The following is a 68,946-nucleotide window of genomic DNA, read 5'->3' as shown; positions in this document are numbered from 1 at the left end:
GCGCTTCGTTTGCCCTGGGCCAAAGCGAGCCTTCACAATAGCTGAACGCTAACACTGCATACTCGTTCCACTTCCAGAACCGGGCTAGGGCGAGGCAGTTCTCCGGGGGAAAACGGCCCTTCGCGAAGGGCAGATCTGCCGAGCTCCTTGCGGGAAAGCGAAAGCAAAGGACGCTTTTCTCCCTCTAACCGCTTTCGTCAGAGGAACGGGGGAAGTCACAGTGTTCTTTCTCTCCCTGAGATACACACAATCTGACGTTGCCTCTGAGCTCCGTTGCTGGCAAAGAACTGAAAGTGACATACATTCCTGTGGGGAAACACAGGGCTTTGCTAGGATTTCTCTAGGCAGTGTGTTTTCCCTGGGCCTCACTGTAGCAACACGATCTCGCCAGGGCAACACTGCATGGCACTTCCTCTGCCAGGAGAGAGCTGCTGCTTTGTAGTTTGTGCTGGGAAACCTTGCTTTGGCAAGTGCGAATTGACCGCATTCAGGCAGAAAGACAAGAGAATAGCAAGAGGCCTTTTCTCCCCGGCTGCTCTGCCAAGCCCTTCCAGCTCAAACTATGTCGTCGCTCCTCTGGAAGGGTCCCTGCACCGCGGCGTAGTTTTTCCGAAGAAGCCCTGCGTTTGCAAGAGCAAACGAGGAATTCGTGGCAGGAAAGAGGAAGGAAAGAAAGTTTCTCTCCCTCTGCCTGCTTTGCTCAGAGGACTGGATGAAGTCAGGGAGTTCTCCCTTTCACTGAGAAACGTGCGGGCTGCTGTTGCCTGGGCGCTCTCTTCTTTGCAAAAGAGTCTGCAGTTCCACGCTTGGAACCGTGGAAAGGCGCCGGGCTCTGCTAAGATTTCCCCCGGCGCTTCGTTTGCCCTGGGCCAAAGCGAGCCTTCACAATAGCTGAACGCTAACACTGCATACTCCTTCCACTTCCAGAACCGGGCTAGGGCGAGGCAGTTCTCCGGGGGAAAACGGCCCTTCGCGAAGGGCAGATCTGCCGAGCTCCTTGCGGGAAAGCGAAAGCAAAGGACGCTTTTCTCCCTCTAACCGCTTTCGTCAGAGGAACGGGGGAAGTCACAGTGTTCTTTCTCTCCCTGAGATACACACAATCTGACGTTGCCTCTGAGCTCCGTTGCTGGCAAAGAACTGAAAGTGACATACATTCCTGTGGGGAAACACAGGGCTTTGCTAGGATTTCTCTAGGCAGTGTGTTTTCCCTGGGCCTCACTGTAGCAACACGATCTCGCCAGGGCAACACTGCATGGCACTTCCTCTGCCAGGAGAGAGCTGCTGCTTTGTAGTTTGTGCTGGGAAACCTTGCTTTGGCAAGTGCGAATTGACCGCATTCAGGCAGAAAGACAAGAGAATAGCAAGAGGCCTTTTCTCCCCGGCTGCTCTGCCAAGCCCTTCCAGCTCAAACTATGTCGTCGCTCCTCTGGAAGGATCCCTGCACCGCGGCGTAGTTTTTCCGAAGAAGCCCTGCGTTTGCAAGAGCAAACGAGGAATTCGTGGCAGGAAAGAGGAAGGAAAGAAAGTTTCTCTCCCTCTGCCTGCTTTGCTCAGAGGACTGGATGAAGTCAGGGAGTTCTCCCTTTCACTGAGAAACGTGCGGGCTGCTGTTGCCTGGGCGCTCTCTTCTTTGCAAAAGAGTCTGCAGTTCCACGCTTGGAACCGTGGAAAGGCGCCGGGCTCTGCTAAGATTTCCCCCGGCGCTTCGTTTGCCCTGGGCCAAAGCGAGCCTTCACAATAGCTGAACGCTAACACTGCATACTCGTTCCACTTCCAGAACCGGGCTAGGGCGAGGCAGTTCTCCGGGGGAAAACGGCCCTTCGCGAAGGGCAGATCTGCCGAGCTCCTTGCGGGAAAGCGAAAGCAAAGGACGCTTTTCTCCCTCTAACCGCTTTCGTCAGAGGAACGGGGGAAGTCACAGTGTTCTTTCTCTCCCTGAGATACACACAATCTGACGTTGCCTCTGAGCTCCGTTGCTGGCAAAGAACTGAAAGTGACATACATTCCTGTGGGGAAACACAGGGCTTTGCTAGGATTTCTCTAGGCAGTGTGTTTTCCCTGGGCCTCACTGTAGCAACACGATCTCGCCAGGGCAACACTGCATGGCACTTCCTCTGCCAGGAGAGAGCTGCTGCTTTGTAGTCTGTGCTGGGAAACCTTGCTTTGGCAAGTGCGAATTGACCGCATTCAGGCAGAAAGACAAGAGAATAGCAAGAGGCCTTTTCTCCCCGGCTGCTCTGCCAAGCCCTTCCAGCTCAAACTATGTCGTCGCTCCTCTGGAAGGGTCCCTGCACCGCGGCGTAGTTTTTCCGAAGAAGCCCTGCGTTTGCAAGAGCAAACGAGGAATTCGTGGCAGGAAAGAGGAAGGAAAGAAAGTTTCTCTCCCTCTGCCTGCTTTGCTCAGAGGACTGGATGAAGTCAGGGAGTTCTCCCTTTCACTGAGAAACGTGCGGGCTGCTGTTGCCTGGGCGCTCTCTTCTTTGCAAAAGAGTCTGCAGTTCCACGCTTGGAACCGTGGAAAGGCGCCGGGCTCTGCTAAGATTTCCCCCGGCGCTTCGTTTGCCCTGGGCCAAAGCGAGCCTTCACAATAGCTGAACGCTAACACTGCATACTCGTTCCACTTCCAGAACCGGGCTACGGCGAGGCAGTTCTCCGGGGGAAAACGGCCCTTCGCGAAGGGCAGATCTGCCGAGCTCCTTGCGGGAAAGCGAAAGCAAAGGACGCTTTTCTCCCTCTAACCGCTTTCGTCAGAGGAACGGGGGAAGTCACAGTGTTCTTTCTCTCCCTGAGATACACACAATCTGACGTTGCCTCTGAGCTCCGTTGCTGGCAAAGAACTGAAAGTGACATACATTCCTGTGGGGAAACACAGGGCTTTGCTAGGATTTCTCTAGGCAGTGTGTTTTCCCTGGGCCTCACTGTAGCAACACGATCTCGCCAGGGCAACACTGCATGGCACTTCCTCTGCCAGGAGAGAGCTGCTGCTTTGTAGTTTGTGCTGGGAAACCTTGCTTTGGCAAGTGCGAATTGACCGCATTCAGGCAGAAAGAAAAGAGAATAGCAAGAGGCCTTTTCTCCCCGGCTGCTCTGCCAAGCCCTTCCAGCTCAAACTATGTCGTCGCTCCTCTGGAAGGATCCCTGCACCGCGGCGTAGTTTTTCCGAAGAAGCCCTGCGTTTGCAAGAGCCAACGAGGAATTCGTGGCAGGAAAGAGGAAGGAAAGAAAGTTTCTCTCCCTCTGCCTGCTTTGCTCAGAGGACTGGATGAAGTCAGGGAGTTCTCCCTTTCACTGAGAAACGTGCGGGCTGCTGTTGCCTGGGCGCTCTCTTCTTTGCAAAAGAGTCTGCAGTTCCACGCTTGGAACCGTGGAAAGGCGCCGGGCTCTGCTAAGATTTCCCCCGGCGCTTCGTTTGCCCTGGGCCAAAGCGAGCCTTCACAATAGCTGAACGCTAACACTGCATACTCCTTCCACTTCCAGAACCGGGCTAGGGCGAGGCAGTTCTCCGGGGGAAAACGGCCCTTCGCGAAGGGCAGATCTGCCGAGCTCCTTGCGGGAAAGCGAAAGCAAAGGACGCTTTTCTCCCTCTAACCGCTTTCGTCAGAGGAACGGGGGAAGTCACAGTGTTCTTTCTCTCCCTGAGATACACACAATCTGACGTTGCCTCTGAGCTCCGTTGCTGGCAAAGAACTGAAAGTGACATACATTCCTGTGGGAAAACACAGGGCTTTGCTAGGATTTCTCTAGGCAGTGTGTTTTCCCTGGGCCTCACTGTAGCAACACGATCTCGCCAGGGCAACACTGCATGGCACTTCCTCTGCCAGGAGAGAGCTGCTGCTTTGTAGTCTGTGCTGGGAAACCTTGCTTTGGCAAGTGCGAATTGACCGCATTCAGGCAGAAAGACAAGAGAATAGCAAGAGGCCTTTTCTCCCCGGCTGCTCTGCCAAGCCCTTCCAGCTCAAACTATGTCGTCGCTCCTCTGGAAGGGTCCCTGCACCGCGGCGTAGTTTTTCCGAAGAAGCCCTGCGTTTGCAAGAGCCAACGAGGAATTCGTGGCAGGAAAGAGGAAGGAAAGAAAGTTTCTCTCCCTCTGCCTGCTTTGCTCAGAGGACTGGATGAAGTCAGGGAGTTCTCCCTTTCACTGAGAAACGTGCGGGCTGCTGTTGCCTGGGCGCTCTCTTCTTTGCAAAAGAGTCTGCAGTTCCACGCTTGGAACCGTGGAAAGGCGCCGGGCTCTGCTAAGATTTCCCCCGGCGCTTCGTTTGCCCTGGGCCAAAGCGAGCCTTCACAATAGCTGAACGCTAACACTGCATACTCGTTCCACTTCCAGAACCGGGCTACGGCGAGGCAGTTCTCCGGGGGAAAACGGCCCTTCGCGAAGGGCAGATCTGCCGAGCTCCTTGCGGGAAAGCGAAAGCAAAGGACGCTTTTCTCCCTCTAACCGCTTTCGTCAGAGGAACGGGGGAAGTCACAGTGTTCTTTCTCTCCCTGAGATACACACAATCTGACGTTGCCTCTGAGCTCCGTTGCTGGCAAAGAACTGAAAGTGACATACATTCCTGTGGGGAAACACAGGGCTTTGCTAGGATTTCTCTAGGCAGTGTGTTTTCCCTGGGCCTCACTGTAGCAACACGATCTCGCCAGGGCAACACTGCATGGCACTTCCTCTGCCAGGAGAGAGCTGCTGCTTTGTAGTCTGTGCTGGGAAACCTTGCTTTGGCAAGTGCGAATTGACCGCATTCAGGCAGAAAGACAAGAGAATAGCAAGAGGCCTTTTCTCCCCGGCTGCTCTGCCAAGCCCTTCCAGCTCAAACTATGTCGTCGCTCCTCTGGAAGGGTCCCTGCACCGCGGCGTAGTTTTTCCGAAGAAGCCCTGCGTTTGCAAGAGCCAACGAGGAATTCGTGGCAGGAAAGAGGAAGGAAAGAAAGTTTCTCTCCCTCTGCCTGCTTTGCTCAGAGGACTGGATGAAGTCAGGGAGTTCTCCCTTTCACTGAGAAACGTGCGGGCTGCTGTTGCCTGGGCGCTCTCTTCTTTGCAAAAGAGTCTGCAGTTCCACGCTTGGAACCGTGGAAAGGCGCCGGGCTCTGCTAAGATTTCCCCCGGCGCTTCGTTTGCCCTGGGCCAAAGCGAGCCTTCACAATAGCTGAACGCTAACACTGCATACTCGTTCCACTTCCAGAACCGGGCTACGGCGAGGCAGTTCTCCGGGGGAAAACGGCCCTTCGCGAAGGGCAGATCTGCCGAGCTCCTTGCGGGAAAGCGAAAGCAAAGGACGCTTTTCTCCCTCTAACCGCTTTCGTCAGAGGAACGGGGGAAGTCACAGTGTTCTTTCTCTCCCTGAGATACACACAATCTGACGTTGCCTCTGAGCTCCGTTGCTGGCAAAGAACTGAAAGTGACATACATTCCTGTGGGGAAACACAGGGCTTTGCTAGGATTTCTCTAGGCAGTGTGTTTTCCCTGGGCCTCACTGTAGCAACACGATCTCGCCAGGGCAACACTGCATGGCACTTCCTCTGCCAGGAGAGAGCTGCTGCTTTGTAGTTTGTGCTGGGAAACCTTGCTTTGGCAAGTGCGAATTGACCGCATTCAGGCAGAAAGAAAAGAGAATAGCAAGAGGCCTTTTCTCCCCGGCTGCTCTGCCAAGCCCTTCCAGCTCAAACTATGTCGTCGCTCCTCTGGAAGGATCCCTGCACCGCGGCGTAGTTTTTCCGAAGAAGCCCTGCGTTTGCAAGAGCCAACGAGGAATTCGTGGCAGGAAAGAGGAAGGAAAGAAAGTTTCTCTCCCTCTGCCTGCTTTGCTCAGAGGACTGGATGAAGTCAGGGAGTTCTCCCTTTCACTGAGAAACGTGCGGGCTGCTGTTGCCTGGGCGCTCTCTTCTTTGCAAAAGAGTCTGCAGTTCCACGCTTGGAACCGTGGAAAGGCGCCGGGCTCTGCTAAGATTTCCCCCGGCGCTTCGTTTGCCCTGGGCCAAAGCGAGCCTTCACAATAGCTGAACGCTAACACTGCATACTCGTTCCACTTCCAGAACCGGGCTACGGCGAGGCAGTTCTCCGGGGGAAAACGGCCCTTCGCGAAGGGCAGATCTGCCGAGCTCCTTGCGGGAAAGCGAAAGCAAAGGACGCTTTTCTCCCTCTAACCGCTTTCGTCAGAGGAACGGGGGAAGTCACAGTGTTCTTTCTCTCCCTGAGATACACACAATCTGACGTTGCCTCTGAGCTCCGTTGCTGGCAAAGAACTGAAAGTGACATACATTCCTGTGGGGAAACACAGGGCTTTGCTAGGATTTCTCTAGGCAGTGTGTTTTCCCTGGGCCTCACTGTAGCAACACGATCTCGCCAGGGCAACACTGCATGGCACTTCCTCTGCCAGGAGAGAGCTGCTGCTTTGTAGTTTGTGCTGGGAAACCTTGCTTTGGCAAGTGCGAATTGACCGCATTCAGGCAGAAAGACAAGAGAATAGCAAGAGGCCTTTTCTCCCCGGCTGCTCTGCCAAGCCCTTCCAGCTCAAACTATGTCGTCGCTCCTCTGGAAGGGTCCCTGCACCGCGGCGTAGTTTTTCCGAAGAAGCCCTGCGTTTGCAAGAGCAAACGAGGAATTCGTGGCAGGAAAGAGGAAGGAAAGAAAGTTTCTCTCCCTCTGCCTGCTTTGCTCAGAGGACTGGATGAAGTCAGGGAGTTCTCCCTTTCACTGAGAAACGTGCGGGCTGCTGTTGCCTGGGCGCTCTCTTCTTTGCAAAAGAGTCTGCAGTTCCACGCTTGGAACCGTGGAAAGGCGCCGGGCTCTGCTAAGATTTCCCCCGGCGCTTCGTTTGCCCTGGGCCAAAGCGAGCCTTCACAATAGCTGAACGCTAACACTGCATACTCGTTCCACTTCCAGAACCGGGCTAGGGCGAGGCAGTTCTCCGGGGGAAAACGGCCCTTCGCGAAGGGCAGATCTGCCGAGCTCCTTGCGGGAAAGCGAAAGCAAAGGACGCTTTTCTCCCTCTAACCGCTTTCGTCAGAGGAACGGGGGAAGTCACAGTGTTCTTTCTCTCCCTGAGATACACACAATCTGACGTTGCCTCTGAGCTCCGTTGCTGGCAAAGAACTGAAAGTGACATACATTCCTGTGGGGAAACACAGGGCTTTGCTAGGATTTCTCTAGGCAGTGTGTTTTCCCTGGGCCTCACTGTAGCAACACGATCTCGCCAGGGCAACACTGCATGGCACTTCCTCTGCCAGGAGAGAGCTGCTGCTTTGTAGTTTGTGCTGGGAAACCTTGCTTTGGCAAGTGCGAATTGACCGCATTCAGGCAGAAAGACAAGAGAATAGCAAGAGGCCTTTTCTCCCCGGCTGCTCTGCCAAGCCCTTCCAGCTCAAACTATGTCGTCGCTCCTCTGGAAGGATCCCTGCACCGCGGCGTAGTTTTTCCGAAGAAGCCCTGCGTTTGCAAGAGCCAACGAGGAATTCGTGGCAGGAAAGAGGAAGGAAAGAAAGTTTCTCTCCCTCTGCCTGCTTTGCTCAGAGGACTGGATGAAGTCAGGGAGTTCTCCCTTTCACTGAGAAACGTGCGGGCTGCTGTTGCCTGGGCGCTCTCTTCTTTGCAAAAGAGTCTGCAGTTCCACGCTTGGAACCGTGGAAAGGCGCCGGGCTCTGCTAAGATTTCCCCCGGCGCTTCGTTTGCCCTGGGCCAAAGCGAGCCTTCACAATAGCTGAACGCTAACACTGCATACTCGTTCCACTTCCAGAACCGGGCTACGGCGAGGCAGTTCTCCGGGGGAAAACGGCCCTTCGCGAAGGGCAGATCTGCCGAGCTCCTTGCGGGAAAGCGAAAGCAAAGGACGCTTTTCTCCCTCTAACCGCTTTCGTCAGAGGAACGGGGGAAGTCACAGTGTTCTTTCTCTCCCTGAGATACACACAATCTGACGTTGCCTCTGAGCTCCGTTGCTGGCAAAGAACTGAAAGTGACATACATTCCTGTGGGGAAACACAGGGCTTTGCTAGGATTTCTCTAGGCAGTGTGTTTTCCCTGGGCCTCACTGTAGCAACACGATCTCGCCAGGGCAACACTGCATGGCACTTCCTCTGCCAGGAGAGAGCTGCTGCTTTGTAGTCTGTGCTGGGAAACCTTGCTTTGGCAAGTGCGAATTGACCGCATTCAGGCAGAAAGACAAGAGAATAGCAAGAGGCCTTTTCTCCCCGGCTGCTCTGCCAAGCCCTTCCAGCTCAAACTATGTCGTCGCTCCTCTGGAAGGGTCCCTGCACCGCGGCGTAGTTTTTCCGAAGAAGCCCTGCGTTTGCAAGAGCAAACGAGGAATTCGTGGCAGGAAAGAGGAAGGAAAGAAAGTTTCTCTCCCTCTGCCTGCTTTGCTCAGAGGACTGGATGAAGTCAGGGAGTTCTCCCTTTCACTGAGAAACGTGCGGGCTGCTGTTGCCTGGGCGCTCTCTTCTTTGCAAAAGAGTCTGCAGTTCCACGCTTGGAACCGTGGAAAGGCGCCGGGCTCTGCTAAGATTTCCCCCGGCGCTTCGTTTGCCCTGGGCCAAAGCGAGCCTTCACAATAGCTGAACGCTAACACTGCATACTCGTTCCACTTCCAGAACCGGGCTAGGGCGAGGCAGTTCTCCGGGGGAAAACGGCCCTTCGCGAAGGGCAGATCTGCCGAGCTCCTTGCGGGAAAGCGAAAGCAAAGGACGCTTTTCTCCCTCTAACCGCTTTCGTCAGAGGAACGGGGGAAGTCACAGTGTTCTTTCTCTCCCTGAGATACACACAATCTGACGTTGCCTCTGAGCTCCGTTGCTGGCAAAGAACTGAAAGTGACATACATTCCTGTGGGGAAACACAGGGCTTTGCTAGGATTTCTCTAGGCAGTGTGTTTTCCCTGGGCCTCACTGTAGCAACACGATCTCGCCAGGGCAACACTGCATGGCACTTCCTCTGCCAGGAGAGAGCTGCTGCTTTGTAGTTTGTGCTGGGAAACCTTGCTTTGGCAAGTGCGAATTGACCGCATTCAGGCAGAAAGAAAAGAGAATAGCAAGAGGCCTTTTCTCCCCGGCTGCTCTGCCAAGCCCTTCCAGCTCAAACTATGTCGTCGCTCCTCTGGAAGGATCCCTGCACCGCGGCGTAGTTTTTCCGAAGAAGCCCTGCGTTTGCAAGAGCCAACGAAGAATTCGTGGCAGGAAAGAGGAAGGAAAGAAAGTTTCTCTCCCTCTGCCTGCTTTGCTCAGAGGACTGGATGAAGTCAGGGAGTTCTCCCTTTCACTGAGAAACGTGCGGGCTGCTGTTGCCTGGGCGCTCTCTTCTTTGCAAAAGAGTCTGCAGTTCCACGCTTGGAACCGTGGAAAGGCGCCGGGCTCTGCTAAGATTTCCCCCGGCGCTTCGTTTGCCCTGGGCCAAAGCGAGCCTTCACAATAGCTGAACGCTAACACTGCATACTCGTTCCACTTCCAGAACCGGGCTACAGCGAGGCAGTTCTCCGGGGGAAAACGGCCCTTCGCGAAGGGCAGATCTGCCGAGCTCCTTGCGGGAAAGCGAAAGCAAAGGACGCTTTTCTCCCTCTAACCGCTTTCGTCAGAGGAACGGGGGAAGTCACAGTGTTCTTTCTCTCCCTGAGATACACACAATCTGACGTTGCCTCTGAGCTCCGTTGCTGGCAAAGAACTGAAAGTGACATACATTCCTGTGGGGAAACACAGGGCTTTGCTAGGATTTCTCTAGGCAGTGTGTTTTCCCTGGGCCTCACTGTAGCAACACGATCTCGCCAGGGCAACACTGCATGGCACTTCCTCTGCCAGGAGAGAGCTGCTGCTTTGTAGTTTGTGCTGGGAAACCTTGCTTTGGCAAGTGCGAATTGACCGCATTCAGGCAGAAAGACAAGAGAATAGCAAGAGGCCTTTTCTCCCCGGCTGCTCTGCCAAGCCCTTCCAGCTCAAACTATGTCGTCGCTCCTCTGGAAGGGTCCCTGCACCGCGGCGTAGTTTTTCCGAAGAAGCCCTGCGTTTGCAAGAGCCAACGAGGAATTCGTGGCAGGAAAGAGGAAGGAAAGAAAGTTTCTCTCCCTCTGCCTGCTTTGCTCAGAGGACTGGATGAAGTCAGGGAGTTCTCCCTTTCACTGAGAAACGTGCGGGCTGCTGTTGCCTGGGCGCTCTCTTCTTTGCAAAAGAGTCTGCAGTTCCACGCTTGGAACCGTGGAAAGGCGCCGGGCTCTGCTAAGATTTCCCCCGGCGCTTCGTTTGCCCTGGGCCAAAGCGAGCCTTCACAATAGCTGAACGCTAACACTGCATACTCGTTCCACTTCCAGAACCGGGCTAGGGCGAGGCAGTTCTCGGGGGGAAAACGGCCCTTCGCGAAGGGCAGATCTGCCGAGCTCCTTGCGGGAAAGCGAAAGCAAAGGACGCTTTTCTCCCTCTAACCGCTTTCGTCAGAGGAACGGGGGAAGTCACAGTGTTCTTTCTCTCCCTGAGATACACACAATCTGACGTTGCCTCTGAGCTCCGTTGCTGGCAAAGAACTGAAAGTGACATACATTCCTGTGGGGAAACACAGGGCTTTGCTAGGATTTCTCTAGGCAGTGTGTTTTCCCTGGGCCTCACTGTAGCAACACGATCTCGCCAGGGCAACACTGCATGGCACTTCCTCTGCCAGGAGAGAGCTGCTGCTTTGTAGTCTGTGCTGGGAAACCTTGCTTTGGCAAGTGCGAATTGACCGCATTCAGGCAGAAAGACAAGAGAATAGCAAGAGGCCTTTTCTCCCCGGCTGCTCTGCCAAGCCCTTCCAGCTCAAACTATGTCGTCGCTCCTCTGGAAGGATCCCTGCACCGCGGCGTAGTTTTTCCGAAGAAGCCCTGCGTTTGCAAGAGCCAACGAGGAATTCGTGGCAGGAAAGAGGAAGGAAAGAAAGTTTCTCTCCCTCTGCCTGCTTTGCTCAGAGGACTGGATGAAGTCAGGGAGTTCTCCCTTTCACTGAGAAACGTGCGGGCTGCTGTTGCCTGGGCGCTCTCTTCTTTGCAAAAGAGTCTGCAGTTCCACGCTTGGAACCGTGGAAAGGCGCCGGGCTCTGCTAAGATTTCCCCCGGCGCTTCGTTTGCCCTGGGCCAAAGCGAGCCTTCACAATAGCTGAACGCTAACACTGCATACTCGTTCCACTTCCAGAACCGGGCTAGGGCGAGGCAGTTCTCCGGGGGAAAACGGCCCTTCGCGAAGGGCAGATCTGCCGAGCTCCTTGCGGGAAAGCGAAAGCAAAGGACGCTTTTCTCCCTCTAACCGCTTTCGTCAGAGGAACGGGGGAAGTCACAGTGTTCTTTCTCTCCCTGAGATACACACAATCTGACGTTGCCTCTGAGCTCCGTTGCTGGCAAAGAACTGAAAGTGACATACATTCCTGTGGGGAAACACAGGGCTTTGCTAGGATTTCTCTAGGCAGTGTGTTTTCCCTGGGCCTCACTGTAGCAACACGATCTCGCCAGGGCAACACTGCATGGCACTTCCTCTGCCAGGAGAGAGCTGCTGCTTTGTAGTTTGTGCTGGGAAACCTTGCTTTGGCAAGTGCGAATTGACCGCATTCAGGCAGAAAGACAAGAGAATAGCAAGAGGCCTTTTCTCCCCGGCTGCTCTGCCAAGCCCTTCCAGCTCAAACTATGTCGTCGCTCCTCTGGAAGGATCCCTGCACCGCGGCGTAGTTTTTCCGAAGAAGCCCTGCGTTTGCAAGAGCCAACGAGGAATTCGTGGCAGGAAAGAGGAAGGAAAGAAAGTTTCTCTCCCTCTGCCTGCTTTGCTCAGAGGACTGGATGAAGTCAGGGAGTTCTCCCTTTCACTGAGAAACGTGCGGGCTGCTGTTGCCTGGGCGCTCTCTTCTTTGCAAAAGAGTCTGCAGTTCCACGCTTGGAACCGTGGAAAGGCGCCGGGCTCTGCTAAGATTTCCCCCGGCGCTTCGTTTGCCCTGGGCCAAAGCGAGCCTTCACAATAGCTGAACGCTAACACTGCATACTCGTTCCACTTCCAGAACCGGGCTACGGCGAGGCAGTTCTCCGGGGGAAAACGGCCCTTCGCGAAGGGCAGATCTGCCGAGCTCCTTGCGGGAAAGCGAAAGCAAAGGACGCTTTTCTCCCTCTAACCGCTTTCGTCAGAGGAACGGGGGAAGTCACAGTGTTCTTTCTCTCCCTGAGATACACACAATCTGACGTTGCCTCTGAGCTCCGTTGCTGGCAAAGAACTGAAAGTGACATACATTCCTGTGGGAAAACACAGGGCTTTGCTAGGATTTCTCTAGGCAGTGTGTTTTCCCTGGGCCTCACTGTAGCAACACGATCTCGCCAGGGCAACACTGCATGGCACTTCCTCTGCCAGGAGAGAGCTGCTGCTTTGTAGTCTGTGCTGGGAAACCTTGCTTTGGCAAGTGCGAATTGACCGCATTCAGGCAGAAAGACAAGAGAATAGCAAGAGGCCTTTTCTCCCCGGCTGCTCTGCCAAGCCCTTCCAGCTCAAACTATGTCGTCGCTCCTCTGGAAGGGTCCCTGCACCGCGGCGTAGTTTTTCCGAAGAAGCCCTGCGTTTGCAAGAGCCAACGAGGAATTCGTGGCAGGAAAGAGGAAGGAAAGAAAGTTTCTCTCCCTCTGCCTGCTTTGCTCAGAGGACTGGATGAAGTCAGGGAGTTCTCCCTTTCACTGAGAAACGTGCGGGCTGCTGTTGCCTGGGCGCTCTCTTCTTTGCAAAAGAGTCTGCAGTTCCACGCTTGGAACCGTGGAAAGGCGCCGGGCTCTGCTAAGATTTCCCCCGGCGCTTCGTTTGCCCTGGGCCAAAGCGAGCCTTCACAATAGCTGAACGCTAACACTGCATACTCGTTCCACTTCCAGAACCGGGCTAGGGCGAGGCAGTTCTCCGGGGGAAAACGGCCCTTCGCGAAGGGCAGATCTGCCGAGCTCCTTGCGGGAAAGCGAAAGCAAAGGACGCTTTTCTCCCTCTAACCGCTTTCGTCAGAGGAACGGGGGAAGTCACAGTGTTCTTTCTCTCCCTGAGATACACACAATCTGACGTTGCCTCTGAGCTCCGTTGCTGGCAAAGAACTGAAAGTGACATACATTCCTGTGGGGAAACACAGGGCTTTGCTAGGATTTCTCTAGGCAGTGTGTTTTCCCTGGGCCTCACTGTAGCAACACGATCTCGCCAGGGCAACACTGCATGGCACTTCCTCTGCCAGGAGAGAGCTGCTGCTTTGTAGTCTGTGCTGGGAAACCTTGCTTTGGCAAGTGCGAATTGACCGCATTCAGGCAGAAAGACAAGAGAATAGCAAGAGGCCTTTTCTCCCCGGCTGCTCTGCCAAGCCCTTCCAGCTCAAACTATGTCGTCGCTCCTCTGGAAGGATCCCTGCACCGCGGCGTAGTTTTTCCGAAGAAGCCCTGCGTTTGCAAGAGCCAACGAGGAATTCGTGGCAGGAAAGAGGAAGGAAAGAAAGTTTCTCTCCCTCTGCCTGCTTTGCTCAGAGGACTGGATGAAGTCAGGGAGTTCTCCCTTTCACTGAGAAACGTGCGGGCTGCTGTTGCCTGGGCGCTCTCTTCTTTGCAAAAGAGTCTGCAGTTCCACGCTTGGAACCGTGGAAAGGCGCCGGGCTCTGCTAAGATTTCCCCCGGCGCTTCGTTTGCCCTGGGCCAAAGCGAGCCTTCACAATAGCTGAACGCTAACACTGCATACTCGTTCCACTTCCAGAACCGGGCTAGGGCGAGGCAGTTCTCCGGGGGAAAACGGCCCTTCGCGAAGGGCAGATCTGCCGAGCTCCTTGCGGGAAAGCGAAAGCAAAGGACGCTTTTCTCCCTCTAACCGCTTTCGTCAGAGGAACGGGGGAAGTCACAGTGTTCTTTCTCTCCCTGAGATACACACAATCTGACGTTGCCTCTGAGCTCCGTTGCTGGCAAAGAACTGAAAGTGACATACATTCCTGTGGGGAAACACAGGGCTTTGCTAGGATTTCTCTAGGCAGTGTGTTTTCCCTGGGCCTCACTGTAGCAACACGATCTCGCCAGGGCAACACTGCATGGCACTTCCTCTGCCAGGAGAGAGCTGCTGCTTTGTAGTTTGTGCTGGGAAACCTTGCTTTGGCAAGTGCGAATTGACCGCATTCAGGCAGAAAGACAAGAGAATAGCAAGAGGCCTTTTCTCCCCGGCTGCTCTGCCAAGCCCTTCCAGCTCAAACTATGTCGTCGCTCCTCTGGAAGGATCCCTGCACCGCGGCGTAGTTTTTCCGAAGAAGCCCTGCGTTTGCAAGAGCCAACGAGGAATTCGTGGCAGGAAAGAGGAAGGAAAGAAAGTTTCTCTCCCTCTGCCTGCTTTGCTCAGAGGACTGGATGAAGTCAGGGAGTTCTCCCTTTCACTGAGAAACGTGCGGGCTGCTGTTGCCTGGGCGCTCTCTTCTTTGCAAAAGAGTCTGCAGTTCCACGCTTGGAACCGTGGAAAGGCGCCGGGCTCTGCTAAGATTTCCCCCGGCGCTTCGTTTGCCCTGGGCCAAAGCGAGCCTTCACAATAGCTGAACGCTAACACTGCATACTCGTTCCACTTCCAGAACCGGGCTACGGCGAGGCAGTTCTCCGGGGGAAAACGGCCCTTCGCGAAGGGCAGATCTGCCGAGCTCCTTGCGGGAAAGCGAAAGCAAAGGACGCTTTTCTCCCTCTAACCGCTTTCGTCAGAGGAACGGGGGAAGTCACAGTGTTCTTTCTCTCCCTGAGATACACACAATCTGACGTTGCCTCTGAGCTCCGTTGCTGGCAAAGAACTGAAAGTGACATACATTCCTGTGGGAAAACACAGGGCTTTGCTAGGATTTCTCTAGGCAGTGTGTTTTCCCTGGGCCTCACTGTAGCAACACGATCTCGCCAGGGCAACACTGCATGGCACTTCCTCTGCCAGGAGAGAGCTGCTGCTTTGTAGTCTGTGCTGGGAAACCTTGCTTTGGCAAGTGCGAATTGACCGCATTCAGGCAGAAAGACAAGAGAATAGCAAGAGGCCTTTTCTCCCCGGCTGCTCTGCCAAGCCCTTCCAGCTCAAACTATGTCGTCGCTCCTCTGGAAGGGTCCCTGCACCGCGGCGTAGTTTTTCCGAAGAAGCCCTGCGTTTGCAAGAGCCAACGAGGAATTCGTGGCAGGAAAGAGGAAGGAAAGAAAGTTTCTCTCCCTCTGCCTGCTTTGCTCAGAGGACTGGATGAAGTCAGGGAGTTCTCCCTTTCACTGAGAAACGTGCGGGCTGCTGTTGCCTGGGCGCTCTCTTCTTTGCAAAAGAGTCTGCAGTTCCACGCTTGGAACCGTGGAAAGGCGCCGGGCTCTGCTAAGATTTCCCCCGGCGCTTCGTTTGCCCTGGGCCAAAGCGAGCCTTCACAATAGCTGAACGCTAACACTGCATACTCGTTCCACTTCCAGAACCGGGCTAGGGCGAGGCAGTTCTCCGGGGGAAAACGGCCCTTCGCGAAGGGCAGATCTGCCGAGCTCCTTGCGGGAAAGCGAAAGCAAAGGACGCTTTTCTCCCTCTAACCGCTTTCGTCAGAGGAACGGGGGAAGTCACAGTGTTCTTTCTCTCCCTGAGATACACACAATCTGACGTTGCCTCTGAGCTCCGTTGCTGGCAAAGAACTGAAAGTGACATACATTCCTGTGGGGAAACACAGGGCTTTGCTAGGATTTCTCTAGGCAGTGTGTTTTCCCTGGGCCTCACTGTAGCAACACGATCTCGCCAGGGCAACACTGCATGGCACTTCCTCTGCCAGGAGAGAGCTGCTGCTTTGTAGTTTGTGCTGGGAAACCTTGCTTTGGCAAGTGCGAATTGACCGCATTCAGGCAGAAAGACAAGAGAATAGCAAGAGGCCTTTTCTCCCCGGCTGCTCTGCCAAGCCCTTCCAGCTCAAACTATGTCGTCGCTCCTCTGGAAGGGTCCCTGCACCGCGGCGTAGTTTTTCCGAAGAAGCCCTGCGTTTGCAAGAGCCAACGAGGAATTCGTGGCAGGAAAGAGGAAGGAAAGAAAGTTTCTCTCCCTCTGCCTGCTTTGCTCAGAGGACTGGATGAAGTCAGGGAGTTCTCCCTTTCACTGAGAAACGTGCGGGCTGCTGTTGCCTGGGCGCTCTCTTCTTTGCAAAAGAGTCTGCAGTTCCACGCTTGGAACCGTGGAAAGGCGCCGGGCTCTGCTAAGATTTCCCCCGGCGCTTCGTTTGCCCTGGGCCAAAGCGAGCCTTCACAATAGCTGAACGCTAACACTGCATACTCGTTCCACTTCCAGAACCGGGCTACGGCGAGGCAGTTCTCCGGGGGAAAACGGCCCTTCGCGAAGGGCAGATCTGCCGAGCTCCTTGCGGGAAAGCGAAAGCAAAGGACGCTTTTCTCCCTCTAACCGCTTTCGTCAGAGGAACGGGGGAAGTCACAGTGTTCTTTCTCTCCCTGAGATACACACAATCTGACGTTGCCTCTGAGCTCCGTTGCTGGCAAAGAACTGAAAGTGACATACATTCCTGTGGGGAAACACAGGGCTTTGCTAGGATTTCTCTAGGCAGTGTGTTTTCCCTGGGCCTCACTGTAGCAACACGATCTCGCCAGGGCAACACTGCATGGCACTTCCTCTGCCAGGAGAGAGCTGCTGCTTTGTAGTCTGTGCTGGGAAACCTTGCTTTGGCAAGTGCGAATTGACCGCATTCAGGCAGAAAGACAAGAGAATAGCAAGAGGCCTTTTCTCCCCGGCTGCTCTGCCAAGCCCTTCCAGCTCAAACTATGTCGTCGCTCCTCTGGAAGGGTCCCTGCACCGCGGCGTAGTTTTTCCGAAGAAGCCCTGCGTTTGCAAGAGCAAACGAGGAATTCGTGGCAGGAAAGAGGAAGGAAAGAAAGTTTCTCTCCCTCTGCCTGCTTTGCTCAGAGGACTGGATGAAGTCAGGGAGTTCTCCCTTTCACTGAGAAACGTGCGGGCTGCTGTTGCCTGGGCGCTCTCTTCTTTGCAAAAGAGTCTGCAGTTCCACGCTTGGAACCGTGGAAAGGCGCCGGGCTCTGCTAAGATTTCCCCCGGCGCTTCGTTTGCCCTGGGCCAAAGCGAGCCTTCACAATAGCTGAACGCTAACACTGCATACTCGTTCCACTTCCAGAACCGGGCTAGGGCGAGGCAGTTCTCCGGGGGAAAACGGCCCTTCGCGAAGGGCAGATCTGCCGAGCTCCTTGCGGGAAAGCGAAAGCAAAGGACGCTTTTCTCCCTCTAACCGCTTTCGTCAGAGGAACGGGGGAAGTCACAGTGTTCTTTCTCTCCCTGAGATACACACAATCTGACGTTGCCTCTGAGCTCCGTTGCTGGCAAAGAACTGAAAGTGACATACATTCCTGTGGGGAAACACAGGGCTTTGCTAGGATTTCTCTAGGCAGTGTGTTTTCCCTGGGCCTCACTGTAGCAACACGATCTCGCCAGGGCAACACTGCATGGCACTTCCTCTGCCAGGAGAGAGCTGCTGCTTTGTAGTTTGTGCTGGGAAACCTTGCTTTGGCAAGTGCGAATTGACCGCATTCAGGCAGAAAGACAAGAGAATAGCAAGAGGCCTTTTCTCCCCGGCTGCTCTGCCAAGCCCTTCCAGCTCAAACTATGTCGTCGCTCCTCTGGAAGGATCCCTGCACCGCGGCGTAGTTTTTCCGAAGAAGCCCTGCGTTTGCAAGAGCCAACGAGGAATTCGTGGCAGGAAAGAGGAAGGAAAGAAAGTTTCTCTCCCTCTGCCTGCTTTGCTCAGAGGACTGGATGAAGTCAGGGAGTTCTCCCTTTCACTGAGAAACGTGCGGGCTGCTGTTGCCTGGGCGCTCTCTTCTTTGCAAAAGAGTCTGCAGTTCCACGCTTGGAACCGTGGAAAGGCGCCGGGCTCTGCTAAGATTTCCCCCGGCGCTTCGTTTGCCCTGGGCCAAAGCGAGCCTTCACAATAGCTGAACGCTAACACTGCATACTCGTTCCACTTCCAGAACCGGGCTACGGCGAGGCAGTTCTCCGGGGGAAAACGGCCCTTCGCGAAGGGCAGATCTGCCGAGCTCCTTGCGGGAAAGCGAAAGCAAAGGACGCTTTTCTCCCTCTAACCGCTTTCGTCAGAGGAACGGGGGAAGTCACAGTGTTCTTTCTCTCCCTGAGATACACACAATCTGACGTTGCCTCTGAGCTCCGTTGCTGGCAAAGAACTGAAAGTGACATACATTCCTGTGGGGAAACACAGGGCTTTGCTAGGATTTCTCTAGGCAGTGTGTTTTCCCTGGGCCTCACTGTAGCAACACGATCTCGCCAGGGCAACACTGCATGGCACTTCCTCTGCCAGGAGAGAGCTGCTGCTTTGTAGTCTGTGCTGGGAAACCTTGCTTTGGCAAGTGCGAATTGACCGCATTCAGGCAGAAAGACAAGAGAATAGCAAGAGGCCTTTTCTCCCCGGCTGCTCTGCCAAGCCCTTCCAGCTCAAACTATGTCGTCGCTCCTCTGGAAGGGTCCCTGCACCGCGGCGTAGTTTTTCCGAAGAAGCCCTGCGTTTGCAAGAGCAAACGAGGAATTCGTGGCAGGAAAGAGGAAGGAAAGAAAGTTTCTCTCCCTCTGCCTGCTTTGCTCAGAGGACTGGATGAAGTCAGGGAGTTCTCCCTTTCACTGAGAAACGTGCGGGCTGCTGTTGCCTGGGCGCTCTCTTCTTTGCAAAAGAGTCTGCAGTTCCACGCTTGGAACCGTGGAAAGGCGCCGGGCTCTGCTAAGATTTCCCCCGGCGCTTCGTTTGCCCTGGGCCAAAGCGAGCCTTCACAATAGCTGAACGCTAACACTGCATACTCGTTCCACTTCCAGAACCGGGCTAGGGCGAGGCAGTTCTCCGGGGGAAAACGGCCCTTCGCGAAGGGCAGATCTGCCGAGCTCCTTGCGGGAAAGCGAAAGCAAAGGACGCTTTTCTCCCTCTAACCGCTTTCGTCAGAGGAACGGGGGAAGTCACAGTGTTCTTTCTCTCCCTGAGATACACACAATCTGACGTTGCCTCTGAGCTCCGTTGCTGGCAAAGAACTGAAAGTGACATACATTCCTGTGGGGAAACACAGGGCTTTGCTAGGATTTCTCTAGGCAGTGTGTTTTCCCTGGGCCTCACTGTAGCAACACGATCTCGCCAGGGCAACACTGCATGGCACTTCCTCTGCCAGGAGAGAGCTGCTGCTTTGTAGTTTGTGCTGGGAAACCTTGCTTTGGCAAGTGCGAATTGACCGCATTCAGGCAGAAAGAAAAGAGAATAGCAAGAGGCCTTTTCTCCCCGGCTGCTCTGCCAAGCCCTTCCAGCTCAAACTATGTCGTCGCTCCTCTGGAAGGATCCCTGCACCGCGGCGTAGTTTTTCCGAAGAAGCCCTGCGTTTGCAAGAGCCAACGAGGAATTCGTGGCAGGAAAGAGGAAGGAAAGAAAGTTTCTCTCCCTCTGCCTGCTTTGCTCAGAGGACTGGATGAAGTCAGGGAGTTCTCCCTTTCACTGAGAAACGTGCGGGCTGCTGTTGCCTGGGCGCTCTCTTCTTTGCAAAAGAGTCTGCAGTTCCACGCTTGGAACCGTGGAAAGGCGCCGGGCTCTGCTAAGATTTCCCCCGGCGCTTCGTTTGCCCTGGGCCAAAGCGAGCCTTCACAATAGCTGAACGCTAACACTGCATACTCGTTCCACTTCCAGAACCGGGCTAGGGCGAGGCAGTTCTCCGGGGGAAAACGGCCCTTCGCGAAGGGCAGATCTGCCGAGCTCCTTGCGGGAAAGCGAAAGCAAAGGACGCTTTTCTCCCTCTAACCGCTTTCGTCAGAGGAACGGGGGAAGTCACAGTGTTCTTTCTCTCCCTGAGATACACACAATCTGACGTTGCCTCTGAGCTCCGTTGCTGGCAAAGAACTGAAAGTGACATACATTCCTGTGGGGAAACACAGGGCTTTGCTAGGATTTCTCTAGGCAGTGTGTTTTCCCTGGGCCTCACTGTAGCAACACGATCTCGCCAGGGCAACACTGCATGGCACTTCCTCTGCCAGGAGAGAGCTGCTGCTTTGTAGTTTGTGCTGGGAAACCTTGCTTTGGCAAGTGCGAATTGACCGCATTCAGGCAGAAAGACAAGAGAATAGCAAGAGGCCTTTTCTCCCCGGCTGCTCTGCCAAGCCCTTCCAGCTCAAACTATGTCGTCGCTCCTCTGGAAGGATCCCTGCACCGCGGCGTAGTTTTTCCGAAGAAGCCCTGCGTTTGCAAGAGCCAACGAGGAATTCGTGGCAGGAAAGAGGAAGGAAAGAAAGTTTCTCTCCCTCTGCCTGCTTTGCTCAGAGGACTGGATGAAGTCAGGGAGTTCTCCCTTTCACTGAGAAACGTGCGGGCTGCTGTTGCCTGGGCGCTCTCTTCTTTGCAAAAGAGTCTGCAGTTCCACGCTTGGAACCGTGGAAAGGCGCCGGGCTCTGCTAAGATTTCCCCCGGCGCTTCGTTTGCCCTGGGCCAAAGCGAGCCTTCACAATAGCTGAACGCTAACACTGCATACTCGTTCCACTTCCAGAACCGGGCTACGGCGAGGCAGTTCTCCGGGGGAAAACGGCCCTTCGCGAAGGGCAGATCTGCCGAGCTCCTTGCGGGAAAGCGAAAGCAAAGGACGCTTTTCTCCCTCTAACCGCTTTCGTCAGAGGAACGGGGGAAGTCACAGTGTTCTTTCTCTCCCTGAGATACACACAATCTGACGTTGCCTCTGAGCTCCGTTGCTGGCAAAGAACTGAAAGTGACATACATTCCTGTGGGGAAACACAGGGCTTTGCTAGGATTTCTCTAGGCAGTGTGTTTTCCCTGGGCCTCACTGTAGCAACACGATCTCGCCAGGGCAACACTGCATGGCACTTCCTCTGCCAGGAGAGAGCTGCTGCTTTGTAGTCTGTGCTGGGAAACCTTGCTTTGGCAAGTGCGAATTGACCGCATTCAGGCAGAAAGACAAGAGAATAGCAAGAGGCCTTTTCTCCCCGGCTGCTCTGCCAAGCCCTTCCAGCTCAAACTATGTCGTCGCTCCTCTGGAAGGGTCCCTGCACCGCGGCGTAGTTTTTCCGAAGAAGCCCTGCGTTTGCAAGAGCAAACGAGGAATTCGTGGCAGGAAAGAGGAAGGAAAGAAAGTTTCTCTCCCTCTGCCTGCTTTGCTCAGAGGACTGGATGAAGTCAGGGAGTTCTCCCTTTCACTGAGAAACGTGCGGGCTGCTGTTGCCTGGGCGCTCTCTTCTTTGCAAAAGAGTCTGCAGTTCCACGCTTGGAACCGTGGAAAGGCGCCGGGCTCTGCTAAGATTTCCCCCGGCGCTTCGTTTGCCCTGGGCCAAAGCGAGCCTTCACAATAGCTGAACGCTAACACTGCATACTCGTTCCACTTCCAGAACCGGGCTAGGGCGAGGCAGTTCTCCGGGGGAAAACGGCCCTTCGCGAAGGGCAGATCTGCCGAGCTCCTTGCGGGAAAGCGAAAGCAAAGGACGCTTTTCTCCCTCTAACCGCTTTCGTCAGAGGAACGGGGGAAGTCACAGTGTTCTTTCTCTCCCTGAGATACACACAATCTGACGTTGCCTCTGAGCTCCGTTGCTGGCAAAGAACTGAAAGTGACATACATTCCTGTGGGGAAACACAGGGCTTTGCTAGGATTTCTCTAGGCAGTGTGTTTTCCCTGGGCCTCACTGTAGCAACACGATCTCGCCAGGGCAACACTGCATGGCACTTCCTCTGCCAGGAGAGAGCTGCTGCTTTGTAGTTTGTGCTGGGAAACCTTGCTTTGGCAAGTGCGAATTGACCGCATTCAGGCAGAAAGAAAAGAGAATAGCAAGAGGCCTTTTCTCCCCGGCTGCTCTGCCAAGCCCTTCCAGCTCAAACTATGTCGTCGCTCCTCTGGAAGGATCCCTGCACCGCGGCGTAGTTTTTCCGAAGAAGCCCTGCGTTTGCAAGAGCCAACGAGGAATTCGTGGCAGGAAAGAGGAAGGAAAGAAAGTTTCTCTCCCTCTGCCTGCTTTGCTCAGAGGACTGGATGAAGTCAGGGAGTTCTCCCTTTCACTGAGAAACGTGCGGGCTGCTGTTGCCTGGGCGCTCTCTTCTTTGCAAAAGAGTCTGCAGTTCCACGCTTGGAACCGTGGAAAGGCGCCGGGCTCTGCTAAGATTTCCCCCGGCGCTTCGTTTGCCCTGGGCCAAAGCGAGCCTTCACAATAGCTGAACGCTAACACTGCATACTCGTTCCACTTCCAGAACCGGGCTAGGGCGAGGCAGTTCTCCGGGGGAAAACGGCCCTTCGCGAAGGGCAGATCTGCCGAGCTCCTTGCGGGAAAGCGAAAGCAAAGGACGCTTTTCTCCCTCTAACCGCTTTCGTCAGAGGAACGGGGGAAGTCACAGTGTTCTTTCTCTCCCTGAGATACACACAATCTGACGTTGCCTCTGAGCTCCGTTGCTGGCAAAGAACTGAAAGTGACATACATTCCTGTGGGGAAACACAGGGCTTTGCTAGGATTTCTCTAGGCAGTGTGTTTTCCCTGGGCCTCACTGTAGCAACACGATCTCGCCAGGGCAACACTGCATGGCACTTCCTCTGCCAGGAGAGAGCTGCTGCTTTGTAGTTTGTGCTGGGAAACCTTGCTTTGGCAAGTGCGAATTGACCGCATTCAGGCAGAAAGACAAGAGAATAGCAAGAGGCCTTTTCTCCCCGGCTGCTCTGCCAAGCCCTTCCAGCTCAAACTATGTCGTCGCTCCTCTGGAAGGATCCCTGCACCGCGGCGTAGTTTTTCCGAAGAAGCCCTGCGTTTGCAAGAGCCAACGAGGAATTCGTGGCAGGAAAGAGGAAGGAAAGAAAGTTTCTCTCCCTCTGCCTGCTTTGCTCAGAGGACTGGATGAAGTCAGGGAGTTCTCCCTTTCACTGAGAAACGTGCGGGCTGCTGTTGCCTGGGCGCTCTCTTCTTTGCAAAAGAGTCTGCAGTTCCACGCTTGGAACCGTGGAAAGGCGCCGGGCTCTGCTAAGATTTCCCCCGGCGCTTCGTTTGCCCTGGGCCAAAGCGAGCCTTCACAATAGCTGAACGCTAACACTGCATACTCGTTCCACTTCCAGAACCGGGCTACGGCGAGGCAGTTCTCCGGGGGAAAACGGCCCTTCGCGAAGGGCAGATCTGCCGAGCTCCTTGCGGGAAAGCGAAAGCAAAGGACGCTTTTCTCCCTCTAACCGCTTTCGTCAGAGGAACGGGGGAAGTCACAGTGTTCTTTCTCTCCCTGAGATACACACAATCTGACGTTGCCTCTGAGCTCCGTTGCTGGCAAAGAACTGAAAGTGACATACATTCCTGTGGGGAAACACAGGGCTTTGCTAGGATTTCTCTAGGCAGTGTGTTTTCCCTGGGCCTCACTGTAGCAACACGATCTCGCCAGGGCAACACTGCATGGCACTTCCTCTGCCAGGAGAGAGCTGCTGCTTTGTAGTCTGTGCTGGGAAACCTTGCTTTGGCAAGTGCGAATTGACCGCATTCAGGCAGAAAGACAAGAGAATAGCAAGAGGCCTTTTCTCCCCGGCTGCTCTGCCAAGCCCTTCCAGCTCAAACTATGTCGTCGCTCCTCTGGAAGGGTCCCTGCACCGCGGCGTAGTTTTTCCGAAGAAGCCCTGCGTTTGCAAGAGCAAACGAGGAATTCGTGGCAGGAAAGAGGAAGGAAAGAAAGTTTCTCTCCCTCTGCCTGCTTTGCTCAGAGGACTGGATGAAGTCAGGGAGTTCTCCCTTTCACTGAGAAACGTGCGGGCTGCTGTTGCCTGGGCGCTCTCTTCTTTGCAAAAGAGTCTGCAGTTCCACGCTTGGAACCGTGGAAAGGCGCCGGGCTCTGCTAAGATTTCCCCCGGCGCTTCGTTTGCCCTGGGCCAAAGCGAGCCTTCACAATAGCTGAACGCTAACACTGCATACTCGTTCCACTTCCAGAACCGGGCTAGGGCGAGGCAGTTCTCCGGGGGAAAACGGCCCTTCGCGAAGGGCAGATCTGCCGAGCTCCTTGCGGGAAAGCGAAAGCAAAGGACGCTTTTCTCCCTCTAACCGCTTTCGTCAGAGGAACGGGGGAAGTCACAGTGTTCTTTCTCTCCCTGAGATACACACAATCTGACGTTGCCTCTGAGCTCCGTTGCTGGCAAAGAACTGAAAGTGACATACATTCCTGTGGGGAAACACAGGGCTTTGCTAGGATTTCTCTAGGCAGTGTGTTTTCCCTGGGCCTCACTGTAGCAACACGATCTCGCCAGGGCAACACTGCATGGCACTTCCTCTGCCAGGAGAGAGCTGCTGCTTTGTAGTTTGTGCTGGGAAACCTTGCTTTGGCAAGTGCGAATTGACCGCATTCAGGCAGAAAGAAAAGAGAATAGCAAGAGGCCTTTTCTCCCCGGCTGCTCTGCCAAGCCCTTCCAGCTCAAACTATGTCGTCGCTCCTCTGGAAGGATCCCTGCACCGCGGCGTAGTTTTTCCGAAGAAGCCCTGCGTTTGCAAGAGCCAACGAGGAATTCGTGGCAGGAAAGAGGAAGGAAAGAAAGTTTCTCTCCCTCTGCCTGCTTTGCTCAGAGGACTGGATGAAGTCAGGGAGTTCTCCCTTTCACTGAGAAACGTGCGGGCTGCTGTTGCCTGGGCGCTCTCTTCTTTGCAAAAGAGTCTGCAGTTCCACGCTTGGAACCGTGGAAAGGCGCCGGGCTCTGCTAAGATTTCCCCCGGCGCTTCGTTTGCCCTGGGCCAAAGCGAGCCTTCACAATAGCTGAACGCTAACACTGCATACTCGTTCCACTTCCAGAACCGGGCTACGGCGAGGCAGTTCTCCGGGGGAAAACGGCCCTTCGCGAAGGGCAGATCTGCCGAGCTCCTTGCGGGAAAGCGAAAGCAAAGGACGCTTTTCTCCCTCTAACCGCTTTCGTCAGAGGAACGGGGGAAGTCACAGTGTTCTTTCTCTCCCTGAGATACACACAATCTGACGTTGCCTCTGAGCTCCGTTGCTGGCAAAGAACTGAAAGTGACATACATTCCTGTGGGAAAACACAGGGCTTTGCTAGGATTTCTCTAGGCAGTGTGTTTTCCCTGGGCCTCACTGTAGCAACACGATCTCGCCAGGGCAACACTGCATGGCACTTCCTCTGCCAGGAGAGAGCTGCTGCTTTGTAGTTTGTGCTGGGAAACCTTGCTTTGGCAAGTGCGAATTGACCGCATTCAGGCAGAAAGACAAGAGAATAGCAAGAGGCCTTTTCTCCCCGGCTGCTCTGCCAAGCCCTTCCAGCTCAAACTATGTCGTCGCTCCTCTGGAAGGGTCCCTGCACCGCGGCGTAGTTTTTCCGAAGAAGCCCTGCGTTTGCAAGAGCCAACGAGGAATTCGTGGCAGGAAAGAGGAAGGAAAGAAAGTTTCTCTCCCTCTGCCTGCTTTGCTCAGAGGACTGGATGAAGTCAGGGAGTTCTCCCTTTCACTGAGAAACGTGCGGGCTGCTGTTGCCTGGGCGCTCTCTTCTTTGCAAAAGAGTCTGCAGTTCCACGCTTGGAACCGTGGAAAGGCGCCGGGCTCTGCTAAGATTTCCCCCGGCGCTTCGTTTGCCCTGGGCCAAAGCGAGCCTTCACAATAGCTGAACGCTAACACTGCATACTCGTTCCACTTCCAGAACCGGGCTAGGGCGAGGCAGTTCTCCGGGGGAAAACGGCCCTTCGCGAAGGGCAGATCTGCCGAGCTCCTTGCGGGAAAGCGAAAGCAAAGGACGCTTTTCTCCCTCTAACCGCTTTCGTCAGAGGAACGGGGGAAGTCACAGTGTTCTTTCTCTCCCTGAGATACACACAATCTGACGTTGCCTCTGAGCTCCGTTGCTGGCAAAGAACTGAAAGTGACATACATTCCTGTGGGGAAACACAGGGCTTTGCTAGGATTTCTCTAGGCAGTGTGTTTTCCCTGGGCCTCACTGTAGCAACACGATCTCGCCAGGGCAACACTGCATGGCACTTCCTCTGCCAGGAGAGAGCTGCTGCTTTGTAGTTTGTGCTGGGAAACCTTGCTTTGGCAAGTGCGAATTGACCGCATTCAGGCAGAAAGACAAGAGAATAGCAAGAGGCCTTTTCTCCCCGGCTGCTCTGCCAAGCCCTTCCAGCTCAAACTATGTCGTCGCTCCTCTGGAAGGATCCCTGCACCGCGGCGTAGTTTTTCCGAAGAAGCCCTGCGTTTGCAAGAGCCAACGAGGAATTCGTGGCAGGAAAGAGGAAGGAAAGAAAGTTTCTCTCCCTCTGCCTGCTTTGCTCAGAGGACTGGATGAAGTCAGGGAGTTCTCCCTTTCACTGAGAAACGTGCGGGCTGCTGTTGCCTGGGCGCTCTCTTCTTTGCAAAAGAGTCTGCAGTTCCACGCTTGGAACCGTGGAAAGGCGCCGGGCTCTGCTAAGATTTCCCCCGGCGCTTCGTTTGCCCTGGGCCAAAGCGAGCCTTCACAATAGCTGAACGCTAACACTGCATACTCGTTCCACTTCCAGAACCGGGCTAGGGCGAGGCAGTTCTCCGGGGGAAAACGGCCCTTCGCGAAGGGCAGATCTGCCGAGCTCCTTGCGGGAAAGCGAAAGCAAAGGACGCTTTTCTCCCTCTAACCGCTTTCGTCAGAGGAACGGGGGAAGTCACAGTGTTCTTTCTCTCCCTGAGATACACACAATCTGACGTTGCCTCTGAGCTCCGTTGCTGGCAAAGAACTGAAAGTGACATACATTCCTGTGGGGAAACAGAGGGCTTTGCTAGGATTTCTCTAGGCAGTGTGTTTTCCCTGGGCCTCACTGTAGCAACACGATCTCGCCAGGGCAACACTGCATGGCACTTCCTCTGCCAGGAGAGAGCTGCTGCTTTGTAGTTTGTGCTGGGAAACCTTGCTTTGGCAAGTGCGAATTGACCGCATTCAGGCAGAAAGACAAGAGAATAGCAAGAGGCCTTTTCTCCCCGGCTGCTCTGCCAAGCCCTTCCAGCTCAAACTATGTCGTCGCTCCTCTGGAAGGATCCCTGCACCGCGGCGTAGTTTTTCCGAAGAAGCCCTGCGTTTGCAAGAGCAAACGAGGAATTCGTGGCAGGAAAGAGGAAGGAAAGAAAGTTTCTCTCCCTCTGCCTGCTTTGCTCAGAGGACTGGATGAAGTCAGGGAGTTCTCCCTTTCACTGAGAAACGTGCGGGCTGCTGTTGCCTGGGCGCTCTCTTCTTTGCAAAAGAGTCTGCAGTTCCACGCTTTGAACCGTGGAAAGGCGCCGGGCTCTGCTAAGATTTCCCCCGGCGCTTCGTTTGCCCTGGGCCAAAGCGAGCCTTCACAATAGCTGAACGCTAACACTGCATACTCGTTCCACTTCCAGAACCGGGCTAGGGCGAGGCAGTTCTCCGGGGGAAAACGTCCCTTCGCGAAGGGCAGATCTGCCGAGCTCCTTGCGGGAAAGCGAAAGCAAAGGACGCTTTTCTCCCTCTAACCGCTTTCGTCAGAGGAACGGGGGAAGTCACAGTGTTCTTTCTCTCCCTGAGATACACACAATCTGACGTTGCCTCTGAGCTCCGTTGCTGGCAAAGAACTGAAAGTGACATACATTCCTGTGGGGAAACACAGGGCTTTGCTAGGATTTCTCTAGGCAGTGTGTTTTCCCTGGGCCTCACTGTAGCAACACGATCTCGCCAGGGCAACACTGCATGGCACTTCCTCTGCCAGGAGAGAGCTGCTGCTTTGTAGTTTGTGCTGGGAAACCTTGCTTTGGCAAGTGCGAATTGACCGCATTCAGGCAGAAAGACAAGAGAATAGCAAGAGGCCTTTTCTCCCCGGCTGCTCTGCCAAGCCCTTCCAGCTCAAACTATGTCGTCGCTCCTCTGGAAGGATCCCTGCACCGCGGCGTAGTTTTTCCGAAGAAGCCCTGCGTTTGCAAGAGCAAACGAGGAATTCGTGGCAGGAAAGAGGAAGGAAAGAAAGTTTCTCTCCCTCTGCCTGCTTTGCTCAGAGGACTGGATGAAGTCAGGGAGTTCTCCCTTTCACTGAGAAACGTGCGGGCTGCTGTTGCCTGGGCGCTCTCTTCTTTGCAAAAGAGTCTGCAGTTCCACGCTTTGAACCGTGGAAAGGCGCCGGGCTCTGCTAAGATTTCCCCCGGCGCTTCGTTTGCCCTGGGCCAAAGCGAGCCTTCACAATAGCTGAACGCTAACACTGCATACTCGTTCCACTTCCAGAACCGGGCTAGGGCGAGGCAGTTCTCCGGGGGAAAACGGCCCTTCGCGAAGGGCAGATCTGCCGAGCTCCTTGCGGGAAAGCGAAAGCAAAGGACGCTTTTCTCCCTCTAACCGCTTTCGTCAGAGGAACGGGGGAAGTCACAGTGTTCTTTCTCTCCCTGAGATACACACAATCTGACGTTGCCTCTGAGCTCCGTTGCTGGCAAAGAACTGAAAGTGACATACATTCCTGTGGGGAAACACAGGGCTTTGCTAGGATTTCTCTAGGCAGTGTGTTTTCCCTGGGCCTCACTCTAGCAACACGATCTCGCCAGGGCAACACTGCATGGCACTTCCTCTGCCAGGAGAGAGCTGCTGCTTTGTAGTTTGTGCTGGGAAACCTTGCTTTGGCAAGTGCGAATTGACCGCATTCAGGCAGAAAGAAAAGAGAATAGCAAGAGGCCTTTTCTCCCCGGCTGCTCTGCCAAGCCCTTCCAGCTCAAACTATGTCGTCGCTCCTCTGGAAGGGTCCCTGCACCGCGGCGTAGTTTTTCCGAAGAAGCCCTGCGTTTGCAAGAGCAAACGAGGAATTCGTGGCAGGAAAGAGGAAGGAAAGAAAGTTTCTCTCCCTCTGCCTGCTTTGCTCAGAGGACTGGATGAAGTCAGGGAGTTCTCCCTTTCACTGAGAAACGTGCGGGCTGCTGTTGCCTGGGCGCTCTCTTCTTTGCAAAAGAGTCTGCAGTTCCACGCTTGGAACCGTGGAAAGGCGCCGGGCTCTGCTAAGATTTCCCCCGGCGCTTCGTTTGCCCTGGGCCAAAGCGAGCCTTCACAATAGCTGAACGCTAACACTGCATACTCGTTCCACTTCCAGAACCGGGCTAGGGCGAGGCAGTTCTCCGGGGGAAAACGGCCCTTCGCGAAGGGCAGATCTGCCGAGCTCCTTGCGGGAAAGCGAAAGCAAAGGACGCTTTTCTCCCTCTAACCGCTTTCGTCAGAGGAACGGGGGAAGTCACAGTGTTCTTTCTCTCCCTGAGATACACACAATCTGACGTTGCCTCTGAGCTCCGTTGCTGGCAAAGAACTGAAAGTGACATACATTCCTGTGGGGAAACACAGGGCTTTGCTAGGATTTCTCTAGGCAGTGTGTTTTCCCTGGGCCTCACTGTAGCAACACGATCTCGCCAGGGCAACACTGCATGGCACTTCCTCTGCCAGGAGAGAGCTGCTGCTTTGTAGTTTGTGCTGGGAAACCTTGCTTTGGCAAGTGCGAATTGACCGCATTCAGGCAGAAAGACAAGAGAATAGCAAGAGGCCTTTTCTCCCCGGCTGCTCTGCCAAGCCCTTCCAGCTCAAACTATGTCGTCGCTCCTCTGGAAGGATCCCTGCACCGCGGCGTAGTTTTTCCGAAGAAGCCCTGCGTTTGCAAGAGCAAACGAGGAATTCGTGGCAGGAAAGAGGAAGGAAAGAAAGTTTCTCTCCCTCTGCCTGCTTTGCTCAGAGGACTGGATGAAGTCAGGGAGTTCTCCCTTTCACTGAGAAACGTGCGGGCTGCTGTTGCCTGGGCGCTCTCTTCTTTGCAAAAGAGTCTGCAGTTCCACGCTTGGAACCGTGGAAAGGCGCCGGGCTCTGCTAAGATTTCCCCCGGCGCTTCGTTTGCCCTGGGCCAAAGCGAGCCTTCACAATAGCTGAACGCTAACACTGCATACTCGTTCCACTTCCAGAACCGGGCTAGGGCGAGGCAGTTCTCCGGGGGAAAACGGCCCTTCGCGAAGGGCAGATCTGCCGAGCTCCTTGCGGGAAAGCGAAAGCAAAGGACGCTTTTCTCCCTCTAACCGCTTTCGTCAGAGGAACGGGGGAAGTCACAGTGTTCTTTCTCTCCCTGAGATACACACAATCTGACGTTGCCTCTGAGCTCCGTTGCTGGCAAAGAACTGAAAGTGACATACATTCCTGTGGGGAAACACAGGGCTTTGCTAGGATTTCTCTAGGCAGTGTGTTTTCCCTGGGCCTCACTCTAGCAACACGATCTCGCCAGGGCAACACTGCATGGCACTTCCTCTGCCAGGAGAGAGCTGCTGCTTTGTAGTTTGTGCTGGGAAACCTTGCTTTGGCAAGTGCGAATTGACCGCATTCAGGCAGAAAGAAAAGAGAATAGCAAGAGGCCTTTTCTCCCCGGCTGCTCTGCCAAGCCCTTCCAGCTCAAACTATGTCGTCGCTCCTCTGGAAGGGTCCCTGCACCGCGGCGTAGTTTTTCCGAAGAAGCCCTGCGTTTGCAAGAGCCAACGAGGAATTCGTGGCAGGAAAGAGGAAGGAAAGAAAGTTTCTCTCCCTCTGCCTGCTTTGCTCAGAGGACTGGATGAAGTCAGGGAGTTCTCCCTTTCACTGAGAAACGTGCGGGCTGCTGTTGCCTGGGCGCTCTCTTCTTTGCAAAAGAGTCTGCAGTTCCACGCTTGGAACCGTGGAAAGGCGCCGGGCTCTGCTAAGATTTCCCCCGGCGCTTCGTTTGCCCTGGGCCAAAGCGAGCCTTCACAATAGCTGAACGCTAACACTGCATACTCGTTCCACTTCCAGAACCGGGCTACGGCGAGGCAGTTCTCCGGGGGAAAACGGCCCTTCGCGAAGGGCAGATCTGCCGAGCTCCTTGCGGGAAAGCGAAAGCAAAGGACGCTTTTCTCCCTCTAACCGCTTTCGTCAGAGGAACGGGGGAAGTCACAGTGTTCTTTCTCTCCCTGAGATACACACAATCTGACGTTGCCTCTGAGCTCCGTTGCTGGCAAAGAACTGAAAGTGACATACATTCCTGTGGGGAAACACAGGGCTTTGCTAGGATTTCTCTAGGCAGTGTGTTTTCCCTGGGCCTCACTGTAGCAACACGATCTCGCCAGGGCAACACTGCATGGCACTTCCTCTGCCAGGAGAGAGCTGCTGCTTTGTAGTTTGTGCTGGGAAACCTTGCTTTGGCAAGTGCGAATTGACCGCATTCAGGCAGAAAGACAAGAGAATAGCAAGAGGCCTTTTCTCCCCGGCTGCTCTGCCAAGCCCTTCCAGCTCAAACTATGTCGTCGCTCCTCTGGAAGGATCCCTGCACCGCGGCGTAGTTTTTCCGAAGAAGCCCTGCGTTTGCAAGAGCCAACGAGGAATTCGTGGCAGGAAAGAGGAAGGAAAGAAAGTTTCTCTCCCTCTGCCTGCTTTGCTCAGAGGACTGGATGAAGTCAGGGAGTTCTCCCTTTCACTGAGAAACGTGCGGGCTGCTGTTGCCTGGGCGCTCTCTTCTTTGCAAAAGAGTCTGCAGTTCCACGCTTGGAACCGTGGAAAGGCGCCGGGCTCTGCTAAGATTTCCCCCGGCGCTTCGTTTGCCCTGGGCCAAAGCGAGCCTTCACAATAGCTGAACGCTAACACTGCATACTCGTTCCACTTCCAGAACCGGGCTAGGGCGAGGCAGTTCTCCGGGGGAAAACGGCCCTTCGCGAAGGGCAGATCTGCCGAGCTCCTTGCGGGAAAGCGAAAGCAAAGGACGCTTTTCTCCCTCTAACCGCTTTCGTCAGAGGAACGGGGGAAGTCACAGTGTTCTTTCTCTCCCTGAGATACACACAATCTGACGTTGCCTCTGAGCTCCGTTGCTGGCAAAGAACTGAAAGTGACATACATTCCTGTGGGGAAACACAGGGCTTTGCTAGGATTTCTCTAGGCAGTGTGTTTTCCCTGGGCCTCACTGTAGCAACACGATCTCGCCAGGGCAACACTGCATGGCACTTCCTCTGCCAGGAGAGAGCTGCTGCTTTGTAGTTTGTGCTGGGAAACCTTGCTTTGGCAAGTGCGAATTGACCGCATTCAGGCAGAAAGAAAAGAGAATAGCAAGAGGCCTTTTCTCCCCGGCTGCTCTGCCAAGCCCTTCCAGCTCAAACTATGTCGTCGCTCCTCTGGAAGGATCCCTGCACCGCGGCGTAGTTTTTCCGAAGAAGCCCTGCGTTTGCAAGAGCCAACGAGGAATTCGTGGCAGGAAAGAGGAAGGAAAGAAAGTTTCTCTCCCTCTGCCTGCTTTGCTCAGAGGACTGGATGAAGTCAGGGAGTTCTCCCTTTCACTGAGAAACGTGCGGGCTGCTGTTGCCTGGGCGCTCTCTTCTTTGCAAAAGAGTCTGCAGTTCCACGCTTGGAACCGTGGAAAGGCGCCGGGCTCTGCTAAGAGTTCCCCCGGCGCTTCGTTTGCCCTGGGCCAAAGCGAGCCTTCACAATAGCTGAACGCTAACACTGCATACTCGTTCCACTTCCAGAACCGGGCTACGGCGAGGCAGTTCTCCGGGGGAAAACGGCCCTTCGCGAAGGGCAGATCTGCCGAGCTCCTTGCGGGAAAGCGAAAGCAAAGGACGCTTTTCTCCCTCTAACCGCTTTCGTCAGAGGAACGGGGGAAGTCACAGTGTTCTTTCTCTCCCTGAGATACACACAATCTGACGTTGCCTCTGAGCTCCGTTGCTGGCAAAGAACTGAAAGTGACATACATTCCTGTGGGGAAACACAGGGCTTTGCTAGGATTTCTCTAGGCAGTGTGTTTTCCCTGGGCCTCACTGTAGCAACACGATCTCGCCAGGGCAACACTGCATGGCACTTCCTCTGCCAGGAGAGAGCTGCTGCTTTGTAGTTTGTGCTGGGAAACCTTGCTTTGGCAAGTGCGAATTGACCGCATTCAGGCAGAAAGAAAAGAGAATAGCAAGAGGCCTTTTCTCCCCGGCTGCTCTGCCAAGCCCTTCCAGCTCAAACTATGTCGTCGCTCCTCTGGAAGGGTCCCTGCACCGCGGCGTAGTTTTTCCGAAGAAGCCCTGCGTTTGCAAGAGCAAACGAGGAATTCGTGGCAGGAAAGAGGAAGGAAAGAAAGTTTCTCTCCCTCTGCCTGCTTTGCTCAGAGGACTGGATGAAGTCAGGGAGTTCTCCCTTTCACTGAGAAACGTGCGGGCTGCTGTTGCCTGGGCGCTCTCTTCTTTGCAAAAGAGTCTGCAGTTCCACGCTTGGAACCGTGGAAAGGCGCCGGGCTCTGCTAAGATTTCCCCCGGCGCTTCGTTTGCCCTGGGCCAAAGCGAGCCTTCACAATAGCTGAACGCTAACACTGCATACTCGTTCCACTTCCAGAACCGGGCTAGGGCGAGGCAGTTCTCCGGGGGAAAACGGCCCTTCGCGAAGGGCAGATCTGCCGAGCTCCTTGCGGGAAAGCGAAAGCAAAGGACGCTTTTCTCCCTCTAACCGCTTTCGTCAGAGGAACGGGGGAAGTCACAGTGTTCTTTCTCTCCCTGAGATACACACAATCTGACGTTGCCTCTGAGCTCCGTTGCTGGCAAAGAACTGAAAGTGACATACATTCCTGTGGGGAAACACAGGGCTTTGCTAGGATTTCTCTAGGCAGTGTGTTTTCCCTGGGCCTCACTGTAGCAACACGATCTCGCCAGGGCAACACTGCATGGCACTTCCTCTGCCAGGAGAGAGCTGCTGCTTTGTAGTTTGTGCTGGGAAACCTTGCTTTGGCAAGTGCGAATTGACCGCATTCAGGCAGAAAGAAAAGAGAATAGCAAGAGGCCTTTTCTCCCCGGCTGCTCTGCCAAGCCCTTCCAGCTCAAACTATGTCGTCGCTCCTCTGGAAGGATCCCTGCACCGCGGCGTAGTTTTTCCGAAGAAGCCCTGCGTTTGCAAGAGCCAACGAGGAATTCGTGGCAGGAAAGAGGAAGGAAAGAAAGTTTCTCTCCCTCTGCCTGCTTTGCTCAGAGGACTGGATGAAGTCAGGGAGTTCTCCCTTTCACTGAGAAACGTGCGGGCTGCTGTTGCCTGGGCGCTCTCTTCTTTGCAAAAGAGTCTGCAGTTCCACGCTTGGAACCGTGGAAAGGCGCCGGGCTCTGCTAAGATTTCCCCCGGCGCTTCGTTTGCCCTGGGCCAAAGCGAGCCTTCACAATAGCTGAACGCTAACACTGCATACTCGTTCCACTTCCAGAACCGGGCTAGGGCGAGGCAGTTCTCCGGGGGAAAACGGCCCTTCGCGAAGGGCAGATCTGCCGAGCTCCTTGCGGGAAAGCGAAAGCAAAGGACGCTTTTCTCCCTCTAACCGCTTTCGTCAGAGGAACGGGGGAAGTCACAGTGTTCTTTCTCTCCCTGAGATACACACAATCTGACGTTGCCTCTGAGCTCCGTTGCTGGCAAAGAACTGAAAGTGACATACATTCCTGTGGGGAAACACAGGGCTTTGCTAGGATTTCTCTAGGCAGTGTGTTTTCCCTGGGCCTCACTGTAGCAACACGATCTCGCCAGGGCAACACTGCATGGCACTTCCTCTGCCAGGAGAGAGCTGCTGCTTTGTAGTTTGTGCTGGGAAACCTTGCTTTGGCAAGTGCGAATTGACCGCATTCAGGCAGAAAGACAAGAGAATAGCAAGAGGCCTTTTCTCCCCGGCTGCTCTGCCAAGCCCTTCCAGCTCAAACTATGTCGTCGCTCCTCTGGAAGGATCCCTGCACCGCGGCGTAGTTTTTCCGAAGAAGCCCTGCGTTTGCAAGAGCCAACGAGGAATTCGTGGCAGGAAAGAGGAAGGAAAGAAAGTTTCTCTCCCTCTGCCTGCTTTGCTCAGAGGACTGGATGAAGTCAGGGAGTTCTCCCTTTCACTGAGAAACGTGCGGGCTGCTGTTGCCTGGGCGCTCTCTTCTTTGCAAAAGAGTCTGCAGTTCCACGCTTGGAACCGTGGAAAGGCGCCGGGCTCTGCTAAGATTTCCCCCGGCGCTTCGTTTGCCCTGGGCCAAAGCGAGCCTTCACAATAGCTGAACGCTAACACTGCATACTCGTTCCACTTCCAGAACCGGGCTAGGGCGAGGCAGTTCTCCGGGGGAAAACGGCCCTTCGCGAAGGGCAGATCTGCCGAGCTCCTTGCGGGAAAGCGAAAGCAAAGGACGCTTTTCTCCCTCTAACCGCTTTCGTCAGAGGAACGGGGGAAGTCACAGTGTTCTTTCTCTCCCTGAGATACACACAATCTGACGTTGCCTCTGAGCTCCGTTGCTGGCAAAGAACTGAAAGTGACATACATTCCTGTGGGGAAACACAGGGCTTTGCTAGGATTTCTCTAGGCAGTGTGTTTTCCCTGGGCCTCACTGTAGCAACACGATCTCGCCAGGGCAACACTGCATGGCACTTCCTCTGCCAGGAGAGAGCTGCTGCTTTGTAGTTTGTGCTGGGAAACCTTGCTTTGGCAAGTGCGAATTGACCGCATTCAGGCAGAAAGACAAGAGAATAGCAAGAGGCCTTTTCTCCCCGGCTGCTCTGCCAAGCCCTTCCAGCTCAAACTATGTCGTCGCTCCTCTGGAAGGATCCCTGCACCGCGGCGTAGTTTTTCCGAAGAAGCCCTGCGTTTGCAAGAGCAAACGAGGAATTCGTGGCAGGAAAGAGGAAGGAAAGAAAGTTTCTCTCCCTCTGCCTGCTTTGCTCAGAGGACTGGATGAAGTCAGGGAGTTCTCCCTTTCACTGAGAAACGTGCGGGCTGCTGTTGCCTGGGCGCTCTCTTCTTTGCAAAAGAGTCTGCAGTTCCACGCTTTGAACCGTGGAAAGGCGCCGGGCTCTGCTAAGATTTCCCCCGGCGCTTCGTTTGCCCTGGGCCAAAGCGAGCCTTCACAATAGCTGAACGCTAACACTGCATACTCGTTCCACTTCCAGAACCGGGCTAGGGCGAGGCAGTTCTCCGGGGGAAAACGTCCCTTCGCGAAGGGCAGATCTGCCGAGCTCCTTGCGGGAAAGCGAAAGCAAAGGACGCTTTTCTCCCTCTAACCGCTTTCGTCAGAGGAACGGGGGAAGTCACAGTGTTCTTTCTCTCCCTGAGATACACACAATCTGACGTTGCCTCTGAGCTCCGTTGCTGGCAAAGAACTGAAAGTGACATACATTCCTGTGGGGAAACACAGGGCTTTGCTAGGATTTCTCTAGGCAGTGTGTTTTCCCTGGGCCTCACTGTAGCAACACGATCTCGCCAGGGCAACACTGCATGGCACTTCCTCTGCCAGGAGAGAGCTGCTGCTTTGTAGTTTGTGCTGGGAAACCTTGCTTTGGCAAGTGCGAATTGACCGCATTCAGGCAGAAAGACAAGAGAATAGCAAGAGGCCTTTTCTCCCCGGCTGCTCTGCCAAGCCCTTCCAGCTCAAACTATGTCGTCGCTCCTCTGGAAGGATCCCTGCACCGCGGCGTAGTTTTTCCGAAGAAGCCCTGCGTTTGCAAGAGCAAACGAGGAATTCGTGGCAGGAAAGAGGAAGGAAAGAAAGTTTCTCTCCCTCTGCCTGCTTTGCTCAGAGGACTGGATGAAGTCAGGGAGTTCTCCCTTTCACTGAGAAACGTGCGGGCTGCTGTTGCCTGGGCGCTCTCTTCTTTGCAAAAGAGTCTGCAGTTCCACGCTTTGAACCGTGGAAAGGCGCCGGGCTCTGCTAAGATTTCCCCCGGCGCTTCGTTTGCCCTGGGCCAAAGCGAGCCTTCACAATAGCTGAACGCTAACACTGCATACTCGTTCCACTTCCAGAACCGGGCTAGGGCGAGGCAGTTCTCCGGGGGAAAACGGCCCTTCGCGAAGGGCAGATCTGCCGAGCTCCTTGCGGGAAAGCGAAAGCAAAGGACGCTTTTCTCCCTCTAACCGCTTTCGTCAGAGGAACGGGGGAAGTCACAGTGTTCTTTCTCTCCCTGAGATACACACAATCTGACGTTGCCTCTGAGCTCCGTTGCTGGCAAAGAACTGAAAGTGACATACATTCCTGTGGGGAAACACAGGGCTTTGCTAGGATTTCTCTAGGCAGTGTGTTTTCCCTGGGCCTCACTCTAGCAACACGATCTCGCCAGGGCAACACTGCATGGCACTTCCTCTGCCAGGAGAGAGCTGCTGCTTTGTAGTTTGTGCTGGGAAACCTTGCTTTGGCAAGTGCGAATTGACCGCATTCAGGCAGAAAGAAAAGAGAATAGCAAGAGGCCTTTTCTCCCCGGCTGCTCTGCCAAGCCCTTCCAGCTCAAACTATGTCGTCGCTCCTCTGGAAGGGTCCCTGCACCGCGGCGTAGTTTTTCCGAAGAAGCCCTGCGTTTGCAAGAGCAAACGAGGAATTCGTGGCAGGAAAGAGGAAGGAAAGAAAGTTTCTCTCCCTCTGCCTGCTTTGCTCAGAGGACTGGATGAAGTCAGGGAGTTCTCCCTTTCACTGAGAAACGTGCGGGCTGCTGTTGCCTGGGCGCTCTCTTCTTTGCAAAAGAGTCTGCAGTTCCACGCTTGGAACCGTGGAAAGGCGCCGGGCTCTGCTAAGATTTCCCCCGGCGCTTCGTTTGCCCTGGGCCAAAGCGAGCCTTCACAATAGCTGAACGCTAACACTGCATACTCGTTCCACTTCCAGAACCGGGCTAGGGCGAGGCAGTTCTCCGGGGGAAAACGGCCCTTCGCGAAGGGCAGATCTGCCGAGCTCCTTGCGGGAAAGCGAAAGCAAAGGACGCTTTTCTCCCTCTAACCGCTTTCGTCAGAGGAACGGGGGAAGTCACAGTGTTCTTTCTCTCCCTGAGATACACACAATCTGACGTTGCCTCTGAGCTCCGTTGCTGGCAAAGAACTGAAAGTGACATACATTCCTGTGGGGAAACACAGGGCTTTGCTAGGATTTCTCTAGGCAGTGTGTTTTCCCTGGGCCTCACTGTAGCAACACGATCTCGCCAGGGCAACACTGCATGGCACTTCCTCTGCCAGGAGAGAGCTGCTGCTTTGTAGTTTGTGCTGGGAAACCTTGCTTTGGCAAGTGCGAATTGACCGCATTCAGGCAGAAAGACAAGAGAATAGCAAGAGGCCTTTTCTCCCCGGCTGCTCTGCCAAGCCCTTCCAGCTCAAACTATGTCGTCGCTCCTCTGGAAGGATCCCTGCACCGCGGCGTAGTTTTTCCGAAGAAGCCCTGCGTTTGCAAGAGCAAACGAGGAATTCGTGGCAGGAAAGAGGAAGGAAAGAAAGTTTCTCTCCCTCTGCCTGCTTTGCTCAGAGGACTGGATGAAGTCAGGGAGTTCTCCCTTTCACTGAGAAACGTGCGGGCTGCTGTTGCCTGGGCGCTCTCTTCTTTGCAAAAGAGTCTGCAGTTCCACGCTTTGAACCGTGGAAAGGCGCCGGGCTCTGCTAAGATTTCCCCCGGCGCTTCGTTTGCCCTGGGCCAAAGCGAGCCTTCACAATAGCTGAACGCTAACACTGCATACTCGTTCCACTTCCAGAACCGGGCTAGGGCGAGGCAGTTCTCCGGGGGAAAACGGCCCTTCGCGAAGGGCAGATCTGCCGAGCTCCTTGCGGGAAAGCGAAAGCAAAGGACGCTTTTCTCCCTCTAACCGCTTTCGTCAGAGGAACGGGGGAAGTCACAGTGTTCTTTCTCTCCCTGAGATACACACAATCTGACGTTGCCTCTGAGCTCCGTTGCTGGCAAAGAACTGAAAGTGACATACATTCCTGTGGGGAAACACAGGGCTTTGCTAGGATTTCTCTAGGCAGTGTGTTTTCCCTGGGCCTCACTCTAGCAACACGATCTCGCCAGGGCAACACTGCATGGCACTTCCTCTGCCAGGAGAGAGCTGCTGCTTTGTAGTTTGTGCTGGGAAACCTTGCTTTGGCAAGTGCGAATTGACCGCATTCAGGCAGAAAGAAAAGAGAATAGCAAGAGGCCTTTTCTCCCCGGCTGCTCTGCCAAGCCCTTCCAGCTCAAACTATGTCGTCGCTCCTCTGGAAGGGTCCCTGCACCGCGGCGTAGTTTTTCCGAAGAAGCCCTGCGTTTGCAAGAGCCAACGAGGAATTCGTGGCAGGAAAGAGGAAGGAAAGAAAGTTTCTCTCCCTCTGCCTGCTTTGCTCAGAGGACTGGATGAAGTCAGGGAGTTCTCCCTTTCACTGAGAAACGTGCGGGCTGCTGTTGCCTGGGCGCTCTCTTCTTTGCAAAAGAGTCTGCAGTTCCACGCTTGGAACCGTGGAAAGGCGCCGGGCTCTGCTAAGATTTCCCCCGGCGCTTCGTTTGCCCTGGGCCAAAGCGAGCCTTCACAATAGCTGAACGCTAACACTGCATACTCGTTCCACTTCCAGAACCGGGCTACGGCGAGGCAGTTCTCCGGGGGAAAACGGCCCTTCGCGAAGGGCAGATCTGCCGAGCTCCTTGCGGGAAAGCGAAAGCAAAGGACGCTTTTCTCCCTCTAACCGCTTTCGTCAGAGGAACGGGGGAAGTCACAGTGTTCTTTCTCTCCCTGAGATACACACAATCTGACGTTGCCTCTGAGCTCCGTTGCTGGCAAAGAACTGAAAGTGACATACATTCCTGTGGGGAAACACAGGGCTTTGCTAGGATTTCTCTAGGCAGTGTGTTTTCCCTGGGCCTCACTGTAGCAACACGATCTCGCCAGGGCAACACTGCATGGCACTTCCTCTGCCAGGAGAGAGCTGCTGCTTTGTAGTTTGTGCTGGGAAACCTTGCTTTGGCAAGTGCGAATTGACCGCATTCAGGCAGAAAGACAAGAGAATAGCAAGAGGCCTTTTCTCCCCGGCTGCTCTGCCAAGCCCTTCCAGCTCAAACTATGTCGTCGCTCCTCTGGAAGGATCCCTGCACCGCGGCGTAGTTTTTCCGAAGAAGCCCTGCGTTTGCAAGAGCCAACGAGGAATTCGTGGCAGGAAAGAGGAAGGAAAGAAAGTTTCTCTCCCTCTGCCTGCTTTGCTCAGAGGACTGGATGAAGTCAGGGAGTTCTCCCTTTCACTGAGAAACGTGCGGGCTGCTGTTGCCTGGGCGCTCTCTTCTTTGCAAAAGAGTCTGCAGTTCCACGCTTGGAACCGTGGAAAGGCGCCGGGCTCTGCTAAGATTTCCCCCGGCGCTTCGTTTGCCCTGGGCCAAAGCGAGCCTTCACAATAGCTGAACGCTAACACTGCATACTCGTTCCACTTCCAGAACCGGGCTAGGGCGAGGCAGTTCTCCGGGGGAAAACGGCCCTTCGCGAAGGGCAGATCTGCCGAGCTCCTTGCGGGAAAGCGAAAGCAAAGGACGCTTTTCTCCCTCTAACCGCTTTCGTCAGAGGAACGGGGGAAGTCACAGTGTTCTTTCTCTCCCTGAGATACACACAATCTGACGTTGCCTCTGAGCTCCGTTGCTGGCAAAGAACTGAAAGTGACATACATTCCTGTGGGGAAACACAGGGCTTTGCTAGGATTTCTCTAGGCAGTGTGTTTTCCCTGGGCCTCACTGTAGCAACACGATCTCGCCAGGGCAACACTGCATGGCACTTCCTCTGCCAGGAGAGAGCTGCTGCTTTGTAGTTTGTGCTGGGAAACCTTGCTTTGGCAAGTGCGAATTGACCGCATTCAGGCAGAAAGAAAAGAGAATAGCAAGAGGCCTTTTCTCCCCGGCTGCTCTGCCAAGCCCTTCCAGCTCAAACTATGTCGTCGCTCCTCTGGAAGGATCCCTGCACCGCGGCGTAGTTTTTCCGAAGAAGCCCTGCGTTTGCAAGAGCCAACGAGGAATTCGTGGCAGGAAAGAGGAAGGAAAGAAAGTTTCTCTCCCTCTGCCTGCTTTGCTCAGAGGACTGGATGAAGTCAGGGAGTTCTCCCTTTCACTGAGAAACGTGCGGGCTGCTGTTGCCTGGGCGCTCTCTTCTTTGCAAAAGAGTCTGCAGTTCCACGCTTGGAACCGTGGAAAGGCGCCGGGCTCTGCTAAGAGTTCCCCCGGCGCTTCGTTTGCCCTGGGCCAAAGCGAGCCTTCACAATAGCTGAACGCTAACACTGCATACTCGTTCCACTTCCAGAACCGGGCTACGGCGAGGCAGTTCTCCGGGGGAAAACGGCCCTTCGCGAAGGGCAGATCTGCCGAGCTCCTTGCGGGAAAGCGAAAGCAAAGGACGCTTTTCTCCCTCTAACCGCTTTCGTCAGAGGAACGGGGGAAGTCACAGTGTTCTTTCTCTCCCTGAGATACACACAATCTGACGTTGCCTCTGAGCTCCGTTGCTGGCAAAGAACTGAAAGTGACATACATTCCTGTGGGGAAACACAGGGCTTTGCTAGGATTTCTCTAGGCAGTGTGTTTTCCCTGGGCCTCACTGTAGCAACACGATCTCGCCAGGGCAACACTGCATGGCACTTCCTCTGCCAGGAGAGAGCTGCTGCTTTGTAGTTTGTGCTGGGAAACCTTGCTTTGGCAAGTGCGAATTGACCGCATTCAGGCAGAAAGAAAAGAGAATAGCAAGAGGCCTTTTCTCCCCGGCTGCTCTGCCAAGCCCTTCCAGCTCAAACTATGTCGTCGCTCCTCTGGAAGGGTCCCTGCACCGCGGCGTAGTTTTTCCGAAGAAGCCCTGCGTTTGCAAGAGCAAACGAGGAATTCGTGGCAGGAAAGAGGAAGGAAAGAAAGTTTCTCTCCCTCTGCCTGCTTTGCTCAGAGGACTGGATGAAGTCAGGGAGTTCTCCCTTTCACTGAGAAACGTGCGGGCTGCTGTTGCCTGGGCGCTCTCTTCTTTGCAAAAGAGTCTGCAGTTCCACGCTTGGAACCGTGGAAAGGCGCCGGGCTCTGCTAAGATTTCCCCCGGCGCTTCGTTTGCCCTGGGCCAAAGCGAGCCTTCACAATAGCTGAACGCTAACACTGCATACTCGTTCCACTTCCAGAACCGGGCTAGGGCGAGGCAGTTCTCCGGGGGAAAACGGCCCTTCGCGAAGGGCAGATCTGCCGAGCTCCTTGCGGGAAAGCGAAAGCAAAGGACGCTTTTCTCCCTCTAACCGCTTTCGTCAGAGGAACGGGGGAAGTCACAGTGTTCTTTCTCTCCCTGAGATACACACAATCTGACGTTGCCTCTGAGCTCCGTTGCTGGCAAAGAACTGAAAGTGACATACATTCCTGTGGGGAAACACAGGGCTTTGCTAGGATTTCTCTAGGCAGTGTGTTTTCCCTGGGCCTCACTGTAGCAACACGATCTCGCCAGGGCAACACTGCATGGCACTTCCTCTGCCAGGAGAGAGCTGCTGCTTTGTAGTTTGTGCTGGGAAACCTTGCTTTGGCAAGTGCGAATTGACCGCATTCAGGCAGAAAGACAAGAGAATAGCAAGAGGCCTTTTCTCCCCGGCTGCTCTGCCAAGCCCTTCCAGCTCAAACTATGTCGTCGCTCCTCTGGAAGGATCCCTGCACCGCGGCGTAGTTTTTCCGAAGAAGCCCTGCGTTTGCAAGAGCCAACGAGGAATTCGTGGCAGGAAAGAGGAAGGAAAGAAAGTTTCTCTCCCTCTGCCTGCTTTGCTCAGAGGACTGGATGAAGTCAGGGAGTTCTCCCTTTCACTGAGAAACGTGCGGGCTGCTGTTGCCTGGGCGCTCTCTTCTTTGCAAAAGAGTCTGCAGTTCCACGCTTGGAACCGTGGAAAGGCGCCGGGCTCTGCTAAGATTTCCCCCGGCGCTTCGTTTGCCCTGGGCCAAAGCGAGCCTTCACAATAGCTGAACGCTAACACTGCATACTCGTTCCACTTCCAGAACCGGGCTAGGGCGAGGCAGTTCTCCGGGGGAAAACGGCCCTTCGCGAAGGGCAGATCTGCCGAGCTCCTTGCGGGAAAGCGAAAGCAAAGGACGCTTTTCTCCCTCTAACCGCTTTCGTCAGAGGAACGGGGGAAGTCACAGTGTTCTTTCTCTCCCTGAGATACACACAATCTGACGTTGCCTCTGAGCTCCGTTGCTGGCAAAGAACTGAAAGTGACATACATTCCTGTGGGGAAACACAGGGCTTTGCTAGGATTTCTCTAGGCAGTGTGTTTTCCCTGGGCCTCACTGTAGCAACACGATCTCGCCAGGGCAACACTGCATGGCACTTCCTCTGCCAGGAGAGAGCTGCTGCTTTGTAGTTTGTGCTGGGAAACCTTGCTTTGGCAAGTGCGAATTGACCGCATTCAGGCAGAAAGACAAGAGAATAGCAAGAGGCCTTTTCTCCCCGGCTGCTCTGCCAAGCCCTTCCAGCTCAAACTATGTCGTCGCTCCTCTGGAAGGATCCCTGCACCGCGGCGTAGTTTTTCCGAAGAAGCCCTGCGTTTGCAAGAGCAAACGAGGAATTCGTGGCAGGAAAGAGGAAGGAAAGAAAGTTTCTCTCCCTCTGCCTGCTTTGCTCAGAGGACTGGATGAAGTCAGGGAGTTCTCCCTTTCACTGAGAAACGTGCGGGCTGCTGTTGCCTGGGCGCTCTCTTCTTTGCAAAAGAGTCTGCAGTTCCACGCTTGGAACCGTGGAAAGGCGCCGGGCTCTGCTAAGATTTCCCCCGGCGCTTCGTTTGCCCTGGGCCAAAGCGAGCCTTCACAATAGCTGAACGCTAACACTGCATACTCGTTCCACTTCCAGAACCGGGCTAGGGCGAGGCAGTTCTCCGGGGGAAAACGGCCCTTCGCGAAGGGCAGATCTGCCGAGCTCCTTGCGGGAAAGCGAAAGCAAAGGACGCTTTTCTCCCTCTAACCGCTTTCGTCAGAGGAACGGGGGAAGTCACAGTGTTCTTTCTCTCCCTGAGATACACACAATCTGACGTTGCCTCTGAGCTCCGTTGCTGGCAAAGAACTGAAAGTGACATACATTCCTGTGGGGAAACACAGGGCTTTGCTAGGATTTCTCTAGGCAGTGTGTTTTCCCTGGGCCTCACTGTAGCAACACGATCTCGCCAGGGCAACACTGCATGGCACTTCCTCTGCCAGGAGAGAGCTGCTGCTTTGTAGTTTGTGCTGGGAAACCTTGCTTTGGCAAGTGCGAATTGACCGCATTCAGGCAGAAAGAAAAGAGAATAGCAAGAGGCCTTTTCTCCCCGGCTGCTCTGCCAAGCCCTTCCAGCTCAAACTATGTCGTCGCTCCTCTGGAAGGATCCCTGCACCGCGGCGTAGTTTTTCCGAAGAAGCCCTGCGTTTGCAAGAGCCAACGAGGAATTCGTGGCAGGAAAGAGGAAGGAAAGAAAGTTTCTCTCCCTCTGCCTGCTTTGCTCAGAGGACTGGATGAAGTCAGGGAGTTCTCCCTTTCACTGAGAAACGTGCGGGCTGCTGTTGCCTGGGCGCTCTCTTCTTTGCAAAAGAGTCTGCAGTTCCACGCTTGGAACCGTGGAAAGGCGCCGGGCTCTGCTAAGATTTCCCCCGGCGCTTCGTTTGCCCTGGGCCAAAGCGAGCCTTCACAATAGCTGAACGCTAACACTGCATACTCGTTCCACTTCCAGAACCGGGCTAGGGCGAGGCAGTTCTCCGGGGGAAAACGGCCCTTCGCGAAGGGCAGATCTGCCGAGCTCCTTGCGGGAAAGCGAAAGCAAAGGACGCTTTTCTCCCTCTAACCGCTTTCGTCAGAGGAACGGGGGAAGTCACAGTGTTCTTTCTCTCCCTGAGATACACACAATCTGACGTTGCCTCTGAGCTCCGTTGCTGGCAAAGAACTGAAAGTGACATACATTCCTGTGGGGAAACACAGGGCTTTGCTAGGATTTCTCTAGGCAGTGTGTTTTCCCTGGGCCTCACTGTAGCAACACGATCTCGCCAGGGCAACACTGCATGGCACTTCCTCTGCCAGGAGAGAGCTGCTGCTTTGTAGTTTGTGCTGGGAAACCTTGCTTTGGCAAGTGCGAATTGACCGCATTCAGGCAGAAAGACAAGAGAATAGCAAGAGGCCTTTTCTCCCCGGCTGCTCTGCCAAGCCCTTCCAGCTCAAGCTATGTCGTCGCTCCTCTGGAAGGGTCCCTGCACCGCGGCGTAGTTTTTCCGAAGAAGCCCTGCGTTTGCAAGAGCAAACGAGGAATTCGTGGCAGGAAAGAGGAAGGAAAGAAAGTTTCTCTCCCTCTGCCTGCTTTGCTCAGAGGACTGGATGAAGTCAGGGAGTTCTCCCTTTCACTGAGAAACGTGCGGGCTGCTGTTGCCTGGGCGCTCTCTTCTTTGCAAAAGAGTCTGCAGTTCCACGCTTGGAACCGTGGAAAGGCGCCGGGCTCTGCTAAGATTTCCCCCGGCGCTTCGTTTGCCCTGGGCCAAAGCGAGCCTTCACAATAGCTGAACGCTAACACTGCATACTCGTTCCACTTCCAGAACCGGGCTACGGCGAGGCAGTTCTCCGGGGGAAAACGGCCCTTCGCGAAGGGCAGATCTGCCGAGCTCCTTGCGGGAAAGCGAAAGCAAAGGACGCTTTTCTCCCTCTAACCGCTTTCGTCAGAGGAACGGGGGAAGTCACAGTGTTCTTTCTCTCCCTGAGATACACACAATCTGACGTTGCCTCTGAGCTCCGTTGCTGGCAAAGAACTGAAAGTGACATACATTCCTGTGGGGAAACACAGGGCTTTGCTAGGATTTCTCTAGGCAGTGTGTTTTCCCTGGGCCTCACTGTAGCAACACGATCTCGCCAGGGCAACACTGCATGGCACTTCCTCTGCCAGGAGAGAGCTGCTGCTTTGTAGTTTGTGCTGGGAAACCTTGCTTTGGCAAGTGCGAATTGACCGCATTCAGGCAGAAAGACAAGAGAATAGCAAGAGGCCTTTTCTCCCCGGCTGCTCTGCCAAGCCCTTCCAGCTCAAACTATGTCGTCGCTCCTCTGGAAGGATCCCTGCACCGCGGCGTAGTTTTTCCGAAGAAGCCCTGCGTTTGCAAGAGCAAACGAGGAATTCGTGGCAGGAAAGAGGAAGGAAAGAAAGTTTCTCTCCCTCTGCCTGCTTTGCTCAGAGGACTGGATGAAGTCAGGGAGTTCTCCCTTTCACTGAGAAACGTGCGGGCTGCTGTTGCCTGGGCGCTCTCTTCTTTGCAAAAGAGTCTGCAGTTCCACGCTTGGAACCGTGGAAAGGCGCCGGGCTCTGCTAAGATTTCCCCCGGCGCTTCGTTTGCCCTGGGCCAAAGCGAGCCTTCACAATAGCTGAACGCTAACACTGCATACTCGTTCCACTTCCAGAACCGGGCTAGGGCGAGGCAGTTCTCCGGGGGAAAACGGCCCTTCGCGAAGGGCAGATCTGCCGAGCTCCTTGCGGGAAAGCGAAAGCAAAGGACGCTTTTCTCCCTCTAACCGCTTTCGTCAGAGGAACGGGGGAAGTCACAGTGTTCTTTCTCTCCCTGAGATACACACAATCTGACGTTGCCTCTGAGCTCCGTTGCTGGCAAAGAACTGAAAGTGACATACATTCCTGTGGGGAAACACAGGGCTTTGCTAGGATTTCTCTAGGCAGTGTGTTTTCCCTGGGCCTCACTGTAGCAACACGATCTCGCCAGGGCAACACTGCATGGCACTTCCTCTGCCAGGAGAGAGCTGCTGCTTTGTAGTTTGTGCTGGGAAACCTTGCTTTGGCAAGTGCGAATTGACCGCATTCAGGCAGAAAGACAAGAGAATAGCAAGAGGCCTTTTCTCCCCGGCTGCTCTGCCAAGCCCTTCCAGCTCAAACTATGTCGTCGCTCCTCTGGAAGGATCCCTGCACCGCGGCGTAGTTTTTCCGAAGAAGCCCTGCGTTTGCAAGAGCAAACGAGGAATTCGTGGCAGGAAAGAGGAAGGAAAGAAAGTTTCTCTCCCTCTGCCTGCTTTGCTCAGAGGACTGGATGAAGTCAGGGAGTTCTCCCTTTCACTGAGAAACGTGCGGGCTGCTGTTGCCTGGGCGCTCTCTTCTTTGCAAAAGAGTCTGCAGTTCCACGCTTGGAACCGTGGAAAGGCGCCGGGCTCTGCTAAGATTTCCCCCGGCGCTTCGTTTGCCCTGGGCCAAAGCGAGCCTTCACAATAGCTGAACGCTAACACTGCATACTCGTTCCACTTCCAGAACCGGGCTACGGCGAGGCAGTTCTCCGGGGGAAAACGGCCCTTCGCGAAGGGCAGATCTGCCGAGCTCCTTGCGGGAAAGCGAAAGCAAAGGACGCTTTTCTCCCTCTAACCGCTTTCGTCAGAGGAACGGGGGAAGTCACAGTGTTCTTTCTCTCCCTGAGATACACACAATCTGACGTTGCCTCTGAGCTCCGTTGCTGGCAAAGAACTGAAAGTGACATACATTCCTGTGGGGAAACACAGGGCTTTGCTAGGATTTCTCTAGGCAGTGTGTTTTCCCTGGGCCTCACTGTAGCAACACGATCTCGCCAGGGCAACACTGCATGGCACTTCCTCTGCCAGGAGAGAGCTGCTGCTTTGTAGTTTGTGCTGGGAAACCTTGCTTTGGCAAGTGCGAATTGACCGCATTCAGGCAGAAAGACAAGAGAATAGCAAGAGGCCTTTTCTCCCCGGCTGCTCTGCCAAGCCCTTCCAGCTCAAACTATGTCGTCGCTCCTCTGGAAGGATCCCTGCACCGCGGCGTAGTTTTTCCGAAGAAGCCCTGCGTTTGCAAGAGCAAACGAGGAATTCGTGGCAGGAAAGAGGAAGGAAAGAAAGTTTCTCTCCCTCTGCCTGCTTTGCTCAGAGGACTGGATGAAGTCAGGGAGTTCTCCCTTTCACTGAGAAACGTGCGGGCTGCTGTTGCCTGGGCGCTCTCTTCTTTGCAAAAGAGTCTGCAGTTCCACGCTTGGAACCGTGGAAAGGCGCCGGGCTCTGCTAAGATTTCCCCCGGCGCTTCGTTTGCCCTGGGCCAAAGCGAGCCTTCACAATAGCTGAACGCTAACACTGCATACTCGTTCCACTTCCAGAACCGGGCTACGGCGAGGCAGTTCTCCGGGGGAAAACGGCCCTTCGCGAAGGGCAGATCTGCCGAGCTCCTTGCGGGAAAGCGAAAGCAAAGGACGCTTTTCTCCCTCTAACCGCTTTCGTCAGAGGAACGGGGGAAGTCACAGTGTTCTTTCTCTCCCTGAGATACACACAATCTGACGTTGCCTCTGAGCTCCGTTGCTGGCAAAGAACTGAAAGTGACATACATTCCTGTGGGGAAACACAGGGCTTTGCTAGGATTTCTCTAGGCAGTGTGTTTTCCCTGGGCCTCACTGTAGCAACACGATCTCGCCAGGGCAACACTGCATGGCACTTCCTCTGCCAGGAGAGAGCTGCTGCTTTGTAGTTTGTGCTGGGAAACCTTGCTTTGGCAAGTGCGAATTGACCGCATTCAGGCAGAAAGACAAGAGAATAGCAAGAGGCCTTTTCTCCCCGGCTGCTCTGCCAAGCCCTTCCAGCTCAAACTATGTCGTCGCTCCTCTGGAAGGATCCCTGCACCGCGGCGTAGTTTTTCCGAAGAAGCCCTGCGTTTGCAAGAGCAAACGAGGAATTCGTGGCAGGAAAGAGGAAGGAAAGAAAGTTTCTCTCCCTCTGCCTGCTTTGCTCAGAGGACTGGATGAAGTCAGGGAGTTCTCCCTTTCACTGAGAAACGTGCGGGGTGCTGTTGCCTGGGCGCTCTCTTCTTTGCAAAAGAGTCTGCAGTTCCACGCTTGGAACCGTGGAAAGGCGCCGGGCTCTGCTAAGATTTCCCCCGGCGCTTCGTTTGCCCTGGGCCAAAGCGAGCCTTCACAATAGCTGAACGCTAACACTGCATACTCGTTCCACTTCCAGAACCGGGCTAGGGCGAGGCAGTTCTCCGGGGGAAAACGGCCCTTCGCGAAGGGCAGATCTGCCGAGCTCCTTGCGGGAAAGCGAAAGCAAAGGACGCTTTTCTCCCTCTAACCGCTTTCGTCAGAGGAACGGGGGAAGTCACAGTGTTCTTTCTCTCCCTGAGATACACACAATCTGACGTTGCCTCTGAGCTCCGTTGCTGGCAAAGAACTGAAAGTGACATACATTCCTGTGGGGAAACACAGGGCTTTGCTAGGATTTCTCTAGGCAGTGTGTTTTCCCTGGGCCTCACTGTAGCAACACGATCTCGCCAGGGCAACACTGCATGGCACTTCCTCTGCCAGGAGAGAGCTGCTGCTTTGTAGTTTGTGCTGGGAAACCTTGCTTTGGCAAGTGCGAATTGACCGCATTCAGGCAGAAAGACAAGAGAATAGCAAGAGGCCTTTTCTCCCCGGCTGCTCTGCCAAGCCCTTCCAGCTCAAACTATGTCGTCGCTCCTCTGGAAGGATCCCTGCACCGCGGCGTAGTTTTTCCGAAGAAGCCCTGCGTTTGCAAGAGCAAACGAGGAATTCGTGGCAGGAAAGAGGAAGGAAAGAAAGTTTCTCTCCCTCTGCCTGCTTTGCTCAGAGGACTGGATGAAGTCAGGGAGTTCTCCCTTTCACTGAGAAACGTGCGGGCTGCTGTTGCCTGGGCGCTCTCTTCTTTGCAAAAGAGTCTGCAGTTCCACGCTTGGAACCGTGGAAAGGCGCCGGGCTCTGCTAAGATTTCCCCCGGCGCTTCGTTTGCCCTGGGCCAAAGCGAGCCTTCACAATAGCTGAACGCTAACACTGCATACTCGTTCCACTTCCAGAACCGGGCTACGGCGAGGCAGTTCTCCGGGGGAAAACGGCCCTTCGCGAAGGGCAGATCTGCCGAGCTCCTTGCGGGAAAGCGAAAGCAAAGGACGCTTTTCTCCCTCTAACCGCTTTCGTCAGAGGAACGGGGGAAGTCACAGTGTTCTTTCTCTCCCTGAGATACACACAATCTGACGTTGCCTCTGAGCTCCGTTGCTGGCAAAGAACTGAAAGTGACATACATTCCTGTGGGGAAACACAGGGCTTTGCTAGGATTTCTCTAGGCAGTGTGTTTTCCCTGGGCCTCACTGTAGCAACACGATCTCGCCAGGGCAACACTGCATGGCACTTCCTCTGCCAGGAGAGAGCTGCTGCTTTGTAGTTTGTGCTGGGAAACCTTGCTTTGGCAAGTGCGAATTGACCGCATTCAGGCAGAAAGAAAAGAGAATAGCAAGAGGCCTTTTCTCCCCGGCTGCTCTGCCAAGCCCTTCCAGCTCAAACTATGTCGTCGCTCCTCTGGAAGGATCCCTGCACCGCGGCGTAGTTTTTCCGAAGAAGCCCTGCGTTTGCAAGAGCAAACGAGGAATTCGTGGCAGGAAAGAGGAAGGAAAGAAAGTTTCTCTCCCTCTGCCTGCTTTGCTCAGAGGACTGGATGAAGTCAGGGAGTTCTCCCTTTCACTGAGAAACGTGCGGGCTGCTGTTGCCTGGGCGCTCTCTTCTTTGCAAAAGAGTCTGCAGTTCCACGCTTGGAACCGTGGAAAGGCGCCGGGCTCTGCTAAGATTTCCCCCGGCGCTTCGTTTGCCCTGGGCCAAAGCGAGCCTTCACAATAGCTGAACGCTAACACTGCATACTCGTTCCACTTCCAGAACCGGGCTACGGCGAGGCAGTTCTCCGGGGGAAAACGGCCCTTCGCGAAGGGCAGATCTGCCGAGCTCCTTGCGGGAAAGCGAAAGCAAAGGACGCTTTTCTCCCTCTAACAGCTTTCGTCAGAGGAACGGGGGAAGTCACAGTGTTCTTTCTCTCCCTGAGATACACACAATCTGACGTTGCCTCTGAGCTCCGTTGCTGGCAAAGAACTGAAAGTGACATACATTCCTGTGGGAAAACACAGGGCTTTGCTAGGATTTCTCTAGGCAGTGTGTTTTCCCTGGGCCTCACTGTAGCAACACGATCTCGCCAGGGCAACACTGCATGGCACTTCCTCTGCCAGGAGAGAGCTGCTGCTTTGTAGTCTGTGCTGGGAAACCTTGCTTTGGCAAGTGCGAATTGACCGCATTCAGGCAGAAAGACAAGAGAATAGCAAGAGGCCTTTTCTCCCCGGCTGCTCTGCCAAGCCCTTCCAGCTCAAACTATGTCGTCGCTCCTCTGGAAGGGTCCCTGCACCGCGGCGTAGTTTTTCCGAAGAAGCCCTGCGTTTGCAAGAGCAAACGAGGAATTCGTGGCAGGAAAGAGGAAGGAAAGAAAGTTTCTCTCCCTCTGCCTGCTTTGCTCAGAGGACTGGATGAAGTCAGGGAGTTCTCCCTTTCACTGAGAAACGTGCGGGCTGCTGTTGCCTGGGCGCTCTCTTCTTTGCAAAAGAGTCTGCAGTTCCACGCTTGGAACCGTGGAAAGGCGCCGGGCTCTGCTAAGACTTCCCCCGGCGCTTCGTTTGCCCTGGGCCAAAGCGAGCCTTCACAATAGCTGAACGCTAACACTGCATACTCGTTCCACTTCCAGAACCGGGCTAGGGCGAGGCAGTTCTCCGGGGGAAAACGGCCCTTCGCGAAGGGCAGATCTGCCGAGCTCCTTGCGGGAAAGCGAAAGCAAAGGACGCTTTTCTCCCTCTAACTGCTTTCGTCAGAGGAACGGGGGAAGTCACAGTGTTCTTTCTCTCCCTGAGATACACACAATCTGACGTTGCCTCTGAGCTCCGTTGCTGGCAAAGAACTGAAAGTGACATACATTCCTGTGGGGAAACACAGGGCTTTGCTAGGATTTCTCTAGGCAGTGTGTTTTCCCTGGGCCTCACTGTAGCAACACGATCTCGCCAGGGCAACACTGCATGGCACTTCCTCTGCCAGGAGAGAGCTGCTGCTTTGTAGTTTGTGCTGGGAAACCTTGCTTTGGCAAGTGCGAATTGACCGCATTCAGGCAGAAAGACAAGAGAATAGCAAGAGGCCTTTTCTCCCCGGCTGCTCTGCCAAGCCCTTCCAGCTCAAACTATGTCGTCGCTCCTCTGGAAGGGTCCCTGCACCGCGGCGTAGTTTTTCCGAAGAAGCCCTGCGTTTGCAAGAGCAAACGAGGAATTCGTGGCAGGAAAGAGGAAGGAAAGAAAGTTTCTCTCCCTCTGCCTGCTTTGCTCAGAGGACTGGATGAAGTCAGGGAGTTCTCCCTTTCACTGAGAAACGTGCGGGCTGCTGTTGCCTGGGCGCTCTCTTCTTTGCAAAAGAGTCTGCAGTTCCACGCTTGGAACCGTGGAAAGGCGCCGGGCTCTGCTAAGATTTCCCCCGGCGCTTCGTTTGCCCTGGGCCAAAGCGAGCCTTCACAATAGCTGAACGCTAACACTGCATACTCGTTCCACTTCCAGAACCGGGCTAGGGCGAGGCAGTTCTCCGGGGGAAAACGGCCCTTCGCGAAGGGCAGATCTGCCGAGCTCCTTGCGGGAAAGCGAAAGCAAAGGACGCTTTTCTCCCTCTAACCGCTTTCGTCAGAGGAACGGGGGAAGTCACAGTGTTCTTTCTCTCCCTGAGATACACACAATCTGACGTTGCCTCTGAGCTCCGTTGCTGGCAAAGAACTGAAAGTGACATACATTCCTGTGGGGAAACACAGGGCTTTGCTAGGATTTCTCTAGGCAGTGTGTTTTCCCTGGGCCTCACTGTAGCAACACGATCTCGCCAGGGCAACACTGCATGGCACTTCCTCTGCCAGGAGAGAGCTGCTGCTTTGTAGTTTGTGCTGGGAAACCTTGCTTTGGCAAGTGCGAATTGACCGCATTCAGGCAGAAAGAAAAGAGAATAGCAAGAGGCCTTTTCTCCCCGGCTGCTCTGCCAAGCCCTTCCAGCTCAAACTATGTCGTCGCTCCTCTGGAAGGATCCCTGCACCGCGGCGTAGTTTTTCCGAAGAAGCCCTGCGTTTGCAAGAGCCAACGAGGAATTCGTGGCAGGAAAGAGGAAGGAAAGAAAGTTTCTCTCCCTCTGCCTGCTTTGCTCAGAGGACTGGATGAAGTCAGGGAGTTCTCCCTTTCACTGAGAAACGTGCGGGCTGCTGTTGCCTGGGCGCTCTCTTCTTTGCAAAAGAGTCTGCAGTTCCACGCTTGGAACCGTGGAAAGGCGCCGGGCTCTGCTAAGATTTCCCCCGGCGCTTCGTTTGCCCTGGGCCAAAGCGAGCCTTCACAATAGCTGAACGCTAACACTGCATACTCGTTCCACTTCCAGAACCGGGCTACGGCGAGGCAGTTCTCCGGGGGAAAACGGCCCTTCGCGAAGGGCAGATCTGCCGAGCTCCTTGCGGGAAAGCGAAAGCAAAGGACGCTTTTCTCCCTCTAACCGCTTTCGTCAGAGGAACGGGGGAAGTCACAGTGTTCTTTCTCTCCCTGAGATACACACAATCTGACGTTGCCTCTGAGCTCCGTTGCTGGCAAAGAACTGAAAGTGACATACATTCCTGTGGGAAAACACAGGGCTTTGCTAGGATTTCTCTAGGCAGTGTGTTTTCCCTGGGCCTCACTGTAGCAACACGATCTCGCCAGGGCAACACTGCATGGCACTTCCTCTGCCAGGAGAGAGCTGCTGCTTTGTAGTCTGTGCTGGGAAACCTTGCTTTGGCAAGTGCGAATTGACCGCATTCAGGCAGAAAGACAAGAGAATAGCAAGAGGCCTTTTCTCCCCGGCTGCTCTGCCAAGCCCTTCCAGCTCAAACTATGTCGTCGCTCCTCTGGAAGGGTCCCTGCACCGCGGCGTAGTTTTTCCGAAGAAGCCCTGCGTTTGCAAGAGCCAACGAGGAATTCGTGGCAGGAAAGAGGAAGGAAAGAAAGTTTCTCTCCCTCTGCCTGCTTTGCTCAGAGGACTGGATGAAGTCAGGGAGTTCTCCCTTTCACTGAGAAACGTGCGGGCTGCTGTTGCCTGGGCGCTCTCTTCTTTGCAAAAGAGTCTGCAGTTCCACGCTTGGAACCGTGGAAAGGCGCCGGGCTCTGCTAAGATTTCCCCCGGCGCTTCGTTTGCCCTGGGCCAAAGCGAGCCTTCACAATAGCTGAACGCTAACACTGCATACTCGTTCCACTTCCAGAACCGGGCTAGGGCGAGGCAGTTCTCCGGGGGAAAACGGCCCTTCGCGAAGGGCAGATCTGCCGAGCTCCTTGCGGGAAAGCGAAAGCAAAGGACGCTTTTCTCCCTCTAACCGCTTTCGTCAGAGGAACGGGGGAAGTCACAGTGTTCTTTCTCTCCCTGAGATACACACAATCTGACGTTGCCTCTGAGCTCCGTTGCTGGCAAAGAACTGAAAGTGACATACATTCCTGTGGGGAAACACAGGGCTTTGCTAGGATTTCTCTAGGCAGTGTGTTTTCCCTGGGCCTCACTGTAGCAACACGATCTCGCCAGGGCAACACTGCATGGCACTTCCTCTGCCAGGAGAGAGCTGCTGCTTTGTAGTTTGTGCTGGGAAACCTTGCTTTGGCAAGTGCGAATTGACCGCATTCAGGCAGAAAGACAAGAGAATAGCAAGAGGCCTTTTCTCCCCGGCTGCTCTGCCAAGCCCTTCCAGCTCAAACTATGTCGTCGCTCCTCTGGAAGGATCCCTGCACCGCGGCGTAGTTTTTCCGAAGAAGCCCTGCGTTTGCAAGAGCCAACGAGGAATTCGTGGCAGGAAAGAGGAAGGAAAGAAAGTTTCTCTCCCTCTGCCTGCTTTGCTCAGAGGACTGGATGAAGTCAGGGAGTTCTCCCTTTCACTGAGAAACGTGCGGGCTGCTGTTGCCTGGGCGCTCTCTTCTTTGCAAAAGAGTCTGCAGTTCCACGCTTGGAACCGTGGAAAGGCGCCGGGCTCTGCTAAGATTTCCCCCGGCGCTTCGTTTGCCCTGGGCCAAAGCGAGCCTTCACAATAGCTGAACGCTAACACTGCATACTCGTTCCACTTCCAGAACCGGGCTAGGGCGAGGCAGTTCTCCGGGGGAAAACGGCCCTTCGCGAAGGGCAGACCTGCCGAGCTCCTTGCGGGAAAGCGAAAGCAAAGGACGCTTTTCTCCCTCTAACCGCTTTCGTCAGAGGAACGGGGGAAGTCACAGTGTTCTTTCTCTCCCTGAGATACACACAATCTGACGTTGCCTCTGAGCTCCGTTGCTGGCAAAGAACTGAAAGTGACATACATTCCTGTGGGAAAACACAGGGCTTTGCTAGGATTTCTCTAGGCACTGTGTTTTCCCTGGGCCTCACTGTAGCAACACGATCTCGCCAGGGCAACACTGCATGGCACTTCCTCTGCCAGGAGAGAGCTGCTGCTTTGTAGTCTGTGCTGGGAAACCTTGCTTTGGCAAGTGCGAATTGACCGCATTCAGGCAGAAAGACAAGAGAATAGCAAGAGGCCTTTTCTCCCCGGCTGCTCTGCCAAGCCCTTCCAGCTCAAACTATGTCGTCGCTCCTCTGGAAGGGTCCCTGCACCGCGGCGTAGTTTTTCCGAAGAAGCCCTGCGTTTGCAAGAGCAAACGAGGAATTCGTGGCAGGAAAGAGGAAGGAAAGAAAGTTTCTCTCCCTCTGCCTGCTTTGCTCAGAGGACTGGATGAAGTCAGGGAGTTCTCCCTTTCACTGAGAAACGTGCGGGCTGCTGTTGCCTGGGCGCTCTCTTCTTTGCAAAAGAGTCTGCAGTTCCACGCTTGGAACCGTGGAAAGGCGCCGGGCTCTGCTAAGATTTCCCCCGGCGCTTCGTTTGCCCTGGGCCAAAGCGAGCCTTCACAATAGCTGAACGCTAACACTGCATACTCGTTCCACTTCCAGAACCGGGCTACGGCGAGGCAGTTCTCCGGGGGAAAACGGCCCTTCGCGAAGGGCAGATCTGCCGAGCTCCTTGCGGGAAAGCGAAAGCAAAGGACGCTTTTCTCCCTCTAACCGCTTTCGTCAGAGGAACGGGGGAAGTCACAGTGTTCTTTCTCTCCCTGAGATACACACAATCTGACGTTGCCTCTGAGCTCCGTTGCTGGCAAAGAACTGAAAGTGACATACATTCCTGTGGGGAAACACAGGGCTTTGCTAGGATTTCTCTAGGCAGTGTGTTTTCCCTGGGCCTCACTGTAGCAACACGATCTCGCCAGGGCAACACTGCATGGCACTTCCTCTGCCAGGAGAGAGCTGCTGCTTTGTAGTTTGTGCTGGGAAACCTTGCTTTGGCAAGTGCGAATTGACCGCATTCAGGCAGAAAGACAAGAGAATAGCAAGAGGCCTTTTCTCCCCGGCTGCTCTGCCAAGCCCTTCCAGCTCAAACTATGTCGTCGCTCCTCTGGAAGGGTCCCTGCACCGCGGCGTAGTTTTTCCGAAGAAGCCCTGCGTTTGCAAGAGCAAACGAGGAATTCGTGGCAGGAAAGAGGAAGGAAAGAAAGTTTCTCTCCCTCTGCCTGCTTTGCTCAGAGGACTGGATGAAGTCAGGGAGTTCTCCCTTTCACTGAGAAACGTGCGGGCTGCTGTTGCCTGGGCGCTCTCTTCTTTGCAAAAGAGTCTGCAGTTCCACGCTTGGAACCGTGGAAAGGCGCCGGGCTCTGCTAAGATTTCCCCCGGCGCTTCGTTTGCCCTGGGCCAAAGCGAGCCTTCACAATAGCTGAACGCTAACACTGCATACTCGTTCCACTTCCAGAACCGGGCTACGGCGAGGCAGTTCTCCGGGGGAAAACGGCCCTTCGCGAAGGGCAGATCTGCCGAGCTCCTTGCGGGAAAGCGAAAGCAAAGGACGCTTTTCTCCCTCTAACAGCTTTCGTCAGAGGAACGGGGGAAGTCACAGTGTTCTTTCTCTCCCTGAGATACACACAATCTGACGTTGCCTCTGAGCTCCGTTGCTGGCAAAGAACTGAAAGTGACATACATTCCTGTGGGAAAACACAGGGCTTTGCTAGGATTTCTCTAGGCAGTGTGTTTTCCCTGGGCCTCACTGTAGCAACACGATCTCGCCAGGGCAACACTGCATGGCACTTCCTCTGCCAGGAGAGAGCTGCTGCTTTGTAGTCTGTGCTGGGAAACCTTGCTTTGGCAAGTGCGAATTGACCGCATTCAGGCAGAAAGACAAGAGAATAGCAAGAGGCCTTTTCTCCCCGGCTGCTCTGCCAAGCCCTTCCAGCTCAAACTATGTCGTCGCTCCTCTGGAAGGGTCCCTGCACCGCGGCGTAGTTTTTCCGAAGAAGCCCTGCGTTTGCAAGAGCCAACGAGGAATTCGTGGCAGGAAAGAGGAAGGAAAGAAAGTTTCTCTCCCTCTGCCTGCTTTGCTCAGAGGACTGGATGAAGTCAGGGAGTTCTCCCTTTCACTGAGAAACGTGCGGGCTGCTGTTGCCTGGGCGCTCTCTTCTTTGCAAAAGAGTCTGCAGTTCCACGCTTGGAACCGTGGAAAGGCGCCGGGCTCTGCTAAGATTTCCCCCGGCGCTTCGTTTGCCCTGGGCCAAAGCGAGCCTTCACAATAGCTGAACGCTAACACTGCATACTCGTTCCACTTCCAGAACCGGGCTAGGGCGAGGCAGTTCTCCGGGGGAAAACGGCCCTTCGCGAAGGGCAGATCTGCCGAGCTCCTTGCGGGAAAGCGAAAGCAAAGGACGCTTTTCTCCCTCTAACCGCTTTCGTCAGAGGAACGGGGGAAGTCACAGTGTTCTTTCTCTCCCTGAGATACACACAATCTGACGTTGCCTCTGAGCTCCGTTGCTGGCAAAGAACTGAAAGTGACATACATTCCTGTGGGGAAACACAGGGCTTTGCTAGGATTTCTCTAGGCAGTGTGTTTTCCCTGGGCCTCACTGTAGCAACACGATCTCGCCAGGGCAACACTGCATGGCACTTCCTCTGCCAGGAGAGAGCTGCTGCTTTGTAGTTTGTGCTGGGAAACCTTGCTTTGGCAAGTGCGAATTGACCGCATTCAGGCAGAAAGACAAGAGAATAGCAAGAGGCCTTTTCTCCCCGGCTGCTCTGCCAAGCCCTTCCAGCTCAAACTATGTCGTCGCTCCTCTGGAAGGATCCCTGCACCGCGGCGTAGTTTTTCCGAAGAAGCCCTGCGTTTGCAAGAGCAAACGAGGAATTCGTGGCAGGAAAGAGGAAGGAAAGAAAGTTTCTCTCCCTCTGCCTGCTTTGCTCAGAGGACTGGATGAAGTCAGGGAGTTCTCCCTTTCACTGAGAAACGTGCGGGCTGCTGTTGCCTGGGCGCTCTCTTCTTTGCAAAAGAGTCTGCAGTTCCACGCTTGGAACCGTGGAAAGGCGCCGGGCTCTGCTAAGATTTCCCCCGGCGCTTCGTTTGCCCTGGGCCAAAGCGAGCCTTCACAATAGCTGAACGCTAACACTGCATACTCGTTCCACTTCCAGAACCGGGCTACGGCGAGGCAGTTCTCCGGGGGAAAACGGCCCTTCGCGAAGGGCAGATCTGCCGAGCTCCTTGCGGGAAAGCGAAAGCAAAGGACGCTTTTCTCCCTCTAACCGCTTTCGTCAGAGGAACGGGGGAAGTCACAGTGTTCTTTCTCTCCCTGAGATACACACAATCTGACGTTGCCTCTGAGCTCCGTTGCTGGCAAAGAACTGAAAGTGACATACATTCCTGTGGGGAAACACAGGGCTTTGCTAGGATTTCTCTAGGCAGTGTGTTTTCCCTGGGCCTCACTGTAGCAACACGATCTCGCCAGGGCAACACTGCATGGCACTTCCTCTGCCAGGAGAGAGCTGCTGCTTTGTAGTTTGTGCTGGGAAACCTTGCTTTGGCAAGTGCGAATTGACCGCATTCAGGCAGAAAGACAAGAGAATAGCAAGAGGCCTTTTCTCCCCGGCTGCTCTGCCAAGCCCTTCCAGCTCAAACTATGTCGTCGCTCCTCTGGAAGGGTCCCTGCACCGCGGCGTAGTTTTTCCGAAGAAGCCCTGCGTTTGCAAGAGCAAACGAGGAATTCGTGGCAGGAAAGAGGAAGGAAAGAAAGTTTCTCTCCCTCTGCCTGCTTTGCTCAGAGGACTGGATGAAGTCAGGGAGTTCTCCCTTTCACTGAGAAACGTGCGGGCTGCTGTTGCCTGGGCGCTCTCTTCTTTGCAAAAGAGTCTGCAGTTCCACGCTTGGAACCGTGGAAAGGCGCCGGGCTCTGCTAAGATTTCCCCCGGCGCTTCGTTTGCCCTGGGCCAAAGCGAGCCTTCACAATAGCTGAACGCTAACACTGCATACTCGTTCCACTTCCAGAACCGGGCTAGGGCGAGGCAGTTCTCCGGGGGAAAACGGCCCTTCGCGAAGGGCAGATCTGCCGAGCTCCTTGCGGGAAAGCGAAAGCAAAGGACGCTTTTCTCCCTCTAACCGCTTTCGTCAGAGGAACGGGGGAAGTCACAGTGTTCTTTCTCTCCCTGAGATACACACAATCTGACGTTGCCTCTGAGCTCCGTTGCTGGCAAAGAACTGAAAGTGACATACATTCCTGTGGGGAAACACAGGGCTTTGCTAGGATTTCTCTAGGCAGTGTGTTTTCCCTGGGCCTCACTGTAGCAACACGATCTCGCCAGGGCAACACTGCATGGCACTTCCTCTGCCAGGAGAGAGCTGCTGCTTTGTAGTCTGTGCTGGGAAACCTTGCTTTGGCAAGTGCGAATTGACCGCATTCAGGCAGAAAGAAAAGAGAATAGCAAGAGGCCTTTTCTCCCCGGCTGCTCTGCCAAGCCCTTCCAGCTCAAACTATGTCGTCGCTCCTCTGGAAGGATCCCTGCACCGCGGCGTAGTTTTTCCGAAGAAGCCCTGCGTTTGCAAGAGCCAACGAGGAATTCGTGGCAGGAAAGAGGAAGGAAAGAAAGTTTCTCTCCCTCTGCCTGCTTTGCTCAGAGGACTGGATGAAGTCAGGGAGTTCTCCCTTTCACTGAGAAACGTGCGGGCTGCTGTTGCCTGGGCGCTCTCTTCTTTGCAAAAGAGTCTGCAGTTCCACGCTTGGAACCGTGGAAAGGCGCCGGGCTCTGCTAAGATTTCCCCCGGCGCTTCGTTTGCCCTGGGCCAAAGCGAGCCTTCACAATAGCTGAACGCTAACACTGCATACTCGTTCCACTTCCAGAACCGGGCTAGGGCGAGGCAGTTCTCCGGGGGAAAACGGCCCTTCGCGAAGGGCAGATCTGCCGAGCTCCTTGCGGGAAAGCGAAAGCAAAGGACGCTTTTCTCCCTCTAACCGCTTTCGTCAGAGGAACGGGGGAAGTCACAGTGTTCTTTCTCTCCCTGAGATACACACAATCTGACGTTGCCTCTGAGCTCCGTTGCTGGCAAAGAACTGAAAGTGACATACATTCCTGTGGGGAAACACAGGGCTTTGCTAGGATTTCTCTAGGCAGTGTGTTTTCCCTGGGCCTCACTGTAGCAACACGATCTCGCCAGGGCAACACTGCATGGCACTTCCTCTGCCAGGAGAGAGCTGCTGCTTTGTAGTTTGTGCTGGGAAACCTTGCTTTGGCAAGTGCGAATTGACCGCATTCAGGCAGAAAGACAAGAGAATAGCAAGAGGCCTTTTCTCCCCGGCTGCTCTGCCAAGCCCTTCCAGCTCAAACTATGTCGTCGCTCCTCTGGAAGGATCCCTGCACCGCGGCGTAGTTTTTCCGAAGAAGCCCTGCGTTTGCAAGAGCAAACGAGGAATTCGTGGCAGGAAAGAGGAAGGAAAGAAAGTTTCTCTCCCTCTGCCTGCTTTGCTCAGAGGACTGGATGAAGTCAGGGAGTTCTCCCTTTCACTGAGAAACGTGCGGGCTGCTGTTGCCTGGGCGCTCTCTTCTTTGCAAAAGAGTCTGCAGTTCCACGCTTGGAACCGTGGAAAGGCGCCGGGCTCTGCTAAGATTTCCCCCGGCGCTTCGTTTGCCCTGGGCCAAAGCGAGCCTTCACAATAGCTGAACGCTAACACTGCATACTCGTTCCACTTCCAGAACCGGGCTACGGCGAGGCAGTTCTCCGGGGGAAAACGGCCCTTCGCGAAGGGCAGATCTGCCGAGCTCCTTGCGGGAAAGCGAAAGCAAAGGACGCTTTTCTCCCTCTAACCGCTTTCGTCAGAGGAACGGGGGAAGTCACAGTGTTCTTTCTCTCCCTGAGATACACACAATCTGACGTTGCCTCTGAGCTCCGTTGCTGGCAAAGAACTGAAAGTGACATACATTCCTGTGGGGAAACACAGGGCTTTGCTAGGATTTCTCTAGGCAGTGTGTTTTCCCTGGGCCTCACTGTAGCAACACGATCTCGCCAGGGCAACACTGCATGGCACTTCCTCTGCCAGGAGAGAGCTGCTGCTTTGTAGTTTGTGCTGGGAAACCTTGCTTTGGCAAGTGCGAATTGACCGCATTCAGGCAGAAAGACAAGAGAATAGCAAGAGGCCTTTTCTCCCCGGCTGCTCTGCCAAGCCCTTCCAGCTCAAACTATGTCGTCGCTCCTCTGGAAGGATCCCTGCACCGCGGCGTAGTTTTTCCGAAGAAGCCCTGCGTTTGCAAGAGCCAACGAGGAATTCGTGGCAGGAAAGAGGAAGGAAAGAAAGTTTCTCTCCCTCTGCCTGCTTTGCTCAGAGGACTGGATGAAGTCAGGGAGTTCTCCCTTTCACTGAGAAACGTGCGGGCTGCTGTTGCCTGGGCGCTCTCTTCTTTGCAAAAGAGTCTGCAGTTCCACGCTTGGAACCGTGGAAAGGCGCCGGGCTCTGCTAAGATTTCCCCCGGCGCTTCGTTTGCCCTGGGCCAAAGCGAGCCTTCACAATAGCTGAACGCTAACACTGCATACTCGTTCCACTTCCAGAACCGGGCTACGGCGAGGCAGTTCTCCGGGGGAAAACGGCCCTTCGCGAAGGGCAGATCTGCCGAGCTCCTTGCGGGAAAGCGAAAGCAAAGGACGCTTTTCTCCCTCTAACCGCTTTCGTCAGAGGAACGGGGGAAGTCACAGTGTTCTTTCTCTCCCTGAGATACACACAATCTGACGTTGCCTCTGAGCTCCGTTGCTGGCAAAGAACTGAAAGTGACATACATTCCTGTGGGGAAACACAGGGCTTTGCTAGGATTTCTCTAGGCAGTGTGTTTTCCCTGGGCCTCACTGTAGCAACACGATCTCGCCAGGGCAACACTGCATGGCACTTCCTCTGCCAGGAGAGAGCTGCTGCTTTGTAGTTTGTGCTGGGAAACCTTGCTTTGGCAAGTGCGAATTGACCGCATTCAGGCAGAAAGAAAAGAGAATAGCAAGAGGCCTTTTCTCCCCGGCTGCTCTGCCAAGCCCTTCCAGCTCAAACTATGTCGTCGCTCCTCTGGAAGGGTCCCTGCACCGCGGCGTAGTTTTTCCGAAGAAGCCCTGCGTTTGCAAGAGCCAACGAGGAATTCGTGGCAGGAAAGAGGAAGGAAAGAAAGTTTCTCTCCCTCTGCCTGCTTTGCTCAGAGGACTGGATGAAGTCAGGGAGTTCTCCCTTTCACTGAGAAACGTGCGGGCTGCTGTTGCCTGGGCGCTCTCTTCTTTGCAAAAGAGTCTGCAGTTCCACGCTTGGAACCGTGGAAAGGCGCCGGGCTCTGCTAAGATTTCCCCCGGCGCTTCGTTTGCCCTGGGCCAAAGCGAGCCTTCACAATAGCTGAACGCTAACACTGCATACTCGTTCCACTTCCAGAACCGGGCTAGGGCGAGGCAGTTCTCCGGGGGAAAACGGCCCTTCGCGAAGGGCAGATCTGCCGAGCTCCTTGCGGGAAAGCGAAAGCAAAGGACGCTTTTCTCCCTCTAACCGCTTTCGTCAGAGGAACGGGGGAAGTCACAGTGTTCTTTCTCTCCCTGAGATACACACAATCTGACGTTGCCTCTGAGCTCCGTTGCTGGCAAAGAACTGAAAGTGACATACATTCCTGTGGGAAAACACAGGGCTTTGCTAGGATTTCTCTAGGCAGTGTGTTTTCCCTGGGCCTCACTGTAGCAACACGATCTCGCCAGGGCAACACTGCATGGCACTTCCTCTGCCAGGAGAGAGCTGCTGCTTTGTAGTCTGTGCTGGGAAACCTTGCTTTGGCAAGTGCGAATTGACCGCATTCAGGCAGAAAGACAAGAGAATAGCAAGAGGCCTTTTCTCCCCGGCTGCTCTGCCAAGCCCTTCCAGCTCAAACTATGTCGTCGCTCCTCTGGAAGGGTCCCTGCACCGCGGCGTAGTTTTTCCGAAGAAGCCCTGCGTTTGCAAGAGCCAACGAGGAATTCGTGGCAGGAAAGAGGAAGGAAAGAAAGTTTCTCTCCCTCTGCCTGCTTTGCTCAGAGGACTGGATGAAGTCAGGGAGTTCTCCCTTTCACTGAGAAACGTGCGGGCTGCTGTTGCCTGGGCGCTCTCTTCTTTGCAAAAGAGTCTGCAGTTCCACGCTTGGAACCGTGGAAAGGCGCCGGGCTCTGCTAAGATTTCCCCCGGCGCTTCGTTTGCCCTGGGCCAAAGCGAGCCTTCACAATAGCTGAACGCTAACACTGCATACTCGTTCCACTTCCAGAACCGGGCTACGGCGAGGCAGTTCTCCGGGGGAAAACGGCCCTTCGCGAAGGGCAGATCTGCCGAGCTCCTTGCGGGAAAGCGAAAGCAAAGGACGCTTTTCTCCCTCTAACCGCTTTCGTCAGAGGAACGGGGGAAGTCACAGTGTTCTTTCTCTCCCTGAGATACACACAATCTGACGTTGCCTCTGAGCTCCGTTGCTGGCAAAGAACTGAAAGTGACATACATTCCTGTGGGGAAACACAGGGCTTTGCTAGGATTTCTCTAGGCAGTGTGTTTTCCCTGGGCCTCACTGTAGCAACACGATCTCGCCAGGGCAACACTGCATGGCACTTCCTCTGCCAGGAGAGAGCTGCTGCTTTGTAGTCTGTGCTGGGAAACCTTGCTTTGGCAAGTGCGAATTGACCGCATTCAGGCAGAAAGACAAGAGAATAGCAAGAGGCCTTTTCTCCCCGGCTGCTCTGCCAAGCCCTTCCAGCTCAAACTATGTCGTCGCTCCTCTGGAAGGGTCCCTGCACCGCGGCGTAGTTTTTCCGAAGAAGCCCTGCGTTTGCAAGAGCAAACGAGGAATTCGTGGCAGGAAAGAGGAAGGAAAGAAAGTTTCTCTCCCTCTGCCTGCTTTGCTCAGAGGACTGGATGAAGTCAGGGAGTTCTCCCTTTCACTGAGAAACGTGCGGGCTGCTGTTGCCTGGGCGCTCTCTTCTTTGCAAAAGAGTCTGCAGTTCCACGCTTGGAACCGTGGAAAGGCGCCGGGCTCTGCTAAGATTTCCCCCGGCGCTTCGTTTGCCCTGGGCCAAAGCGAGCCTTCACAATAGCTGAACGCTAACACTGCATACTCGTTCCACTTCCAGAACCGGGCTAGGGCGAGGCAGTTCTCCGGGGGAAAACGGCCCTTCGCGAAGGGCAGATCTGCCGAGCTCCTTGCGGGAAAGCGAAAGCAAAGGACGCTTTTCTCCCTCTAACCGCTTTCGTCAGAGGAACGGGGGAAGTCACAGTGTTCTTTCTCTCCCTGAGATACACACAATCTGACGTTGCCTCTGAGCTCCGTTGCTGGCAAAGAACTGAAAGTGACATACATTCCTGTGGGGAAACACAGGGCTTTGCTAGGATTTCTCTAGGCAGTGTGTTTTCCCTGGGCCTCACTGTAGCAACACGATCTCGCCAGGGCAACACTGCATGGCACTTCCTCTGCCAGGAGAGAGCTGCTGCTTTGTAGTTTGTGCTGGGAAACCTTGCTTTGGCAAGTGCGAATTGACCGCATTCAGGCAGAAAGAAAAGAGAATAGCAAGAGGCCTTTTCTCCCCGGCTGCTCTGCCAAGCCCTTCCAGCTCAAACTATGTCGTCGCTCCTCTGGAAGGATCCCTGCACCGCGGCGTAGTTTTTCCGAAGAAGCCCTGCGTTTGCAAGAGCCAACGAGGAATTCGTGGCAGGAAAGAGGAAGGAAAGAAAGTTTCTCTCCCTCTGCCTGCTTTGCTCAGAGGACTGGATGAAGTCAGGGAGTTCTCCCTTTCACTGAGAAACGTGCGGGCTGCTGTTGCCTGGGCGCTCTCTTCTTTGCAAAAGAGTCTGCAGTTCCACGCTTGGAACCGTGGAAAGGCGCCGGGCTCTGCTAAGATTTCCCCCGGCGCTTCGTTTGCCCTGGGCCAAAGCGAGCCTTCACAATAGCTGAACGCTAACACTGCATACTCGTTCCACTTCCAGAACCGGGCTACGGCGAGGCAGTTCTCCGGGGGAAAACGGCCCTTCGCGAAGGGCAGATCTGCCGAGCTCCTTGCGGGAAAGCGAAAGCAAAGGACGCTTTTCTCCCTCTAACCGCTTTCGTCAGAGGAACGGGGGAAGTCACAGTGTTCTTTCTCTCCCTGAGATACACACAATCTGACGTTGCCTCTGAGCTCCGTTGCTGGCAAAGAACTGAAAGTGACATACATTCCTGTGGGGAAACACAGGGCTTTGCTAGGATTTCTCTAGGCAGTGTGTTTTCCCTGGGCCTCACTGTAGCAACACGATCTCGCCAGGGCAACACTGCATGGCACTTCCTCTGCCAGGAGAGAGCTGCTGCTTTGTAGTTTGTGCTGGGAAACCTTGCTTTGGCAAGTGCGAATTGACCGCATTCAGGCAGAAAGACAAGAGAATAGCAAGAGGCCTTTTCTCCCCGGCTGCTCTGCCAAGCCCTTCCAGCTCAAACTATGTCGTCGCTCCTCTGGAAGGGTCCCTGCACCGCGGCGTAGTTTTTCCGAAGAAGCCCTGCGTTTGCAAGAGCAAACGAGGAATTCGTGGCAGGAAAGAGGAAGGAAAGAAAGTTTCTCTCCCTCTGCCTGCTTTGCTCAGAGGACTGGATGAAGTCAGGGAGTTCTCCCTTTCACTGAGAAACGTGCGGGCTGCTGTTGCCTGGGCGCTCTCTTCTTTGCAAAAGAGTCTGCAGTTCCACGCTTGGAACCGTGGAAAGGCGCCGGGCTCTGCTAAGATTTCCCCCGGCGCTTCGTTTGCCCTGGGCCAAAGCGAGCCTTCACAATAGCTGAACGCTAACACTGCATACTCGTTCCACTTCCAGAACCGGGCTAGGGCGAGGCAGTTCTCCGGGGGAAAACGGCCCTTCGCGAAGGGCAGATCTGCCGAGCTCCTTGCGGGAAAGCGAAAGCAAAGGACGCTTTTCTCCCTCTAACCGCTTTCGTCAGAGGAACGGGGGAAGTCACAGTGTTCTTTCTCTCCCTGAGATACACACAATCTGACGTTGCCTCTGAGCTCCGTTGCTGGCAAAGAACTGAAAGTGACATACATTCCTGTGGGGAAACACAGGGCTTTGCTAGGATTTCTCTAGGCAGTGTGTTTTCCCTGGGCCTCACTGTAGCAACACGATCTCGCCAGGGCAACACTGCATGGCACTTCCTCTGCCAGGAGAGAGCTGCTGCTTTGTAGTTTGTGCTGGGAAACCTTGCTTTGGCAAGTGCGAATTGACCGCATTCAGGCAGAAAGACAAGAGAATAGCAAGAGGCCTTTTCTCCCCGGCTGCTCTGCCAAGCCCTTCCAGCTCAAACTATGTCGTCGCTCCTCTGGAAGGATCCCTGCACCGCGGCGTAGTTTTTCCGAAGAAGCCCTGCGTTTGCAAGAGCCAACGAGGAATTCGTGGCAGGAAAGAGGAAGGAAAGAAAGTTTCTCTCCCTCTGCCTGCTTTGCTCAGAGGACTGGATGAAGTCAGGGAGTTCTCCCTTTCACTGAGAAACGTGCGGGCTGCTGTTGCCTGGGCGCTCTCTTCTTTGCAAAAGAGTCTGCAGTTCCACGCTTGGAACCGTGGAAAGGCGCCGGGCTCTGCTAAGATTTCCCCCGGCGCTTCGTTTGCCCTGGGCCAAAGCGAGCCTTCACAATAGCTGAACGCTAACACTGCATACTCGTTCCACTTCCAGAACCGGGCTACGGCGAGGCAGTTCTCCGGGGGAAAACGGCCCTTCGCGAAGGGCAGATCTGCCGAGCTCCTTGCGGGAAAGCGAAAGCAAAGGACGCTTTTCTCCCTCTAACCGCTTTCGTCAGAGGAACGGGGGAAGTCACAGTGTTCTTTCTCTCCCTGAGATACACACAATCTGACGTTGCCTCTGAGCTCCGTTGCTGGCAAAGAACTGAAAGTGACATACATTCCTGTGGGGAAACACAGGGCTTTGCTAGGATTTCTCTAGGCAGTGTGTTTTCCCTGGGCCTCACTGTAGCAACACGATCTCGCCAGGGCAACACTGCATGGCACTTCCTCTGCCAGGAGAGAGCTGCTGCTTTGTAGTCTGTGCTGGGAAACCTTGCTTTGGCAAGTGCGAATTGACCGCATTCAGGCAGAAAGACAAGAGAATAGCAAGAGGCCTTTTCTCCCCGGCTGCTCTGCCAAGCCCTTCCAGCTCAAACTATGTCGTCGCTCCTCTGGAAGGGTCCCTGCACCGCGGCGTAGTTTTTCCGAAGAAGCCCTGCGTTTGCAAGAGCAAACGAGGAATTCGTGGCAGGAAAGAGGAAGGAAAGAAAGTTTCTCTCCCTCTGCCTGCTTTGCTCAGAGGACTGGATGAAGTCAGGGAGTTCTCCCTTTCACTGAGAAACGTGCGGGCTGCTGTTGCCTGGGCGCTCTCTTCTTTGCAAAAGAGTCTGCAGTTCCACGCTTGGAACCGTGGAAAGGCGCCGGGCTCTGCTAAGATTTCCCCCGGCGCTTCGTTTGCCCTGGGCCAAAGCGAGCCTTCACAATAGCTGAACGCTAACACTGCATACTCGTTCCACTTCCAGAACCGGGCTACGGCGAGGCAGTTCTCCGGGGGAAAACGGCCCTTCGCGAAGGGCAGATCTGCCGAGCTCCTTGCGGGAAAGCGAAAGCAAAGGACGCTTTTCTCCCTCTAACCGCTTTCGTCAGAGGAACGGGGGAAGTCACAGTGTTCTTTCTCTCCCTGAGATACACACAATCTGACGTTGCCTCTGAGCTCCGTTGCTGGCAAAGAACTGAAAGTGACATACATTCCTGTGGGGAAACACAGGGCTTTGCTAGGATTTCTCTAGGCAGTGTGTTTTCCCTGGGCCTCACTGTAGCAACACGATCTCGCCAGGGCAACACTGCATGGCACTTCCTCTGCCAGGAGAGAGCTGCTGCTTTGTAGTTTGTGCTGGGAAACCTTGCTTTGGCAAGTGCGAATTGACCGCATTCAGGCAGAAAGAAAAGAGAATAGCAAGAGGCCTTTTCTCCCCGGCTGCTCTGCCAAGCCCTTCCAGCTCAAACTATGTCGTCGCTCCTCTGGAAGGATCCCTGCACCGCGGCGTAGTTTTTCCGAAGAAGCCCTGCGTTTGCAAGAGCCAACGAGGAATTCGTGGCAGGAAAGAGGAAGGAAAGAAAGTTTCTCTCCCTCTGCCTGCTTTGCTCAGAGGACTGGATGAAGTCAGGGAGTTCTCCCTTTCACTGAGAAACGTGCGGGCTGCTGTTGCCTGGGCGCTCTCTTCTTTGCAAAAGAGTCTGCAGTTCCACGCTTGGAACCGTGGAAAGGCGCCGGGCTCTGCTAAGATTTCCCCCGGCGCTTCGTTTCCCCTGGGCCAAAGCGAGCCTTCACAATAGCTGAACGCTAACACTGCATACTCGTTCCACTTCCAGAACCGGGCTACGGCGAGGCAGTTCTCCGGGGGAAAACGGCCCTTCGCGAAGGGCAGATCTGCCGAGCTCCTTGCGGGAAAGCGAAAGCAAAGGACGCTTTTCTCCCTCTAACCGCTTTCGTCAGAGGAACGGGGGAAGTCACAGTGTTCTTTCTCTCCCTGAGATACACACAATCTGACGTTGCCTCTGAGCTCCGTTGCTGGCAAAGAACTGAAAGTGACATACATTCCTGTGGGGAAACACAGGGCTTTGCTAGGATTTCTCTAGGCAGTGTGTTTTCCCTGGGCCTCACTGTAGCAACACGATCTCGCCAGGGCAACACTGCATGGCACTTCCTCTGCCAGGAGAGAGCTGCTGCTTTGTAGTCTGTGCTGGGAAACCTTGCTTTGGCAAGTGCGAATTGACCGCATTCAGGCAGAAAGACAAGAGAATAGCAAGAGGCCTTTTCTCCCCGGCTGCTCTGCCAAGCCCTTCCAGCTCAAACTATGTCGTCGCTCCTCTGGAAGGGTCCCTGCACCGCGGCGTAGTTTTTCCGAAGAAGCCCTGCGTTTGCAAGAGCAAACGAGGAATTCGTGGCAGGAAAGAGGAAGGAAAGAAAGTTTCTCTCCCTCTGCCTGCTTTGCTCAGAGGACTGGATGAAGTCAGGGAGTTCTCCCTTTCACTGAGAAACGTGCGGGCTGCTGTTGCCTGGGCGCTCTCTTCTTTGCAAAAGAGTCTGCAGTTCCACGCTTGGAACCGTGGAAAGGCGCCGGGCTCTGCTAAGATTTCCCCCGGCGCTTCGTTTGCCCTGGGCCAAAGCGAGCCTTCACAATAGCTGAACGCTAACACTGCATACTCGTTCCACTTCCAGAACCGGGCTACGGCGAGGC

Source organism: Elephas maximus, chromosome 15, assembly GCF_024166365.1.
Source record: "Elephas maximus indicus isolate mEleMax1 chromosome 15, mEleMax1 primary haplotype, whole genome shotgun sequence".
Taxonomy (NCBI): domain Eukaryota; kingdom Metazoa; phylum Chordata; class Mammalia; order Proboscidea; family Elephantidae; genus Elephas; species Elephas maximus.
Note: the sequence above shows the minus strand (reverse complement) of the source record.